Source organism: Protomyctophum parallelum (assembly GCF_964188405.1).
Source record: "Protomyctophum parallelum genome assembly, chromosome: 6".
Lineage (NCBI taxonomy): Eukaryota > Metazoa > Chordata > Actinopteri > Myctophiformes > Myctophidae > Protomyctophum > Protomyctophum parallelum.
Window position 1 is genome coordinate 16,994,918 of NC_139701.1, and position 72,089 is coordinate 17,067,006.

At 42.5% G+C, this 72,089-nt stretch overlaps 4 protein-coding genes and 1 pseudogene across 5 annotated transcripts in view; 2 read left to right on the plus strand and 3 right to left on the minus strand.

Moving 5' to 3' along the window:
* Positions 1 to 3,274: 3,274 nt before the first annotated feature.
* On the minus strand, positions 3,275 to 18,589 carry dmap1 (DNA methyltransferase 1 associated protein 1). The gene is made up of 10 exons (XM_083766999.1): positions 18,151 to 18,589; positions 16,750 to 16,841; positions 16,382 to 16,577; positions 15,579 to 15,737; positions 14,453 to 14,620; positions 11,944 to 12,129; positions 10,612 to 10,683; positions 9,212 to 9,284; positions 4,326 to 4,729; positions 3,275 to 3,596 (listed from the first exon to the last, which is right to left on the minus strand). The coding sequence occupies exons 1-10, from the start codon at positions 18,244 to 18,246 to the stop codon at positions 3,537 to 3,539; spliced, it is 1,506 nt and encodes a 501-aa protein (XP_083623125.1). The 5' UTR covers positions 18,247 to 18,589; the 3' UTR covers positions 3,275 to 3,536.
* Positions 18,590 to 21,502: 2,913 nt separating this feature from the next.
* Positions 21,503 to 25,806, minus strand: LOC310859876 (galectin-3-binding protein B-like; annotated as a pseudogene). The gene is made up of 6 exons: positions 25,746 to 25,806; positions 24,870 to 25,068; positions 23,263 to 23,394; positions 22,705 to 22,978; positions 21,953 to 22,562; positions 21,503 to 21,649 (listed from the first exon to the last, which is right to left on the minus strand). The product of its transcript is annotated as a galectin-3-binding protein B-like (transcript).
* A 2,556-nt stretch (positions 25,807 to 28,362) lies between these two features.
* On the minus strand, positions 28,363 to 34,328 carry LOC310859877 (galectin-3-binding protein B-like; the record flags this gene model as incomplete). The annotated part of the gene is made up of 6 exons (XM_083766643.1): positions 28,363 to 28,515; positions 28,819 to 29,428; positions 29,569 to 29,842; positions 30,185 to 30,316; positions 31,339 to 31,530; positions 34,277 to 34,328. 6 exons carry the CDS (start codon positions 34,326 to 34,328, stop codon positions 28,363 to 28,365), a joined length of 1,413 nt encoding a protein of 470 aa, XP_083622769.1.
* A 3,833-nt stretch (positions 34,329 to 38,161) lies between these two features.
* On the plus strand, positions 38,162 to 41,157 carry armh1 (armadillo like helical domain containing 1; the record flags this gene model as incomplete). The annotated part of the gene is made up of 11 exons (XM_083766644.1): positions 38,162 to 38,370; positions 38,459 to 38,527; positions 38,636 to 38,802; positions 38,948 to 39,144; positions 39,245 to 39,329; positions 39,718 to 39,834; positions 39,976 to 40,048; positions 40,375 to 40,504; positions 40,634 to 40,711; positions 40,848 to 40,935; positions 41,123 to 41,157. Coding segments are annotated over 11 exons (1,248 nt in total), but the record flags the coding sequence as incomplete, so codon positions are not given.
* A 23,372-nt stretch (positions 41,158 to 64,529) lies between these two features.
* Positions 64,530 to 72,089, plus strand: part of mutyh (mutY DNA glycosylase) — a 10,826-nt gene continuing 3,266 nt past the window's right edge. Inside the window, exons 1-12 of the mRNA XM_083767403.1 lie at positions 64,530 to 64,683; positions 66,222 to 66,352; positions 66,607 to 66,646; positions 66,733 to 66,806; positions 66,975 to 67,016; positions 67,271 to 67,342; positions 67,632 to 67,745; positions 69,050 to 69,147; positions 70,255 to 70,399; positions 70,664 to 70,751; positions 71,191 to 71,373; positions 71,864 to 72,009. Of these exons, the coding sequence (XP_083623529.1) occupies positions 64,578 to 64,683; positions 66,222 to 66,352; positions 66,607 to 66,646; positions 66,733 to 66,806; positions 66,975 to 67,016; positions 67,271 to 67,342; positions 67,632 to 67,745; positions 69,050 to 69,147; positions 70,255 to 70,399; positions 70,664 to 70,751; positions 71,191 to 71,373; positions 71,864 to 72,009 (1,239 nt within the window). The 5' untranslated portion in view covers positions 64,530 to 64,577. The remainder of the gene's footprint in view (positions 64,684 to 66,221; positions 66,353 to 66,606; positions 66,647 to 66,732; positions 66,807 to 66,974; positions 67,017 to 67,270; positions 67,343 to 67,631; positions 67,746 to 69,049; positions 69,148 to 70,254; positions 70,400 to 70,663; positions 70,752 to 71,190; positions 71,374 to 71,863; positions 72,010 to 72,089) is intronic.

A 72,089-nucleotide genomic window follows, 5' to 3' on the forward strand; every position in this document is an offset into this window, starting at 1 on the left:
TGCCAGTCGTCTTTGACATATCAATGACATATCAAATGACAAAAAATATATATACTCAGTGTGCGCGCACACTACCATGTGGTAAGTGACAAAAGGAATATCAAAGGGCTTCAATATTAGGGATGATCTTCCAATTTTGTATATATAAGAGTGGTAACTGGTAATGGTACAGAACTCCATCTGAAACACCAATCTCCTTCCAGTCCATTCCTGTCAAGGTGTCCTGGTAACATTAGTAATCTCCCCAGAGTGACACGCTTCCCGAGGTGGGATGGGAAGTCTAGATTTAGTCCAACTCTCTCCTCTCTACTCCACTTCCTTCTTATATCTTCAGGGCATGAGTGTGGAGGGTGGACAGTGGGGTTAATGCCTCGCTGTAAGCACTGCTCAGCGGGAGAGATTGGGTTTGCATTGTAGGCGGCCTACCCCCTTCCCCCGTAAGCGAAAAAAGATCCAGTGGAAATTACTTCCACTGTCCAGCCCTTTGGGCAGGTGAATTTCCAATCCGAGGTTTCAAACTTCCCTTCACTTTGTTGTAGCTCGATGTCCCAGAGGGCAGCAGGTGAATTTGATGTGGAGCTATGATTAAAAGTTTCCCCCTCAAGGTGACCCAATTACTGGGAGAGAGAGGTGAAAGTCAAAGTGAGCGACATGGAGTCGAAAAATGACGAGATAAATCGGACGAGTGTGCGTTAGAGATCCGAACGAACGTCACATCACTCGTCAGTCTTTAGCAGAATCTACGTGCCATTGCACCGTAGATTTTACACTAATAGCTCTTCATTACGTCTTTTTCCTTGGAGTAATCACTGATCTGACATTACTTTCTAAGTGCAAAGCATCAGGCCAAGGAGAGGGAGCACTGAATATCCAATCATTGTGAGGTCAGCGATTACCTCAAGGTAGGACGTATTTGAACATCACATCTGCTATTACCTGCCTCTTTCTTTATGCCCCCCCCCTCCCCAGACATCATTCCTCTTAACTGTGTGTTCAATCACCCCCCCTGCTCCAGTGCTGCCTGCCGATGCTGAGAGATCCCCCACCCCCTGCTGTGACAGTGACGTATGCCCGCGATTACACTAGATACAGTCCAATTATGATAAACAGCCATCTCACCTCTTAGGTCATGATTAAGACCTAGGCATGTGGCTTGATAAAGAGATCCCATCACGGCCAGATATAAAAGACACTCCTCGCCATGGCGTTCTGCCTCATGCTTTTCACATCAGCAATGTCCGTTTTACACAGGAGCGAGGATGTGGAGCTCCTGGCAGATGGAGGTAGATGGAGCCTGTTCAGGGTTGGGCCAGTGGGGTCTTTATCATTTACACATGACTGACGATGCGTCCCCACCCATCCATTCTCAATTTAGACCTATATTCATTAATAGCCCCCACATCCTTTAGGGCTTATCGTACAGATACCTGCCATATGACTCTTAGAAAACTTAAGATGGGGTTTGAAGATAAGGCCAGAGACACAGATAGATAAAGTCACAGACAGAGAGCAAAAGAGTTAAGAGGACCCAGCCTTGATAAATGGATGAGCAGCGATGAAAACAAGATATCAAAAGAGCATGAAAGGAGAGGGAGGGATGAGGGAGGGAGGGAGGCAGGGGGAGCGCTGAGCATTAATCCGACAGCAGGCTGGTGAGGAAGAGAGAGCGGAAGAGAGGGTGTGAGAGAGAGAAAGTAGGAGGGGGAAGAAGAAAAAGAAAGATAGCCTTTCGGCTGTGTTCTGTCAAGGGAGAAATTACACATTTACGGAGGTTTTTTCAAGCAGCGACGGGTTCCATAGATCAAACCACTGGATTTATGAGCCAATTTTCAACATGAAATATAGACACAGAGAATCCATTTTACCCATGTTTACTAGTCTTCTCTCTCTCTCTCTCTCTCTCAATCAAATAACTTCCAGGGAGGGTGTATTGGTTTACTTTGGTAGCACGGCTTATTGAAGCCTTACAATGAAGATGTTACAGAACCTAGTACCAGTGGCCTTACAGTCACACTGACTGACACTAATTATCATACATACACCTTAGTGATTTTTCACATGAGCAAGAATAGACATAAGAAGGTTAAAGATGTGATTCTTATGAAGACTGATAATACAGGGGGGTGGGTGGAGGGGAGTAAAATAATTATGAAACATTGCATCTCTTTATACTGTAGCTTATGGATAACTTCACACTACTCGTCTTTTACCAGGGAAGGCAAACCGATCTATATACAATTTGCATGGAAATTAATGTCTAAGTAGGCTAAATGACATAATTGACATGCAATTAGCAACATTATGGGGGAAAGAAACCTAATGAAGTTTCCATAGCTGTGCTAACCTAAAAATGTTCACTGCTTAATTATCATATTAATGAATTCATTAGCTGTCACTTAGCTCGTGTGACAGGTAAGGTAAGAATGTCATAATCTAAGAGTTGCCACTGCATATATGAATTTGACACTAATTGTTTCAGGTTTATTGAATTTATGACAAGTATAAAGCATCGTCAAGGCATCTTGAAGACACATGATGGCACACATCAGCCACACACGTCTGTATCAAACAAGAGCAGCGGATGAAACCAAAATACAGTAGCAAAAAGAACTAATCAAATCTACCATGGGGCTTCTTGGCTTAACTGAGAGTTAAAGTTTTCATAACATTTTAACATTCTCCAAAAACATGTTTTTTTTTTATAGCAAAAATAGATTTACAAGCTTAAACACGTTGCATCGTGACACATTGTGAGCTTGTAAACCTGCTATTTTGTGCCATTTGTCATATGACGAAATATATAGGGCATAAGCGGTTAACAACACTGGCTTTTTACTGGGCAGAGGCTCACTCTGTGATAGAACAGGGAGACAGTACTAAGAACTAACAGCAAAACACACTTCCACTAAACAGCGCGGCATGATTAAACTACCAAAAAGAAGTAAAACAGAGATGGTTGAACTGAACAGAGTCGCTGGAGGTCCCTCCCATTCTTTCCCACTCTTCTTTTCATTTCAATTACCCAGGCGGTCCCTGCCTCTTCTCCATGGCCCGATTAGTTCAGTCTGGCAATTTACAGTTGATCTAGACTCATCTGAGCTCGAGCACTCGCTGGAGGCAGGAAGACACCAGGTAATGGAATGGAATGTCACTCAGTTTGGTGCCTTTGTGGTGGCCAGGGATCAGTGGTGGTGATGTTGTGGCTGTGTGCGTGCGTGTGTGTGTGTGTGTGTGTGTGTGTGTGTGTGTGTGTGTGTGTGTGCGTGTGTGTGTGCGTGTGTGTGTGTGTGTGTGGTCAGGTTGATGAGATGGGGAACAAGAGAAGTAGCTGTATCTCTCTGTGTGTCCAACTGTGTGATTGTGGTACTATATGGAGACATCAGTCTGTAGTATTGTACAGGAATGGACAGTAACGTATCGCTCTGCTATCCCATGTTCCCTCAGCTTAAGCCATGATGCCCTATGGTCCTCTCCATTTGACCAGAGTCATTCACATTGTCCCTCGTCATGTGTTAAGTCAGTCCTCTCGTCCGGCATCAAGGCTTTTTCACCTTCTTCACCGACGACGAGCTGGAGGCCGACTCTCTCCTTTTGCGCTAAAACGAAGAGACGAAACGAAAAAGTAAACTTCTGTGACCGAGACTCGCCAGTATGTTAACTTATAAACACGATAGATTTCCATACCAACCATGTATAAAATAATAATATTGTTGGATTTCGCTTCTACCAGAGCTTTGTATTTATTTGGAAAGAATACTTGGATGGTATGGATGTTTGTTTGCAGCCCTAAAGCCACAACTACTGCAACAACTGAACATTATTTAGTTCAAAGATTGTTGGACAACCATTTCAGAGGCTAATATACATCCACATATGATAGCACCTCAAACACTAGCCACGTGTTCACTGTTCAGTATGGAGAATATACGGTAGGTTGCTACCTTCAGGAAGGAGATATGGTGTTCCAGCATACAATAAGGTCAAACTAAAGAGGTCCTTTGTCCATCAGTCGACTTTGAGGCTTAATCAGGCGTTTGGCCAGCGGTATGTAATCTTGTTTTTGTCCTTTGTGTTATGTCAAATGTGTGGCTGCTGGGTCGAAAGACATATTTCAGTGTGAACTGACAATAAAGTACTATATCATATCATATTCAATAAGAAAAAACGTATGACCCTTGACTGGAAATACATTAACAAAAACAAATGCTTATTAAACAAAAAAATAGTTTATTCTCCCTGAAAAGAGGATATTTTTAAAACCAAGGGTTTGCTTTTTAGCAGACACCAATGGACCAGACTGTGACACTGTCGTTCTGTTGACTCACCGAGTTGGGGGTGAGCGGTGCTCCGACCACATCGATGATCTGCTCCTTGGCCTCCACCTTGATATCATCAGCTCCTGGCCAGGCCTGGGTTTCGGCGCCCGGGGTGGACGCCACAGTGCTGATGGAGTTGCTACCACCGGTGTCCGCCCCTCCTCCCTGCGGTAGAGTCACAGCTGCCGCTGGCCCGACCCCCAGAGGGCCGCAGCCACCCATTCCAGAGCTGAGCCCGAGGCCGCCGCCGCCACCGCCGCCCGCCTTTAGCAGGGCCTCGTAGCGATGACGCAGCATCTGCTGCTCATACTCACAGTTGCTGTGGGCCTGCTTCAGCTCATACACCAGTACCAGGTCACTACGCAGCTCATTGAACATCTGAACTATCTCCTCTGTAGGCATTGGGTTCAGATCTGGTTGGACAGACACACACACACACCAGAAAAACCTTGAAGTTGCACAAACGGTACATGGTTTAAAACTCTTATACGCTCTTATACATCTCGTACATCAGCAAGATGTAAAATAGACACTGTGGCCCTCATTTATCAACCGTGCGTACGCCAAAATATGGGCGCACGCCGAAATTACCGACATTTTCGGCATTTAACATTTCCGGCAAAGCTTGAAATTGAACTTGAGTAGGACAAATAGTCACGTCTGGTCGCGAGCTGGCGTACGCTGTTTTTCTGTTTTACACAAGCGGAGCAGCCTTGTCTGAACTGCTGAGAGGCTGTCACAGGCATCAAAACATATATGTATTCACTCCTAAAATGTTTATATAAAAGGTATGTATAATGTATATGGGCTACATGTAAAAAAAAAAAAAAAAAAATGTTAAGGAATACATGTGTCATATGAAATTAGTAGGAGATAAAATCGCGCAATTAAAAACAATGTTGCAAGAGATGCTTAAGCCATTTAAACAGTGTTTTGCATGAGCGCATACATGCGAGGATTTGGGCTGTCTGTGCTGAAATATTTCCATGACGGGACGTTGGAGAGTATAGTGCAGCAGCTGCTGCAGCTCAGCTGCGGAGAGTCCCAACGTGCAGGTATAGCCTACTGTAGCCTAATCTACAGCATGAAGGCCGATGTCTTTCTTACGGTATGTGCAATATAATAAACCCGACGCGTCGCTCGAATGCCAAATGTACCGTGCCAGGCTCCCAGCGCAAGTGGGAACTGCATCGGAGATATAGGTATATTACCCAGCCAGCCCATGCACCAGCCACATGAGGCTATGGTTTTGGCTGCACATTCATATAACAGTGACTAACGACTGCGAGGCAATCTAAATAGACTGGCGAACGTCGGAACGTGCATGGTCAGTTGGTCACGGACGGACCACTGTGATAGAGAGAGACAGACAGACAGACAGGACAGGAGGAGCACCTGCAAAACAGCAGCGTGTGGGTGCCTATTTGTTATTTAATTATGGTTCACAGGTTCAGGTTTTCGTTCACTAATATATCTTGTTGTATATTAAATTAAAAATACTTTAATAATTTAATATACAACTAACAACACACAGTTAAAGTTGCAAATAGCGATATGTGCGTGCGTGCGTGCGGGGGGTGAGGGGGAAGCGAAGCGAGAGGAGAAACAGACAGCTTTATTTAATGTGTCATGTAGGTGCGTGCGTGCGTGCATGACAGCAAGGCAAGCGAGGTGAGAGGGAAACAGACAGGGACCCTGCATGAATTAAATAAAGTTGTAGGCCTACCCTGTCACAGGGTAGGCCTACAACTTTATTTAGTTGTCTGTTTCTCCTCTCGCTTCGCTTCCCTTGCTGCCCGCCTCACCCCCCGCACGCACGCTTTATTTAATTAATGCAGGTGTTCGTTCTTTATTTGTTTAACAACACACCAGTTAGTTGGGCTTGCAAGTTGCGTGTGCGTGCTGTGCGTGTGTATGAGAGAGGGGGGTGAGGCGAGCAGCAAGGCACGGGAGAAACCTATTTTTTCATGTAACCATGGTTTCAGGAAACGTATTGCCGTTGTTCATGTCGCAAAAACGAGGGCGAGGCTTGATTTCTTAGGGCGTGCCAGATCAAATTCAGCCGTGACATTTATTAACGTGAGAACAAAATTAAGGAAGGATCAGCTGTTTGCGATCACTTTATAAATGCCGTGGCGACGTGGGTGTACTACGAAACCTGCACTCAAATCTGTGGCAGATTTTACACTCGATTGATAAATGAGGGCCTGTATCTATTTGTACGACACTGACGTAAAATTCTCCATTCATTGTCAATGGGAAATTTGTGGACAGACACCAAAAGCTGGATATAGGAGGGGATAGAAGTTATATGCTGTAATAAACGATTCTGATTAAGGTAATTCAATACATTTAGCTATACATGTAATACATACTGTGCCACTGTGGGCATGTCTGCACATATATTTGCCCCACTTCAGAGTATCAAGGGCTCATTTCCTTAATCAGGTACCCACATTTTTGTACTTTGGACAGTCAATATTATGTGCTCAACAGGGTGCAAATTCTTGTTTTAATATCAGTGATCTACTGATGTTGACTGTGTTCATACTATCATGACCTGTGTACCCTGATGAAGGCTCACTGAATGGAAACATGTTTGCATTTCATTCTATTACTTTGCCAAGCCAGGACTATTAAGTAATCTTCATACTACAAAGGTAAGGAGCTTAAACAAATGTATTGCTATACAAGGAAATACCTACTTTGATGTGTTGTATGAATCTAATTAATTCAAAAGCCTTCATGTAACAACTTTCACAGCTGTAAATACAGGGACATATGCACAAAAGGCAGTACTAAACATGCATCTCCTGGTTTAACGGCAAGGAGCTGTGATGTATTAATTTACCACAAACCATCAAGCAGCATACACCAGTGAGTGAATGAGTGAGGGACCAGAGTCTGCCCATGGCGGCAGTCTGCAGCACCATAGGTAGGGGTGGGTCCCGAATCTCGGTACCAAGTATGTACCGAACCGAACGTGCCTGGGTACCGGGTACCCATTACAATAATTCAATTTCGGTTCTCTCTATCGGTTCCCACAGACACGCGGTCACACGCAATTTATTTATTTTCTTCCCTTAATAGATGTGCAGGGAACAGAGCTGATCTACAAGCCTACACCGCGTTGCATCAGCGCCGAGTTGTGGGCTTGTGGCTTGCAGAGGCGGAGCCATGTCTCTGCATGGAGTTAGTTGTCGAGCAGTCTAGAGACAGAGAGACGCGCTGTGCCTGGCACTGAGGCGACATCATTATTAAAGTTTCTTAAACGTAATTTTCAAGTAAAGTTTATGGGAGGAAACTTTTAAGAGGGGACAGGAATCTTGCGCCTTGTATGAGTCTTCACTACTGCATACGTGCGCAGCATTGAATCAACATGAGACAAGGAGAGAAAGCGTCGGTGCACTCACTTCGAGTGCGCACCCGTGTGTGTGTGACTGTGAGTGTGTGTGTGTGATCACGGCGTAGGGTCAGACACCCAGTCTTAACTTCGAGAGGTGGCGAAAAAACAACAAAAGATAGCCTACTTTGGGCAGCCCGTGTGCATGCACATTTCTGTTAGTAGCAAACCACAGCCTTTGTTTTCAATGATCCCCCATTGACGCGCTGCCCCTTCCCCTTCATTAGCGATGCTAATTTACACAGTCAATCGTGTGTGTGTTGCTCTCAGATCTCAGACATGCTTTTATTTGTTATTGGTAAGAGAAGTAGCCTACAACACTATTGCCCTGGGTAAATACAGAATCGATATTATATAGATACATTTAAAAGAATCACTATATTATCCACAAATGGCTCAATAAAGGAGAAGATGTTATACTATTCATTATACATGTCTTTAGTATACAGTATACACTCTGCTCTGACATGCCATGCAGACTGTGCACCACATGATATTTTTTTCTAGATTTCTGACTTTGTGTTGCAGTGATGTTTATGTTGTGTAGTCTCTCAGGCATATTTGTTGTCATTGTCAGTAGTAGTAAGAGGTAACTGTAGTATCCACAAATGGCTCAACTGTTAAAGGAAAGGATGGTCTATACTCTATTCATCTGTCTTAAAGCAAAGTCTTTGTAATAAAAGCTTTGTGAAAAACAATTGACCTTAAGTTTATACCATTTATTTTTTTACTATATTATCCACAAATGGCTCAACTGAATGAGGAGGAAGAGGATGTTACACTATTTATTCATCTCGTCTTAAATTGACATTGAGCTTTTTTGTTAAACATTTGACCTCTTTTATATCATTTTGGAACCGAAATAGGGAACCGTTAAGAACCGGAATCGATAAGCAGAACCGGAATCGGTACCGGACTCGAAAAAATCCTAACGATACCCATCCCTAACCATAGGTAAATAAAAATCACTGGGCTCAGTCACTCTGGTTTGAATTTATAATACCGGTATTAATCTGGTTATTTTGCAACGACATAGTGGCCATTTGCTACTTTGATTGTTGATTTGATTGACCAAAGATTGTTTTGGTGCCAAATTCAGGACCTGCACAAATTACTGTTGTTAAGCATGGAATTTGTTGTTATGCCTAATGTTTGCTCCATTTTACAACAATGTCACACGGCATAAATGGATTTACACACACACCACACAGCACGGATGCAATGTTATGCACTAAGCTTGCAAATCAGCTATTCTTTTGCGTGTGGTATAAATCAGGCTTTTGGCCCATGCCATAAGGCTGAATTAAAACTACACTTTATTCATCACATCATGGGTTTGCAGGTGTAGAGGAGGTCAAAGTTGAATAATTTTTTGTACAAACTACCCACAAATGGCCAACACCACTGCGTTGTAGGTTTCAACGCATTTGTGCTTATTTTATAATGTAGTGTTCCAACCAGCAGCAGCGTGCTGTAGTCATTTTACACTCACCCACTCCCTGCTCTGTCAGGATCTGCTCAATGGCCTTGATCTTCTTCTGGCCTACCGAGCTTGGCAGCTTCATCTGAGACACAGTATACACACAAACATGAGTTTAGTTTCCGAGGTTTCAAGGATGAGCGCCCCCACCTCCAGCCGTTTTAATTCGTATGAAATGCACTTCAACGGGCCAGATCAAAACGTCTTTATCCACTGGACTCTGTCTGACTGATTAGCTGGAGGAGCACTCCACTCCTTTAGTGGTGCTAATGCAATTTCCATAGAGAGTGGTGGCTCCTCATCAGTCTTAGAGATGAATAAGCCTCGTCCGCAGGGTCTTACAGATATTAGCTGACCGCTAACAGCATTAATCATCATAGGACTAATGAGAGATAGCCAGGCCAAGTCAAACGCTTACCCATTCCTCACATCATACATCAAGAGTAGGGTTGGGTTGTCTTTGATTTTCTTTTGCCCGGTATCCATACCCTGCTAGGCTGCGTCTGCTACCCATGCCGGTTCATAAGAAGATCGTTTTTGCCGTAGTCTTTTTGTTTCATTGTTAAATTAATTATTATTATTATTTGAGATGGTAAACAAATAAAATAATAATATGTAAAACAAATCAGTCATATGCTGAAAAAACACGTAGCGTGGGAAAAAAGCTGACCACAATCTAGTTCTTGCCGCCCGCGGCCGCGTGCATGAGACGAGCGCACGCATGAGAATTTCACGGGACTGCGTTTGCTTGCTTCTCCGCCCCTCAACTTCTCTGTGCGTCCCAAATAATCACCCCCCTCTCATTGAAAATGAATTATCAAGGCACGTCACTCGCTCCCCGTCTGAAGTTTCATGAAAATCCACCTTAAAATGGTATGTTTGTCGTCGTGTTGAAAGATAATCCAAACTGCCGATCAATAACAAAGAGCGTAGGACAGAGCCACCCATTGCGCGCCGCCATTGGAATGCATTGGGCCTCAATTTCCCAGAAGCCTTAGCAAGCCAGTGCGACTATTGTTTTTCCGGTGACATCATCCGAACGCGAAATCCTAAGTCTTAAAACGTATTAAAAACACGAATTAAACAATGAAAACATAACTTCTGTAACTCGTTAATGGCAGGGAAGCTGTTGTAATTGAAAACTGATCATGGGATTAAGTCTATTTTTTCATAGAATCATCTGAATATTAATTACGTATTTCTGAACATGCAAAGGTATTTTCATGCTCCTAACAAATATAATCACTCACTCTCTTTAAGACACAGGAGCCAACCCATTAGACTGTATAGTCAGTCTCTGCACTCAACGGTTGCATTAAACTTATCAAATTATGAGGGATTAGTTAAAATGTTATGTTGAATGACTGTTTAATGTCCTCCTAGTAGTTTGAAATTAGCTGAATTATGCTTACCCTCTGGCTGCGTAGTGTAACTCCAGCAGACTTGAAGTCAGGGAATTTGATGCCCGCCGTCTCTGGAACTGCCTGCAGAAAGAGAGATGGACAAACAGGTGAGTCCTTTTGAGGTGAGGATAGACAGAATGTAATAACATGCCCTCCATGTCCAATCTTTATAGCAAGTTAGTAAAGAGCTGTGCAATTTGTGAACAAAGCCACTGTTTTATTGTAGTCTTAAAAGGGATAGTTCATCTCCAAAACGTTTTTTTCTTCTATCAATTACCCGCACACACACACCATGAAACCGTTTGTCACATTCCTAAGCCAATAATTTTATGACACAGTGTATGAAGCAGTATATCTGGTAGGAACCTCAAAGAGTCTCCTTTGAGTCAAATCATTGGCCCAAGAATGTGACAAAAACCAAAAAGATCACAATTAATTCTAGGCTTCACAAGGTGGGTAATTAATAGATTTTTTTGGGGTGAACTATCCCATTAAGACGGACACCATTCAAATGGTATTCTAGCTGAGCAGAATTTCCCCGCTTGGTGGATTGCCATACGTATTCCAAAAGCATCCTACTCAATCAGTGGTTGCCCAGCTGTTACATAACCAACTAAACTAGACAATCCTAGCACAGTCCCTCTGGATTATGGGATCTAACAGCCGACGGGACCATCACTCCTGGGTATGGGAATGAAAAAAAAAACAATGTGCGCGTGACAGGAGATCTGCTGTGAATCATCTGACATTATTACCACATTATTCTAATAATTTAGTTACATGGATTAACCATTAGCTCTCACTTTGGAAAGGCATGAATACAGGGGTAACAGTTAATGCATGAGTGACACAGAAATATGTCTATGGCTTAATGCCAGAGAACTTTCAGCCCTGGATTCGTATTGATACGGGGGGCTGCATAATCTATACAGTATTGTGAAAAATAATATTGTGATACTCAGCAATATAGATTTTCTTTTTACAGACCTTGACCATAAACTAACTGGCTACAGGTCGGTTTGGTGTTTTATCACTATGGCCAAATGGAAATAGCAATCTTTATAAATACTTAATCTATGAATACAATGTCCAGAGGTAATGCTGGGCAATATATCAATATTATAGTGACACATATCTGTGATGAGACTAGATACCATTAGGGATATGGGAGGGTAAAACGGTTAACCACTATTTCAATATCAATTCATGCTGCGTTGTATGCGAACACGGTGGTGCCAACCAGAAATGTATAAATGTTCCTTGGCCATTTTTTATTTAAATTATATTATACTTGGTCTATGTCTTGCAATAGCAGCACATAACATATTGTCTGGATCATACCGGTTTTTCTGTTTCTCTTTTCTGTGGAAGCTTCTTCTTTGAGACCCTCTTCTCGGCTCGTCTCAGCTCTGTGGTGGTGTCGGCTGCCTTGATGAGTTTCTGCAGATCCTGAGCCTTCTTCTCGCGCTCCCTCTTCCTAGTCTCAATTTTCCTCAGCTCCTGGATAAGGTATTCCTCTTCTGCCACCTGCAGGGCACAATGGAAAAGTGCTTGGTGGTTGAGGAGAAAACTAGACAAGCTTTGACTGATGCACAAAAAGCCTAAGGGACAAAAACAGTAACTGCTACATGACATCCAATTTACAATTTAGGCCTTTAGCAGACACTTTATCCAGAGCGACTTACAGTAAGCACGGTAAACACATACATCAAATGTTTAAAGACAGTGTAGTGCCTCAGTAGTCTAGGATAACCATAGGTAAACCAAGAACCTAGCATCAGTCTAACTCTAAACTATATAATATCAACAAATAAATAACCTGTACATTGAAAATATACAAGCTATAGGAAGGCAATCTAAATTTCATTTTAGCCTTTACGTAAGACTGCATGTTCGTCAAGGTTAGGTCAAGTGCTACGAGCTAAGGTCTGAAGAGGTGAGTCTTCAGATTATGACGGAAAATTGGGAATATGCAGTTCAAACTGCAATGGGGAGTTTGTTCCACAGTTTGGGAGCTAGAAGGGAGAAGAGTTCAGCTTTAATCTTTTCCCCAGTGGCCTCAAAATATACTAAGTTGCCAAAGAATTCCATAGTCTGGCATTCTCTCAAAATTTGGCTCTCAATACGAAGGCATTTCGGTTGGCACCCGGGTTCTGTGCGCGCACCTCTGGTCGCTAACCATGCTTTTTTACCGTCCCTTTCTGACTCATTGTTTAAAGTGTGGCATAGAAATGGTATTCACTCCTTCAAAGATCTTTATATTGATGGGTTATTTCCGACCTTTGAAGAAATACGACGCAAATTAAATTTACCCCAATCACATTTCTTCAGATTTCTACAGATACGACATTTTTTAACACAACACACTGCTTCATTTCCAAACATACCTCCCAACTCATCAATGGAATCTATATTTCTACCTGACCCATTGCTCAAAGGAGGTGTTTCTATTATTATTTTTTCTCTCTCATGTTTAGATAATAATGCCTCCTTGGAGTATTTAAAAACTGCTTGGGAAAACGACTTAGGAATATCTATCACTGACGAGCAATGGTCTACATCTCAAAGGTTTGTGCACTCTTTTCAGTATGTGTCCGGCACGGTCTTATACAGTTTAAAATATTACACAGGTTACATTTGTCAAAGTAAAAACTCAACAGAATGTTTCCAAATGTGAATCCAGCCTGCGACAGATGTGGCCAGTCGCCGGCCACTCTAGCTCATATGTTCTGGCACTGCACTAAACTAACATCATATTGGCAAAGTATATTTAAATCACTGTCAGAGATTGTTGGAAGACCTTTTGACCCGGATCCACTGACAGCAGTTCTGGGGGTCAGGGGGCCCGGGGTCAAACTGTCTACTTTCCAATATAACATGGTAAAATATGTGACTCTACTGTCTCGCAGACTGATACTGTTGAATTGGAAACAAGCACAGGTTCCCACTCACACTACACTTATGAAAGATGTTATGCACTACTTGCAATTGGAAAAGATAAAGTTTGAATTGAGAGGGAGTGAAGATAGATTTTACCAGACATGGCAACCCTTCATTGACCATTTCAATAGGTGCACGCTAACCCCTCCTACACAATAGATAACATATTAGAAAATTGGAAAGAAAAGAAAAAAAAAGGAACTGAGTATTTTATTTTTTCTCATTTAAAAAGAAATGTCTGTAATTCAGTTAATTTACAACGTGTTGGGAAAGTTTGAGAGCAAGAGCGTCTGTCCTGTTGTCTTTGTTTTGTTTGTCTGTTCACATTTGTCATTGTTTAACTGTTTTTAGTTTTTTCGTGTTTATCACATTTATATATCTTTTTTATTATGTATTGTATGTGGAATTTATATTACCTGTCATTATCTTTCATTTTATATAACTGAATAACTCATTATCATTGTCAAGGATATTCTGAAGTTGTCATATACAAAAAATGCCTAATAAAAACAGTATTAAAAAAAAAAAGAAGGGAGAAGAGTCTGGGGCGTGTGGAGGGTGTGGACCCAATATTATCCAGTACACTTTTTCATGTCATGGAACCGCAAAATGATGTTGTTTGGCTGTGAACCAGCATTTCTAAAAACCATTTGTGCAAGGGACCCCCAGAAGCAAAGCTTTGAGTTCAAAATGTTTGCACAGATTTTCATGATTTTCTAATATCCAAAGAACGTATGTGTGCTACATATATAGCTAAAATCTAAGACAAATAAGTTTTCCTGGTGTTAGTGGTTACATGGTTACCACCAACCACTGACCTGTTCACATGGTTACCACCAACCACTGACCTGTTCACATGATTACCACCAACCACTGACCTGTTCACAATTGGTTACCACCAACCACTGACCTGTTCAGGCGTGCGACTGAAGAGCTTCTCTAGCTGCTCTTTCCTGCGTCTCTCATGGCCGGCATCAAAGATGTAAATCTTGGGTTCTGTCCCTGTTGCTGCACGGACCTTAGTCAGCTTGCCACAAATGCTATAATAGCGTTCTTTCAGGTCCTCCACAGAACGTTTCTGAAAGGGTAAATGAAAGAGAGAGCTCAAAGAAATTTGCATTGCATTTACAAGTGTTTGGAATCTTGGACATTATGCCTGATTCTCGCCGGAGCCTCCATATATTTAACCCTTTCTTCTGCTGTCCTCCTGAATCTGTCCCGTTAATGTGCAATGCATGCACAAACCACCATGTGCTGCTCATCAATGCACTCACTCAAACCCACTTTGCTCAGTTTACTCCAGAAGTGAAAATTATACTAGAGCATAGATTATTTTAATTAGTTTATTTTAGTATGAGCTATTCATTCTATTCATTAATCTGTGTAGTTTAGGGTTAGATGTAGGACCATTTACCCCAGACAATCTTCATCTTTTTCACAGCCTAATATTAGCAGGTCTGGGACATGGAATTACAAAACATAATAGAAAGGAGAAAACTAAATAAAACACTATACTGCAAATAACTACATGTGTTTTACCTCATATGGTTATTTTGCACAAATGTACAGCGAACTTACGTATGTATACCAGTTTTATAGCACCAATGTACAGAGGACGTGTACACTGTACAGCATACAACATTTTATATAATTACTTCACCATGCAATTTATTATACACCCTCTCCCTATTATGCACATGAAGCATTCCCTGTTTCTGCTAGCATTTTTTAATTTAATTTCATACGGTACAGTAGTACTATAGAGTACCAAAATGGAGAATAACGTTGGGTCATCTTAGAATCGTCTCATATAAGAATTGTGGTCCAGAAATAAACAATCTGTCTTTGTGATATAGTCAGGGATGTTGCTTTACAGTATATCGTTTGCTTCCTAGAACAGATCTTCCATCTAAGTGAAGATCTGTTCTCGTCGGCAAGTGACACCATCGTGTGGACTGCGGAGTATAAATTAGGCATAAGAGTCTCTGTAAAAAGACTTCCACCCTGTATAGATGTGTGTGGGACGGTGTAATTACTCTGTATTGCTGGTGGTCGTAGCGATCATGGACAACGATAAAGCGCAGGTCAAAGCGCTTGCAGAGGTCAAACAGGTGGTCAGTCTCTGCTTTGGTCCAGCCGTCGTCATGGAGATACAACTGGTATTCCTGCTCCGAGTACACTGGTACCTGCACTGCCTGTACAGGTGGGAGGGGGGTGTGAAGATTAACACAAAGTGAGACGGACACCCAATCATTTTAACAATCTGTCAAAATATTAGTTTACTGCAACTGATGAAATGTACTATTAACCATTTGCCAGGCCTTTTCCTTCTTCTATATACAGTTTAATGTTTGTTTTTAGTTCAATGTTTGCTTTTAAAATGCCATTGACAATGAAGAGCATTCAATGTTTGTTTTGTCATGTTTCACCCGTGTGAAGTGTCTTATAAGTGAATAGACATGGATTGGATGACCATTGAATAAAGTAACATTTATAGCTGCTCCAAGCTATACCGAATTCCCTTCTCGATGTTGTAAAATGATAAGAGCGCCCCTCACTTCACACGGGTGTGATTTTTATTTTTTAATCCCACTGTTGTAGTATGTGATAATAAAATAAACGATAAATCAACCCTGGCTATGGTTGTTTCTGCTGTACTTTTTCTAGGTGACAAGTTACAATCCATGATTTGCTGCCTAGAAGAAAGTTAAGAGCAAAACAATTGAACCAGGACTTTGGGTTTGGGGCAAACTGTAAAAGGCCTGAGCCCTTCTAAAAGCAACTCTAGACACTGACGGACCCAATAGCATGATGGGACACAAAGACCCTTCTTCAATACCTTGTTGAAGCGGGCAAAAGGGTAGTCCTTGCCCTCTTCTGCCATACGCCTCCAATGGTGGAATATGGCCCCGTCCCGGCGGGCCGGGTTGGTAAAGGGCATCCATTTCCATGGGCGGACTCTCTTACAGCCAAGTTTGGCCTTAACTGTTCTGTAGCCCTGTGTGGTGTCACTGGGCAACAGAGGGGGTGCATCTCTGGGGACAAACAGTTAGGTTTTGTTATAGCAAGCACATGACATATCTGAGGTTAAATCAAAAGGAAAGAAAAGATGTGACAAACAGTACACTTAAGACTTTCATTACACTGTTTGACTTGAATTAATGTTGCTCTTCGTGCAATAACAATCATATAAAATGAAGTCCATACTTCTTGTCTGAATAAAGCAGAGCGTAGACTTCTCGGTGCATCCCCTCTGGCCTCTTGAAGGTCAACGCTTCTGTCGTCTTCTTGGCTTTTTTCTGTGGGTGTGGAAATATATTCTACATTTTATACCTCCATGACTGGGAGTGTTCTGTTCTATTTACTGAATAATATTAAACATAAAAAATTAGACATGATTACTTACACATTCACCACAGACTATTCTAAAAACCATGTTCTTTACCTGATTGACATTCATCGTACATACGTACAAGCCAAGTGTTTACAATGCTAAATTACTTCACCCCCGTCCTGTCATAATTGATCTAGTTATGTGGATACCTAGCCCCTTTCGGGACCCTCCATAAAGCTTTTCTGAAATTTTGATGAGTTTTATGTAGGGTCCCTGCTCATAACTATATTTTCGTATGGGAATTCTGGAATGCGGACATAAATATTCTCTCTAAGATCGTATCTGTGGCGGTTGACAGCCTTTTTTAGTTTAAGTTATTCTGAATTTGTGAACTATAAGTACCTATACAAACCGCTGCGAATATCTCCTGTGGCGCGGAAGCCGTTAAGTCTTTTTTTTGTATCGGTTTGTTTGACCGAGTTGGTCGCTTTATTTCTTCTTGTTTGTTTACCGTTTATTGTACCGCCTCCTGGTGTGCGGTTGGCTTGTGCGGCTACGTCCCTGCCTCTGATCTGCTGTGTCATAGCTATAGCGCCACTAGCTAGCCAGATAGGCGGTACAATGAGGTGTCAATAAACAAGGAAGGAAGAGAAGAATCAAAGCGACCAAATCGGTCAAACAACTTAACGGCTTCCGCGCCACAGGAGATATTCGCAGCGGCATGTATGGGTACTTATACTTCACATATTCAGAAGCCCTCACACGGAAAAAAATCGTCAAAGAGCGCAGACAGGCGTTATCCACGTTGTTTATGTTTTATGTATGTCCGCATACCAGGTGGCAGGATACTGCTGGAACAGGACCCAATGGTCTGTGTCGTCAAAAAGTCAGAAACTTCAGTACCATTGGGTTCTGCTTGGAGGGCTAGTGGATACCATGGATCAGTAATTTACAACCTTAAATGAACTATTTTTGTCTTCTCTCACTTGATTATGTATTTATCTGTCTGACTGAAACACCAATCTAAGCACATTTCCATTGGTATCCGAGGTGGTCTGTCATTGGATCCAGAAAGACTACTGTCTATGTACTAACAGTAACAGTGAAACGGTACTGGTCTGGTACATGTAATTATCATTCATCAATTGAGACTGCGTTGAACCCCTTCAAGTATCCTTGGGGGTCCCTGCCTGGACCCCACGCTGAGTAGAACCATCATGCTCTTTATGAATGCAGGACCCAAACAAACAAAGGCTCTTTAGCCTCTTTCTCACCTTTTCTGAGTTGATGAAATCTTTCTTGCTAATTGGAGCTTCATTGTCCCCTCCGGTCAACTCCAAAATGTCTCTTACATCGGCGCCGGCAGCCATGATTATTATTTAATATTTATACTGTTAAGTTGCCCTTCACTGCCACCCGTTTACGGCAAAATATATGTAATATATTATACAGAATATTATTATGACTATACACACGTTGGCATGTCAATGCTGCGCATAGTACATGGTTACATGGCTAACGTTAGCTCGTAGCAGGGACAGACTACAATTAATAAGTAACGTTACACTGCGTCGCATTACTGTATCGATATAAACTGTAACATCAATATTGACTCATATATATATTTTTCTTCGTGGGAAAAAATACTATAGTAACTGATCTAATAAAACAATTTCCAGCTCTGTTGTAGCATAGCACTAGCACGCAAACTTCCGTCGCCTGTTGTGACGTCATCGACATTCTGCAAACTACTACTACCATGTCCGCTAACCGCTATCACCCTCATGTGGCGTGCAGGTGTGGTGCTACCCGAACAATAATAACACTTGTCAAATCCCTGCCCTTGAGAAGCAATACATTTAAAGCCATAAAGAGAATTATGGAACCGCTTTGGATTGCTGCTCAATATGCCACATTTTGTTTATTCATAATGCTGGCTCACTATTTACAGTTCATAGTACTGCAGTTATACTATTCAGACTCTCACTAGTGTGCTTAATAGCTCACAATGCTGCCAGTCAAGGTTGGTTTCTTGCAGCATGCTTGTTTTAAAGGTATATTCAGTGATTTCACTTAATTCAAATATCACTTATTTTTTTGTTTTGTTGTGATAATCCTCCCTACTATAGAGTGTGCTGCTGACCATATAAGGAGTTCCTCCCTGTCCCCAGTTAACCCCTGGGGGTCAAAAAACCTTAGGTTTCGTTTTTGGCTCTCTATCCTGATTGGATGAAAGGCTTAGGTCCCAGCCAAAAACGAAACCTAAGGTTTTTTGAGTGAAATCACTGAATATACCTTTAAAAGTAATGAACCAAATCTTATGACATGTATTTGAATTAAACACACAGACCTATTGATTTATGGAAAAAAAATCAAGAACTTCAAAAATTGAGTTTAGGTGGTGTCCTCCTGACAGCAACGAATATTGTATATTATAGTAATATCGCGGTAGGCTACTCATTAGCATACAGTATTACAATCAATGGGTGATTTTTAAACAGGCATCGGCCTACTTGGGAACAATGCCCTATACCCATTTATAGGCTACAATATCTGTTCTACCTTTTCCATGGGTACCCATAGGCTACTATACAGCCACATGTCACCCTTACATTTCCTCACAACAGAGCTGGGAGAAACATATTCACATCTGAACTTGACTACCCTATGACCTCGAGTATATTAAAAATATTGAATATACAACTTTTTGAGTGTAAAACCCTACCACCAGTAAGCATGTTCTAAAGTTAATTGACCGGGATCGGGTGTCTATACATGGGCTCCTCCTTTTTTCTGACCAAATTGCTTCACTGTAGGCCTACGCTTGTAGGCCTACTGTAGATCGTCTACTTTCACTGAATGTTCACATATTTTCACAGAAATGTGGCCAATTTTGGCCCGAATCCGACGTGGCGATCCCGACGACCTTTGCTGCATGTCACTCCTCTCCCCATTTCAGTATATACAGTCTATATACTGTCCTATCATCAATATAGGCATTAAAGCCCAAAAATAATTCTTTAAAAAACAGCAGAGGAAGAACCCATGGTGAAAGGTGCCCCTGCTTCCTCCTGAAGCTGCTGCAGGGAGCCCACAATTAAATTAAACTACATTAAAATGTTTGTCTTGTCTGAAAGGTGGTCAAACAGCAGAAGAACCAAGTCTATACAGGGTGTTTGAAGAAGTGATCACCCAAGAGTTATGTTGCATCACATTGTTATGTAGTTACTAGTTAATTACAAGCCTGCATTGTGAACATAATCACACAGTATTTCACTTGGATTCCTTTATATGCTTTGGAATGTAAATGCGGCCTTATAGGCCTATACAGTTTATTTAGGGCTCTCAGCTGTCAGGTGTTAAGCAACATTAACTCCCACGCACCAAGAGCGATGTTGACCAAGAGAAGGACACTGGATACTCTTGACATTTTCCTGGCTTAGCAGAAGATATACATCTGAAAAATTATAAGATCAGCGAACACAAGAAATCTGTCTGAACCTTCCCTAGTTAGTGTGTGGTGAGGTTCATACCTAAGCAATAAAGGTTCCTACTTCAGCAAGCAATAATAGGACACCTATTATAACAAAATGGAGGTCTGTGGCCTAACTGCGTGTCCTAGAAATTAAAGAGTTAACCACTGCTCTATAAGGAGTATAACTTAGCAATCAAATGAGTCTGACTTAAAGGATACGATACGATCAGTAAGTGTATGCATAATGAATACAACAGTCAGATTATTAGAGCAACGACCTTTAGTGCATGATCGTGACCTCAAGTAGCGAACTCATCCATCTCAAACTAGAAAGAATACATATATGTACACGTCTACAAGAACACGATGTCTGTGTGTTGTTTAGAAAATATTGAACCAATGAAAAGTATAGTAAAAAGCGCTTTGGACAAAACCTAACTCCGTTGAACCCTCAAACTGTCTTAAAGCAACTAACTCTAATTGTCATTATATAAAGTCACAACACCAACTTTGATGAGGCCTTTCCTGAAAAATTAACATTTTGGAGTTAAGTGGTTTCTTCCCGACAGCAGAGAAGTAAATATCATGTGTCAACAGAATAATATTCTTTATTTTCACTAGTTACTGGTCAGTGAGATTAATACAAGCATGTTTAATACAAAGACATGATTTACACAAGTATGTTATTAAGATCTGTCTGAACTGAGTGGTGCAACTACACTTTTATTGTTATAGTTACTGTGTGTGTGTGTGTGTGTGTGTGTGTGTGTGTGTGTGTGTGTGTGTGTGTGTGTGTGTGTGTGTGTGTGTGTGTGTGTGTGTGTGTGTGTGTGTGTGTGTGTGTGTGTGTGTGTGTGTGTGTGTGTGTGTGCGTGCATGCATGTGAGTGCATGTGTGTGTGCGTCCCAATCAGGAGGTTCACACGGCCCCAGCGCCCAACAATGCCACCCCAGGTCACCCAGCAGGTCACCCAGTGCTACTGCAGCTGTTCAGACTCAAACGTATACATAGGGACGGACGGACGGACAGACAGACAGACAGACAGACAGACAGACAGACAGACACACATGGCTGTTAGTTGGACTCAAGTAAATGCAAATAATTAGTGAGATTAAACTATTTAATATAGCAAAATAACTAATTCAAGTACTTCATTCTTCCTCTTCCTCAGTGAACTTGAGCCCTGTTGTGTATTTGGGCCGAACCACCATCTGGTAGATGTGCTGATTGGAGTCACATGGATAAACTGTGGTAGTTGGGATGAGGGCCATATCTTTGTTGTTGACACTCTTGAAATCCTGGACATGGAACACATACTTTCCTGCACAACTTAGTACAACCTTGTTTTCATAAACAATGCTTTTTTGAAATTCTGCAGGCAAATCACCATTGTTTCGTTCTGGTGATAGCGTTGCAGCTGGGCACTTGAAACCATTATTACTACATTCATTACTTTTAATGTACAACTGTGTGGACCAGCTCATGTCTCTGAAGAGGGTGAAATAGGCACTGGTGTGGACAGGTGTACTGAAAGAGGCCCTGAGGCTTTCGTATCGGTTATTCTTTCGAGTAAAGTACCCATGCTTTCTATAATTCTGGACTTCCTGGTCATCGAACACAAAGCTCCATGGTTTGACCGTGTAGATTCTGGGTGTGTAAGGTTTCCACTGCCGTACAAGCTCGCCAAATAGTTGACTCATACGCAGGGCACTGAACTGAAAACCAAGCAACTTCCCAGCCTGGTAGCGAGGGTTTTGAAGTCCGTACAGCTCTTCAGCTGAGATCATGGGGAAACGTATGAGTTTCAATAGGTCAAACTGATCCTCAGAGATAGGCGTGCTCACATTAGCGGCCTCCCAGCTCTCCAGCCCCTTAAGAACGTACGACTCACTGGGAACCACCAGGTCTGAGCGGGATAGTAGAGCCTTGATGGTTCCCAGGGGAGCGCTGGTCCAGGTTGGGGAGCGGACGAGTGCCTCAAAGTTCCAAGCCAAGTAGCGGAGACAGATTTTCTGCATTTCCTTGTCGCCTGTGTGGACTGAGTATTCATACAGAGAGATCTGGGTCTGGAAGGTGGAGTCTTGAGGAAGAAGATAGATGAAAAGTTTCCTTGCCTCCTCCTGAAGCTGTTTCAGGCCCCAGTCAGATGCCATCTTGTGAATGCACTGGGCAGAGGATGTGGTGATGCCAATCTCTCGTGTGTACAGGTACCTGCATGGGACATACAGAACAATCAACGATCACCTATATGCAAACGTAAACAAATGTCTGTTGCTGTTGTACTGTACTGTGTATATGTGGTTCATATTAAGTCAGCTCAAACACACCAAATACGAGGCAATATTCCTTTTACCTGACAAAGTTGCTGACATACTGATGACAGTTAGAACTGACATCAACGCTGAGGCTGCTGAGGTTTGTCAGCGAGATGTCGAGGAAAGAGGCCTTCGGGTCCAGGGTGAGAATCAGCTTGTGGACACAAATGGTCTCCAGGGTGCTGTTGTTCTCTTCCACAGTAATATTAAAGTCACAGTCACGTCCACTGTCAAACAGCGCCCCCAGGAGTTCAGACATCTCTGTGCTGTGGTCCACTTCAAATGCACGACTCACATTCTGGACATCTGCCTCTGAATGTATTATTAATGGAATACTGTGTTTATAAGCATGGGATATTAGGGACATTATACAATACTCTGCACATCACCATAAAACTGGAAAAAAATAAATTGTACAAAGAAGCATATATATTGTAGGCTACTTATATGTTATATTATATATAGTAGAAATATTATTTTGACAAAATTTGAAATTCCATGCAGTTGAATGCAAATAAATGCACAAGGTATTTTCATAAACTTTTTAGATTTATCATAAAGAGACAAAAATAGGTATTCAGTGACATATGTCTGACCTTGCATACAGATCACACCAGCATCCTCTTCATGTTTACAATCGGAGACTCCCCAGCCCCTGAAACCACAGTTGAAGAGCTCGTTCTCTGTCCCAGTGCAGGCTAAATCATCCATCCAGATGTAGCCAGAACCTTAGCCAGGAAACATTATCCAATTAGCGTCATTTGAACTTGAATCAACAATCGCAGTGAGTGTGGTTTTCTGGTTCCACTGAAAAATCTGCCATTCATTTTTCCCATAGAGATTTACAAAGATATTTATATCAATAGTTTTAAGCCTAGCACTAGCTAAAAGTGCTTTACAGAGCAGAACAGAAAACAATAAAAAAAATAAAAACCTAAAACAGCATTAAAACAGGCAGGCAGTTAAGACAATAAAACAATAGCAAAGAACATAAAACGGCATCAAATCAGGACAGTGGTAAAAACAGAGTAAAAACAAACTCAACTCAGCAAGAGTGAAGAGGTGGGTCTTAAGCTGTGTCTTAAAGATGTCTATAGAGGGTGCCTGTCAGCTGTAGTGGGAGTTCCAGGCCGTCGGCCCATAGAAGCAGAAAGCTGCTTCACCATATTTCTTAGTAGCCACAATTTTAAAACAAGTCAAATCCTAAGAGCCAGGACAGCCTATAGGATCATTAATTACTTTTACAAAAACAGTTTCAGTGCTATGTTCCTTTCTGAAGCTGGATTGAAATGTATTATGCACATAAACTTGTTCTGGAGAAACACATCCAATATACTATCATGCCATTTAGCATTTCTTATTAGTATTTGTATCTACTCTGTTTTGGCACGTATTATGCTTTCATTACTTTGTGGCTGCTATGACATCTTCTGTGTGTTGTGTGCATGACTGTGTGGGATCTCAGAACACACACACACACACACACACACACACACACACACACACACACACACACACACACACACACACACACACACACACACACACACACACACACACACACACACATACACACACACACACACACACACACACATCTCAGAACCATACAACACACACACACACACACACACACACACACACACACACACACACACACACACACACACACACACACACACACACATACACACACATACACACAGTTGGATTCACATACATACTGTACTTAGGCAGCAGCACTCCCAACTGACACACACACACACACACACACACACACACACACACACACACACACACACACACACAGGCCATACAGTACAGCACATAGACGCATCGGCTCATAGGGTCACATGCACGTCGTACACGCACAGCACCCACACACTTGGACATACACTGATAGTAGAGTTAAGCCAGATGCATAGGTTAAAGGGGATCTTCCTTCCCTGAACATATACAATTTATTCACTGAACATATACAATGTACTCAACCGCATATTTCACGCACGTGTGGCTGTAAACAAGCATCTCAAGCTTAGTCCACTTCCCTGGGTAAACAAAGAACTTTGCTTTGCTTTGCTAACCTTGTGTCGGACTATATTGAGTATCCCAGTTCATTCCGGCTGTACATTTCCTGTCATTTCCCTGGACACGACAACTGAAAAGCATATTACAAAAAGAATACAGTAAATAATGAATGCACCTTGACCATACACTCCTCCAGCAACGGCAGCTTTGGCATCAGGGAAGTTGAGATAGCGACACACCACTTTTGCTTCCGCCATATCCCAGATCCCAGTTATCATCACACACTGTTCCCCAATGACCATTATAATAGACCTCCACACGACCCTCGTTAGAAGACTTTCCCCCAACCAGCCTCACTTGTCCATTCTGAAACCCTGAAGAGGGGTAAAAAACAGTGGTAGAAAAAGTATTCACATTTTCTACTCCAGTAAAAGTGCCAATACTGCAATGTAGAATTACTCTGTTACAAGTAAAACTACACAAGTATTGTTATCAAAATGTACTTAAAGTAACTTAACAGTAGAGATTACTCATATGCAGAATGTCCCATTTAACAAGTATTCAAATGTATAAGAATCCTTTGAAATTAGCAGATCTACAAGCTTGTAGCTCAGCTATCTTCAAATACAGAAATGTATATATATAGGGATGAATATACTATTTAAAGATCATCTACATAATTCTACCTTAATTAAAATATTTGTCTGCGGTAGTCTAAAGGCAGAGTAGCAGGAATGGTCAAGCAGCAGATGTAGAACTGAGGCTTCCAGATAAATGTCTGAAGAACTTAGTTATTAAATTACATGACATGGACAGTTAAAGCATTACTATGAAGTTTTCAAACAAGCAACTGATTTCATTAATAAAACTAAGTAATAAAAAACAAATGACTGTGGGCCCTGTCTGTGAAGATAATCGCACAGCATTTCCCTTGAATTCGTCTAGAAAATGCTTTGGAATTTAAACGGGTCCGTACATGGGGCCACATATGGTATAAGTTTATTGAGGACTCTCAGCTGTCAGGCGTTTAGCAACATGAAGTCCCACCCACCAAGAGTGATGTTGACCAAGAGAAGGACACAGGATATGATGAAGAAACACTCTCTTGACATTTTTCTGGTGCTGCAGATGATAAGTCTGAAAAACAAGTGGATGACATGGAAAATCCTGCAAATGTACACTTTGAGACACATGTCTCTATATGCAAAAGCTGTTCAAAATGATCACATACACAAATGTAGAGACCCCCCCCGCGCGCACACACACACACACACACACACACACACACACACACACACACACACACACACACACACACACACACACACACACACACACACACACACACACACACACACACACACACACACACACACACACACACACACACACACACACACACACAGATAAGTCCAATGAGGCTCTCTTTCTCTCTCTAGACCCCATACTGAAGGCTAAAACATAGATGTCCATAGATTCCCCTTCCTACACACGCACGCACACACGCACGCACGCACGCACACACACACACACACACACACACACACACACACACACACACACACACACACACACACACACACCTGGGTACCCCAGCCATAACGACACTAAACCCATTTTCTAGGATGTGTACATGTGTTACAGTTACATAATTATTCACAGCCGGTTGTTCCTGTCTGCCGAGGAAAATGAAACCCATGAGCTCCGGGAAACGAAACCCATGAGGTCTGTGGGCGCACGCAGACCCCAACTCTTGCAGCTTTAGAAATGTTCAGCCAGAGAACTACATAAACACAAGAACTGTATACAAGTTCCAAATATCTCAGAGTCACTCTAAAAAGAACATTAGGACAACTTGATTAAAAATTGATAATCGCATAATGCATCTGGGGTTATTTTCATTTGCACTCTATGTACAACATACACCCTGATCCTTTATAATACAGAGCACTCTCCTATTTAATCACAATTTATACTTTTATATACAATTGCGTCACAATTGCTTTTTTATCTATTTCTGTCATGCTTCCTCTCTGATTAATGATAGTACACAATAGGTTAGAAAGCACTCAAGAGATCTGATTTGTGTAGGCTATGGATAATTCTGAAAGATAAACTATTAGCAGGTTTTTGATAAAGTGACATTATTTACTCCCAAATTGACAAATATCTTCTTCCTTCTATAAACAGCTGAAATAATGATAGGGTAAAATTTAGTTTAAAAAATAACATTTTATTGTTACTTATTATGTTCACACAAAATACATGCACATTGCACAAGCCAAACACATTTGCTTTTCTCACAAGATTAACTATTCAAGAGGAAGAAAGTTCTTTAACCAAAAAAGTAAAAAGTCTTACCAAATTTGAGATATTTCTCTTGCAACAAATAGATGTTTGGTGAATGTCTAATGCCTAACTGTCAAGAAATGGTCCCCTTTGTCCCATGAAAGCACTATTTTAGTAACCAGGGAGGGAGGGAGGGAGAGAGAGAGAGAGAGAGAGAGACACACACACAGAGGGAGGGACATACAAAGAGACTAGAATGGAAGAATGGATGCGGTGTGGAGAAGTGTTACCTATAGCAACAGTAATACAGTCTTAAGCCCAAACCACACCAAAGGGTTGGGAGGTTGGGACAAAATGTTTTTTAAGGTAGACCACACCAAGGCAACTCAAGGTTTTGTCCCAACCCGACCCTTTGGTGTGGTTTGGGCTTTTAGTGCTTTTTTTGTTTTATCCCCTTAGCAGTTTTTTATTTACCTGTACTTTCCTTGAAATGTATCCATTCTGCAAACTGTTAATACCATTTTCATAAATAATTAAAATAATATAAAATATTAGAGGATGGAATTTCTCAACCAAAAAACTAACTAAATTTGAGATATTTCTCTTGCAACAAATATATGTAATGTATTATGACAGATATATGAGGAGAGAGAGAGAGAGAGACATACAGACAAACAGACAAAGAGATAGACAGCAGACAGACACCGAGAGGGGGGGGGGGGGGGGGGGGCGGGTACCTAGCAACAGTAAACAATAAACATACTCAGTGGAGAAAGAGTTAGTTATTTTCATGGCATTTTGATTTAAGGATTAGAACATTTTCAAATCTTCGAGTTTTGATGCATCAGTTCAGGCGTTTATCATTCAGCACTGCTGTTATTTAAAGTAGACTTTAGAGACAACTGTTCCTCGACAGTGTGAACAAAAACAAATACGGTACAAAACAAAAACAATGTCCTCCATACATGAACAACAAGCGCTGAGTTTTCTTCAGAAATGGGACCACGGCAGTGGTGGGCCGTCAGGCCCAGCAAGGCAAGGCCTAGCCCTGCACTTGCCTGATGCAGAAATTATTTTTTTTATAATAAATCTATATTTTTCACAAATATATTGCATTTATTTTACTGCCATCTCTCACTCAGACAGGCTGGACCACGGAACAACAAGCAAAGTCGCACACTTTTCTATGCCAGAACACAGGTAAGGCATGTCTGGAGTTTGCACAGGTAGCCAGTCTCTTTTTGGCTCGTCTCACAACCTGGATGAGGCTGACGTATCCTTACTTTGAGCGCATGAATTTTACAATAACAGGTAAAAGGACTTAAGGAAATGCAAATAACCAATAATATTATTAGCGCAAAATAACTAATTAAAATACTTCATTCTTCCTCTTCCTCAGTGAACTTGAGCCCTGTTGTGTATTTGGGCCGAACCACCATCTGGTAGATGTGCTGATCACTGTGCTGGTCACATGGATAAACTGTAGTAGTTGGGATGAGGGCCATATCTTTGTCGCTGACACGCTTGAAATCCTGGACATGGAACACATACTTTCCTGCACAACTTAGTACAACCTTGTTTTCATAAACAATGCTTTTTTGAAATTCTGCAGGCAAATCATCATTGTTTCGTCCTGGTGATAGCGTTGCTGCTGGGCACTTGAAACCATTATTACTACATTCATTACTTTTAATGTACAACTGTGTGGACCAGCTCATGTCTCTGAAGAGGGTGAAATAGGCACTGGTGTGGACAGGTGTACTGAAAGAGGCCGTGAGGCTTTGGTAATTGTTATGGTTTCGATTGACGTACCCATGCATTCTATAATGCTGGACTTCCTGGTCATCGAATGCAAAGCTCCATGGTTTGTCCGTGTAGATTCTGGGTGTGTAAGGTTTCCACTGCCGTATAAGCTCACCAAATAGTTGACTCATACGCAGGGCACTGAACTGAAAACCAAGCAACTTCCCAGCCTGGTAGCGAGGGTTTTGAAGTCCATACAGCTCTTCAGCTGAGATCATGGGGAAACGTATGAGTTTCAATAGGTCAAACTGATCCTCAGAGATAGGTGTGCTCATATGAGCGGCCTCCCAGCTCTCCAGCCCCTTAAGAACGTACGACTCACTGGGAACCACCAGGTCTGAGCGGGATAGTAGAGCCTTGATGGTTCCCAGGGGAGCGCTGGTCCAGGTTGGGGAGCGGATGAATGCCTCAAAGTTCCAAGCCAAGTAGCGGAGACAGATTTTCTGCATTTCCTTGTCGCCTGTGTGGACTGAGTATTCATACAGAGAGATCTGGGTCTGGAAGGTGGAGTCTTGAGGAAGAAGATAGATGAAAAGTTTCCTTGCCTCCTCCTGAAGCTGTTTCAGGCCCCAGTCAGATGCCATCTTGTGAATGCACTGGGCAGAGGATGTGGTGATGCCAATCTCTCGTGTGTACAGGTACCTGCATGGGACATACAGAACAATCAACGTTCACCTATCCAAACGTAAACAAATGTCTGTTGTTGTTGTACTGTACTGTGTATATGTGGTTCATATTAAGTCAGCTCAAACACACCAAATACGAGGCAATATTCCTTTTACCTGACAAAGTTGCTGACATACTGATGACAGTTAGAACTGACATCAACGCTGAGGCTGCTGAGGTTTGTCAGCGAGATGTCGAGGAAAGAGGCCTTCGGGTCCAGGGTGAGAATCAGCTTGTGGACACAAATGGTCTCCAGGGTGCTGTTGTTCTCTTCCACAGTAATGTTAAAGTCACAGTCACGTCCACTGTCAAACAGCGCCCCCAGGAGTTCAGACATCTCTGTGCTGTGGTCCACTTCAAATGCACGACTCACATTCTGGACATCTGCCTCTGAATGTATTATTAATGGAATACTGTGTTTATAAACATAAAGGGACATTATACAATACTAAAAAAGTATAAATTTAGTATAAATTGTCTTATATGTTTAATATAGTAGACGTATTATTTTGGCAAAATAAGAAATCCCATGCAGTTGAATGCAGGTGGTTGAAAGAATGAATGTAACAAAGTATTTTTATAGACTTTTTAGAACATTAGTTACAGTAAAAACAAATCATTACATTTGAGAAAATACACATATATTTGGGGAAATATCTTTTAGATAACAAGGCATTGTACTACATTTCCCATAAAGAGACATAAATAGGTATTCAGTGACATATGTCTGACCTTGCATACAGATCACACCAGCATCCTCCTCATGTTTACAATCGGAGTCTCCCCAGCCACTGAAACCACAACTGAAGAGCTCGTTCTCTGTCCCAGTGCAGGCTAAATCATCCATCCAGATGTTGCCAGAACCTGCAGGGAACATTATCCAATTAGCGTCATTTGAACTCGAATCATCAATAGCAGTGGCCGTGGTTTTCTGGTTCCACTGAAAGATCGGCCATTCATTTTTCCCATAGAGATTTACAAACATATTGATGACTTGACCAGCTCAACAGAATGATGAATTGGCTAATAGATGGCAGGCATGTCTGACACGGAACTCCATAAGTATCTGTCTGCATGTGTGTGCATGTAGTATACTGTTGTAATCCAGGTAACTCGAGAACCGTTCACCCCACCAACTTCAAATTCGACAGCTGTCCCCTAGTAACTAGGGGACAGCTCATGTCGAAACTAGGGCCTAGTTTATATCAATACAGGTTTAATGTTTGTTTTTAGTTAAACAAACATTAGAAAAATAAAGGATCTGTATGTATTTATTTAGCAAGCTTTCGGTCTACTGACCTTCTTCAGGCAAACAAAAATTAAACAAACATTAAAAATGCCATTGACAATGAAGGGAAATTTACGTCATCTTGTCCCTAACACAAACATGAAATTCCATTTACAATAAAGAGAGTTTAATGTTTGTTTTGTCCGTGTGTGTTTATACATCACCATTACATCACCTAATCATAGTTAGACTTTAATAAATTAGCGCCCCTCACTTCACTTGGGTGTGTTTATTTTTAGGCTAGAATCAAGCCACCCCGGATCCTGGTGAAACGTTTTTTGGATATTTAATTATATGATATAATAATATATTTAATAAAATAAAATTCATTATATTTTTTTCACTGAATCAAAGGTTTTATGGGCATGATTCCACCCGGATCCTGGATGGCTTTATTCTAGACTTAAAGTAATTGATACAAATATTTTTATGGGAAAAATCTAAATGGACGATTTTTCAGTGGAACCAGAAAACCACGCCCACTTCTCTACTCTGTTTTGGCACGTAGTATACTTAGTGGCTGCTATGACATCTTCTGTGTGTCGTGTGCTGCATGACTGAAAAGAATATTGCAAAAATAAAACAATGATGAATGCACCTTGACCATACACTCCTCCAGCAACGGCAGCTTTGGCATCAGGGAAGTTGAGATAGCTACACACAACTTTTGCTTCCGCCATATCCCAGTCATCATCACACACTGTTCCCCAATGACCATTATAATAGACCTCCACACGACCCTCGTTGGAAGACTGTCCCCCAACCAGCCTCAGGTGTCCATTCTGAAACCCTGAAGAGACAAAAAACATAAGTGTAAATACTACAATGTAGAACTAGGCTACTCTTTTACAAGTATTGGTATCAAAATGTACGAAAGTACTCATTATGCAGAATGTCCCATTTCACAGGTTTTAAAATGTATACAAATCTTTTGAAAATAGCAGATCTACAAGCTCTGTAAGCTTGTAGATCAGCTATTTTCAAATGCCGAAATGTATATTGGGCTGAATGGGTTAATGTATGTTTTGTAATTATAATAATAATGTACAAAGTAACTAAAGTTTTCAAATAATTGTAGTGGAGTAAAAGTATAATATTTGCCGCAGTAGTGGAGTAGAAGTAAATTCCAGTAGGGTGCGAATCATCACACCGAACTTTGATTATGTCTATGAGGACGGATTCTGCCAATGCTTTTCAATGGGAATGGAGCAGTTTGTTGCCATTTGTGGATTTCAGCAAAAAACTAAAACAAAAACACCACATTGCCAGAATCCATATAGGTAGAATGACAGTTTGGTGTGACAGCACCCTAAAGGTAGGCCTACTTTACACCACTGGTAAAAACAACACTTTCCCCTCATCACCTGAATTAAAATATTTGTCTTGCAGTAGGCCTACTAGTGTAAAGGCAGGGTAGCAGGAACGGTAGGCCTACCAGTGGAGAAGATTTTAACCTCTGGCCTTTCACCTTTAACCTCCAAGGAGGTACAGACAGAAAACCAGATCAATACGCGTTCGTTTTGCATGATTATGTCCAAAACTTGTGCCAACCTCTGGAATGAATACACAACAAATAGTTATAATTATCTATAAGTTTTAATAATCAAAGCCCTATTAACTAACGTACATTTATGTTTTGTCCCTATGTCTACAACAATATAAATTGAGCCTATTACAATCATAATGAATCAAATATGGATGTGAACAATCAATGTTACCGACAGAAGTCACCGATTAAACCACCAGTAGACCTCTGGACTCCCTCCTACGGCATGAGAGAGTCAAGATTCCATGGTATCCAGACATATTTAATAGTTCCAATTTTGTGACTATAGTCCAATCACGTTCGTTTATTTCTTCCGGGGGCCATCCTCCCTCTTTGAAGTGTCGCGTTGGCCCTCTCTTCCGGACTCTGCTCCCTGGGTGTGTGGGCGTCATAGACTGTAAAAAATATGGACAAAGCGTTCGCCGGGTCTAACATGGACGTAAAATGAAGCCTGTTATTCCTGCACTGTAAGTCGCCATCTTTCTAGATCCGTTTGGTACCAGCTGGCCATTGGCTGGCTCCGTTTTGGACCAGCTGGCCATTGGCTGCCCAGACAACGAGGCGGGACTTCCCCCCTTCTTCTCCGTTGGTTTTTATTTTGACTCGAGTGGGAGGGGAATCCCGATCATAGACTGTAACGGTAGCCACGCCCCTCAGAACATACGCAATGTTTTTTTTTCTTTATGGTCATTTTTTTAATTAATGGGACCATAATTTTCCAAAAAGAATATTATGACATTAGAAATGAGACTTTAAACTAGTGACTGGAAGAAGAAAGTATTCATGACCATGTTTATTAAGGTAATACAGTCTAGGTGAAGTTGGGCCAAAATACATGGGCCTCTATGGAGCTATGGGGCTTTTTGGGTCCAGTCCAGCGCCACAACAGGCCATTATTATGAACTACCGATTTCAAATGAGGCTTCACGAAATATCTGGCTGACTGCCCCCCTGGTGGGCATATGTGAGGTGTTCAATTAAATGTTCCAGTCATTATGAGATCATCTTTATGTGTGTGTATTTGAGCTTTCTTAAATGTGCCAGTCAGTCATTGTACTCTTACTTAAATCAACCAGTGTGTGTGTGTGTGTGTGTGTGTGTGTGTGTGTGTGTGTGGTGTGTGAACCCTGTACCCTGAGTATCACCCTCCCTTATGTGTGTGTGTACGTTTCCCCAACCATCCTGCCATCTCATTGTTTGCACAGTCCAGTCGAGAGGTCAGGTTGACCTGCTTTGGGGGACCTGAGAGAGAGAGAGAGTGTGTGCATGCACGAGCGTGCACGCGTCGGGAGAAAGATGCCTCTGTGTACTTTATACTCTCTACTTCAATAAATATTTACTAATTCCATGATTTTAGCTTTAGTGAGGCCTGTTACTATTTAGTCGCACATTATATGATTACATATCCTTTTCCCCCTTATGATTACCTGTTTTATTCCCTATATATAAGGTAAATACTTTAATAATAATTTGAGTGGTAAATATACTTTGGTACTACTAATTAGAGTGGTTTTTATACCCTAAATATTTTAATAATTCCCTCCACCAGTCAAGCAGCATATGTAGAACTGAGTTTTCAAACAAGTAACTGATTTCACTGATAAAACAAATCTCTGGTTTTACTGTGGGCCAGCATTTTCCTTGGATTCTTTTAGGAAACGCTTTGGAATTTAAATGTTTTCAAGGGGCCACAGAGAGCTTATTGAGGACTCTCAGCTGTCAGGTGTAAAGCAACATGAAGTCCCACCCACCAAGAGTGATGTTAACCAAGAGAAGGACACAGGATATGAAGAAACACTCTCTTGACATTTTCCTGGTGCTGCAGATGATGATAAGTCTGAAAAACAAGTGGAAGACATGGAAATTCTTGCAAATGGACACATGGACACACACGCACACGCACACGCACACGCACACACACACACACACACGCACGTTACATGTGTCAGAATGTGTTTCTATCCCTATCCCTAGTGGTCCAGGAGCGTACCACATAATAGGCTCTGGCTTGACTGTGCATCGTGTGTTCGAGTCCCGTTCATGGCGACCTTTGCTGCATGTCTCTCTCCCTCTTTCCTGTCTGTCTTCACTGTAACTATCAATAAAGGCACAAAAGCCTAAAACAAATGAAAAAAATGAAAAAAAGTGTTGTTTTGCATTGATACTATGATTTTGTAGACTGGAAAGAGAACAGATGCACCTATACACAGAGAGAGAGGCTTTGTTTGTGCAAGTGTGATAATGCAGGGAGGCATGCCAAGGAGCGGACACACCGTAAACTGAACCAGTGTGTGGAGCGAGCGGGGCCGACAGCCGGGCTGAGACGAGCAAGTGAGACGGGGACATCAGACCAGATCAAACCAGTTCTCGGTACCCCAGACATGTGTTATCTGTTTGACTGTGTTCTTTTGAGAGCACGTTAACCTGCTCTCTCAGCTGTGGGGTCAGAGGGCCGTTGGGCATTAGTCACACAGCAGTCACGCAGTATAGCTCCTTTCTGCTGAGGGAGAAACACTAACCCACACTGACCCCAGGCCTGTCATGTCGGGTCAGTTTGTCATTTACACTACAAGTGTAAATTATATTTAGCAGGGGACTTTACCTCTATAACAAAAGTGGCGTAGTCAGTACTCAGTAGACAAACAAACACAAATTGTCATTATGGGGTTCCACAGTAGTTACCCTTGTCGCACTTTAAACAGTGCATCGCTACTAATTTATTGCTGTAAACATGGTGAGATAATGCTGTGCAACCAGACTTGTGTCATTGTAAAGAGTATAAATCAGACACTGTTGTGACTAAGTCTGGCCACGGTCGCACGCGCACACACACACACACACACACACACACACACACACACGCACAACAAAAACACAGATTAAAGACAGAGACTGTTCTGAATTTATAATAAAGGGACTTTAGGCTATTGTTGCAACAAGGAGATAATTTACAATCCCACACTCCATTCTGTCTCAAATGACTCAGAGCAGATTCAACTTTATAACCCCAGCCATATAACCACACAAAACCCATTTACTTGGATGTGTCACACCACACCTCTGCCGAGGAAAACGAAACCCATGAGTTCCAGGAAACGAAACCCATGAGGTCTGCGACCTAACTCTTGTAGCTTTAGGAATATTCTATGTACAACATACATCCAGTCTATAGAGCACACTCCTATTTACGCACAATTTATACTTTGACATACAATTGCGTCACATGGTGAAAATAGCAATCTACAAGTTCCCAACACGTCCAAGACCCAACCCAACCAGAGCTTTTAGATCGGCTATTTCTGGCATGCTTTCACTCAGATTGATGATTTATTGATTGATTGATTGATTGGTTTATTAGACAGAATGTATAAACAGCAACAGAGTATTATAGTCAAACACTCATTCCAAAAGGCATAGCACCAAAAAACTTCCTTACAGTCTTATTTCCATTTAGGCCCTCTGCGCTATGAATAACAACAAGATTCAATATAATTTCCTCTCCCCTGGGCCTGCCAAAACGTGGATTTTCAGGCCTATTTTTGCATTTTTTGAGGGAGAGGGTCAGGGCATTCCTTCACTTGGGTGGCGGTGCTGTAGAAGGAGAATTTACCCATATTTGTTTTGTTTTGAAAGAGTGATACCAGATCGTTGTTCTCAATCGCTCCCTCTAGGCAGTATGATGATAGTGCACAATAGGTTAGAAAGCACTCAAGAGCTCTGATTTGTGTAGGCTATGGTACTGAAAGATTTTATAAAATGCCCTAGACGTAAAAAGTCCTTTAACCAATTTATTTTTATTCTTACCAAATTAAAAAAAGAAATCATTCTTACCAAATTTGAGATATTTCTCTTGCAACAAATAGATGTTTGGTGAAATGTCTAATGCCAAACTGTCCAGAAATGCTCCTCATTGGTCCCATGCAAGCACTATTTGAGTAGCCTGAGAGGGGAGAGGCATGAGTTATATGGCTGTTCAAAAGTTTAATTTTCAAACGATTGCTATAACGCCCACCTTTTGGCCGATTGGAGTAAGACTGGTTTCAGAGATAGATTTGAATTGTTTTTCATATAATTCAAATGGTGGGTGATCTAAAGGTCAGATGTCAAAGGTCAGAACACGAAAGTTGTTCGGCATGAAGAGACGAATATGTTAAGGTTTTATTGCTGACAGTCAAACGATTCATTTTTTTGTTATCAAATGTTTTTTATTTTAAGACAAAAAACACAATAAGACACGTTAACAACATGATTTGGCATAGCCCTCTACCATATTGCCATGTTTCGCGAAAACCGAGCTGCTATTTTTGTCGGAAGGAGAAGAAATATACTGAATTGTAGTCAGTGTATTGTGTTCTCTACTGTACTGTACTATTTTTGGAAAACCCTTCGAGAAATGACAGTTACCGTGTGGGCGTCCCCAGGGGGTCCCCATACATCCAGACCCCAACGAATGCGCCCAGGGTGCCGGCCTGGTTCCGGAAAGCTGCCCAGTGTCCGAAACGGTCGAGAAATGACAGAGTTTACCGTGTGAGAAATGGGTCCCCGGAACATCCAGACCCCCAGGAACGCGTATTGTACTCTGTGCCACTTTAGTTTGCTATACTGTACTGGCCACTGTAGGTACTTTAGGTGTTGCAGCTGTTATTGTATCTTTTCCCTTTTTTGCTTCCCATATGATGAATTCCTGTTCTGTACTTTAGCTACATAGAAATGTCTATTTGTATGTCTCTAAATGTCTGTATGTCTTTAAATGTTTTGATGAATTGAACAATGTGGACCCTGTTGTAAACAAGTGTAATGCTTAATTGGGTCGTCCACTCACAGTTGACAGTCTTTGTATTGAGTTTGTGCTTAAAATGTACTGTAAATTCTACAAACTGTTAATAAATATTTCAATCAATCAATCAATCAATCCGTGCTCGGACATACATATACACACACACAGAGACAGACACACATAACTTCCTATTGGAGCCGAGGCACTGCTCAAAAACACAAATACAAAAGGGACCAAAGTCCCTTCAGGCTTTACCTTAAAAAAACAATATCATGAACAACAGGCAACATTGAAGCTTTCTCTAGAGGCCCTCAAAATAATATTTAAATCTAATCTTAAAACATTTGTAGTTGTAGTTCGCCATCTTCTGGTTGAAAACATTTTACCTCATATGCCATGGAGGGAGGTTTTTATTCCAATCAAATATGAAGAATAGATTAATAGAAATGATCTGGCATGAATGGATGTGTGAAACAGTAATTACAGTAATCAAAGTACAATTAGTACATAATATACAAGTGTCCTTTGAGGGAAAGAGAGAAAATAAAGTTCACGCATCAACAGTCTGTCTGTCTCTCTCTCCCTCTCTCTCTCTCTCTATAAAAAAAAAAAAAAAAGGATTGTATTGTTTATGTCAATATAAATTGTATTATTATATACTTCAGCCCCAATTCACATTCACAAGCACATTCACATCTACGCTATTCTCACAAGATAAACAATACATCACATGATTATAAAATATTTGAGAATATTTGAGATATTTCTCTTGCAACAAATATATGTTTGGTGAAATGTCTAAGAGAGAGAGAGACACAGACAGACAGACAGACAGACAGGCAGACAGACACGAGAGAGAGAGAGAGAGAGAGAGAGAGGGAGGGGGGGGGGGGGTTACCGTTACCTAGTAACGGTAAACATACTCTGTGAAGAAAGAGTTGTTTTGCATGCCATTTTGATTTAAGGATTAGAACATTTTCAAATCTTCAAGTTTTGATCATTAGCGTTTATCCTTCAGCACAGCTGTTATTTAATTTAGACTCTAGAGACAACTGTTCCTCGACAGTGTGAACAAAAACAATTACAAAACAAAAAACAATGTCTGCCATACTTGAACAACAAGCAGACATCACCAAAGTGCTGAGTTTTCTTCAGAAATGGGATCACGGTAACAGGCTAGAGCGCAGTCGCATGTTGAACACTTTTCTGTGCCAGAACACAGGTAAGACATGTCTGGAGCTGGAGCAGGAGTTTGCACAGGTAGCCAGTCTCTTTTTGGCTCGTCTCACAACCTGGATGAGGCTGACGTATCCTTACTTTGAGCGTGTGGCACTGTAATGTAGTGACTGACAAGTGGCAGCAAATTTCAGATGCAGTCCTTTACTGAACTTTCAGGTACATGTTTGGGACATACTTGGGTCTCCAGTTGAAAGCAATCAGGGTTTTCCTCTCTGCATCAAGTAGGTCAGTGCTGGGACGGGTGGAGTGAAATATCTTGTAAAATTATATCTTTTAACATAGCCCACTAGTAGTGTGCCATTCTCATTATTCCTACTTTTCCAAATTCCTCAGCCATCAGTATATCATAGAATTTCTGGAGGACGGAGGAGTTCTCACCCTGCTGGAGATTTTGGACCAGACCCAGACAAAGGAGGAGGCTAAGACAGAGGCCCTGCGTCTGCTGCAAACAGTCTCAAACGCTGGGCACAAACACAAGGAGCTCATCTGTGAAATGCATGGTACATTTGGCACATACTGTAATTATACTGTCATGCAGCATCATGCAGTATACACACACTGCTAGTGCAACCACAATAACATTTTGTGTATTATTATTATTGTCCAATGTCCACAATACACATCACATTAACTATACGTCTCCAGGTGTGAGAGTCATAACGGAGTGCCTGGCAAAGTCAAAAATAGACGAAACCCAAGAGACAGCACAGGCCCTGCTTGAGTCATTGGCTCATGGAAACCCCAAATACCTGAACCAAGTCTACCAAGGACTGATCACCCTCATGCCTTGTACCGTCCCTAAGGCCCAGCAGCTGGTTCTTCAAACTCTGTGCATTGTTCAGGTAACAGCTAAGACCTACTGTATGGAGCACACACGCACACACGCACGCACACACAAATACTCCAATTAATTTTATTCACTACAATTCTTTTCTTTGACAGTCCAAAGTAAGGACGGCCCATCCCAGCATAGTGGAGCCCCTGCTGAATATGCTCAGGTCTTTGCGTCTGGATGTACAGAATGAAGGTAAGCACAACTTTAGGCTTCAACTACTGCAGTACTGTTTCCATTCCAGGCCTTATTCCCTTCTGAAATAAAAACATATTTTTCTGGAAGAATTGTTACATCTGCAAAAGAGATAAGCGCCCTACTCCCAAAGAAGAAGTTTTAAGAAATTCCAGAGTAGGCCTAATCTAATATTATATACGATCGTTTTCGTTTGTTTCAAGATATGCAAATAAAAAATAAGGAAATTCACAAATACCTCAAACGTAACTCAAATTGATGTAAAATTATATAAGTTGATGTAAAACAGTGAGGGGATGTAGGAAATGAGCAAACAAGTCAAAATCACTGGTATGCCCCTTATTAAGTCACTATTGAGCCCTGTCATTATGTTGCATTTCTCTGGCAGCGATCAAACTCATCGTGGATCTGAGAGAGCACGAGGTGAAGCCAGCACTACTCCATGGCCTGGTGGCTCTGCTGAGGCCTGCCAAGGAGAGACCGCAGCAGGATCAGCTTCTAGAAGGTGGCATATCTTATTCCTCTCACTTTGCTGTAATGAGGTATACTAGAATGACTAGTAGATGGCTTATGTTTATTTTTATTTTTAAGGAAGATGAGTGAGATCAAATCTGTCTAATCATTTCTAAGCTTTGTTAACCCACAGATCCTGAGGCGATCAAGATGGCTAAATCTTTTCCTGTTTTTGTCCAGCAAGCAGCTGCAGCCAAAGCAATACGGTACAATAATAAAATAAATACAAAATCAAATACCTATACCATAGAACTCCTGGAAACAAATTTATGCTACACACAAAACTGCATGCGCACACACACACACACACACACACACACACACAAGCACACACACACACACACAACAAAAACACAGATTAAAGACAGAGACTGTTCTGAATTTATAATAAAAGGGACTTTAGGCTATTGTTGCAACAAGGAGATAATTTACAATCCCACACTCCATTCTGTCTCAAATGACTCAGAGCAGATTCAACTTTATATTAACTCCTTATCAAGCAGTAATCAATTGTCCATGTGATGTGCTAAAGGTTGCTGGCCCAGAGCAGTCAGGAGCTTTCTCAGGAGCTGCTCTCCCTCAGAGTGGTCCATCATCTGTTATATGCTATGGGGAACCAGGAACATGCTGATGCTCAGATACAAGCTAGTCTGGCTCTGGAGGTGCAAAGGCTTTACTTGTATCTACAGTACTACTTGTAACACATTTTAAACAGCACAGGTTTTAGTTAGCTAAGCTTCATATGTTTAACTCTCTCTCCTCTATTGTCTCTCTTCTATTTCTACGCCTAGCACTTTGTGCGAACACATCCAATTATAGAAGAGCATGTGCAAAGAGGAATGGGAAGTGCACTGTTTGCAGCCTTCATGGTAATTAAGTTTATCAGTTATCCCGGAAGTTTTAAATGCTAGAACGTGAATATGCTGTTGCTGTAGAATAGATGAATGTCAATCAATCAATCAATCACACATTGCCTTCCACCCCCAAACGCTATGTTCTCTGCAGGACAAAGCAGAGGCGCTGCACATGAACATGGATGACATGCAGGCAGAAGTTATTCAATCAAACAAAGTGAATGTATCTGAAGGACAAGGTACACAGGTTCCAAAATCTATACAATAGTAAACACACACACACACACACACACACACACACACACACACACACACACACACACACACACACACACACACACACACACACACACACACACACACACACACACACTTGCATGATGCATTGATTTGTGTAATTTTTATATTTGTTTATTTGTATCACAGCCACAGGCGCATCGATGAGCTCTGCAGGGCACTGACAAGAGCAGCATATGATGCAGATTTTAGAATGATTCAAAATAAATAAAAACATGTGCCTTACTTTATCTGTTTGTACATGTACGATTCATCTTTATGTGAAAACGTAAAAATTCAATACAAAATGTTATTAAAAGAAAGGCAAGGAAGCAACCATGGGTGTTCAGGAGGTATGCAGGTACTGTATACAAAATGTAAAAATAGTAAAAAGGTGCTCCTGGGATCAATCGGGATAACACATCTATAGAAAAAAGCGGAGATCCGGGCATGTGCACCTAATAGTTAAAAAAGGAGGAAAACTTTATTCAACTGACATGTTTCGACCTATACGGTCTTCATCAGGGCTAACAAAACACAGAGCAACAGACTCCAACCAGTCCAGCAATTAACCATTTAGAAGCAGATCAAGTGGTTCAACTCATTACATCGTTATTACACAAGAACAATCAGAAAATCATCAAATAGAGAAAAAAAGGAAACGTGTGTGAAAGGACCAATCAAATGAAAAAATACATTGGAAAGGCTACACCATTAAAGATAGATATAAATGTAATATAATGTATAGCATATTTGTCACTCCTAACGGACTCAGAACGAGGCAAGGTATAGTTCTTTTATCACTGGTAGATTTATTGTCTGTCACACAATCAATCCACAACGTCAAACTGTTGTAAAATAAAGCATAAAACGAACATTCAGATTAGAACCAAACAATACCGAAACATTATCATAAGAAACAATAACAAATGCAGAAAGGAAACAATAAACACACCTCACTGGCGCTGCTGCATAAACCGAAGGGAATGAAAGGACGTCTTTGCCCTCTGAAGTGCCCATAAACACAGCGACACTGAAATACAATTCATTCCATGAATAAGACATTTAAACCACACAATGTCAATATGTCTTGATGTAACGGTTACAACTCTAAACACACGAACCTGTTGGTCAGCAACACGCTGTAAACAAACCGCCCGGCATCTCTACGAAACGGAAGTGGAACAATGATTGTGCCCCATTAGGCAGCGTCTAGTGAGCTCATCTAGGGCAGCGTCTAGTGAACAGATCTAATGAACAGATTTAAGGCTTCCGGTGGACGATCTCTTCAAAATAAGAGTACCCTCTAGAGTATTGAAAAAAAGTTTAATTTGCACATTAAAACTACAAATTAAGCATTTAAATGATGCTATATGATGCTATAAGACACACATTATGTTTCTGTGTAAAAATAAGTAATTAAATCATTATAATAATAATAATAAAGTTATCTAAATGGATAAATGCTATTCACTGGAGTGCATGGACTTTATAAAGTGGACACTGGACAAAAGACGGCTCCGCGAGGCAACTATCTGGACATACCCACGCGTTCGGGGAGATGTCCTGTACCACACCCCACTCTCCGCTAAGCAGGAGAGGTGTAAAATTCACAGCAGCAGACCTTCTACTGGGGTCAAGGCTGACAAAAAGTACCGTTTCCGGACCCAGAATGGACACTGGACAAAAGACGGCTCCGCGAGGCAACTATCTGGACATACCCACGCGTTCGGGGAGATGTCCTCTACCACACCCCACTCTCCGCTAAGCGGGAGAGGTGTAAAATTCACAGCAGCAGCCCTTCTACTGTGGTCAATGCTGAAAAAAGTACCGTTTCCGGACCCAGAATGGACACTGGACAAAGAGGCCTCCGCGAGGCAACTATCTGGACATACCCACACGTTCGGGGAGATGTCCTCTACCACACCCCACTCTCCGCTAAGCGGGAGAGGTGTAAAATTCACACCAGCAGCCCTTCTACTGTGGTCAAGGCTGACAAAAAGTACCGTTTCCGGACCCAGAATGGACACTGGACAAAGAGGCCTCCGCGAGGCAACTATCTGGACATACCCACACGTTCGGGGAGATGTCCTCTACCACACCCCACTCTCCGCTAAGCGGGAGAGGTGTAAAATTCACAGCAGCAGCCCTTCTACTGTGGTCAAGGCTGACAAAAAGTAACGTTTCCGGACCCAGAATGGACACTGGACAAAAGACGGCTCCGCGAGGCAACTATCTGGACATACCCACGCGTTCGGGGAGATGTCCTGTACTACACCCCACTCTCCGCTAAGCGGGAGAGGTGTAAAATTCACAGCAGCAGACCTTCTACTGTGGTCAACGCTGAAAAAAGTACCGTTTCCGGACCCAGAATGGACACTGGACAAAGAGGCCTCCGCGAGGCAACTATCTGGACATACCCACACGTTCGGGGAGATGTCCTCTACCACACCACACTCTCCGCTAAGCGGGAGAGGTGTAAAATTCACAGCAGCAGACCTTCTACTGGGGTCAATGCTGACAAAAAGTACCGTTTCCGGACCCAGAATGGACACTGGACAAAGAGGCCTCCGCGAGGCAACTATCTGGACATACCCACACGTTCGGGGAGATGTCCTCTACCACACCACACTCTCCGCTAAGCGGGAGAGGTGTAAAATTCACAGCAGCAGACCTTCTACTGGGGTCAAGGCTGACAAAAAGTACCGTTTCCGGACCCAGAATGGACACTGGACAAAGAGGCCTCCGCGAGGCAACTATCTGGACATACCCACACGTTCGGGGAGATGTCCTCTACCACACCACACTCTCCGCTAAGCGGGAGAGGTGTAAAATTCACAGCAGCAGACCTTCTACTGGGGTCAAGGCTGACAAAAAGTACCGTTTCCGGACCCAGAATGGACACTGGACAAAAGACGGCTCCGCGAGGCAACTATCTGGACATACCCACGCGTTCGGGGAGATGTCCTGTACCACACCCCACTCTCCGCTAAGCGGGAGAGGTGTAAAATTCACAGCAGCAGACCTTCTACTGGGGTCAATGCTGACAAAAAGTACCGTTTCCGGACCCAGAATGGACACTGGACAAAGAGGCCTCCGCGAGGCAACTATCTGGACATACCCACACGTTCGGGGAGATGTCCTCTACCACACCACACTCTCCGCTAAGCGGGAGAGGTGTAAAATTCACAGCAGCAGACCTTCTACTGGGGTCAAGGCTGACAAAAAGTACCGTTTCCGGACCCAGAATGGACACTGGACAAAAGACGGCTCCGCGAGGCAACTATCTGGACATACCCACGCGTTCGGGGAGATGTCCTGTACCACACCCCACTCTCCGCTAAGCGGGAGAGGTGTAAAATTCACAGCAGCAGACCTTCTACTGTGGTCAACGCTGAAAAAAGTACCGTTTCCGGACCCAGAATGGACACTGGACAAAGAGGCCTCCCCGAGGCAACTATCTGGACATACCCACGCGTTCGGGGAGATGTCCTCTACCACACCACACTCTCCGCTAAGCGGGAGAGGTGTAAAATTCACAGCAGCAGACCTTCTACTGGGGTCAATGCTGACAAAAAGTACCGTTTCCGGACCCAGAATGGACACTGGACAAAGAGGCCTCCGCGAGGCAACTATCTGGACATACCCACGTGTTCGGGGAGATGTCCTCTACCACACCCCACTCTCCGCTAAGAGAGAGAGGTGTAAAATTCACAGCAGCAGACCTTCTACTGGGGTCAACGCTCAAAAAAGTGCTGTGCCTTGGGGCATTGACATGAAATCACTTTCTCTACGCAAGCTAAGTCAGGTCAAGGAGTTACCTCTAGCTTTGGAATGGGTGTCACTTGTGTGCGTTGATTGCATCTGTCTGTGCATTTATGCATTTGTTTGTCCTGACGAAACTTGATTATTTCTCGACTGTTTATTTTCTCGTATGACACGACATAGAAACTACTTGTGACTACTGTCTTTGTGTGCTGTCGAGCGGATGTTCTTTGCATCAGCTCAAAGGTATAGCCTGCTGTGTCATTCGATTCATTTGTCCAGATATGCCATTTATGATCTTTAAGGATGTACAATGACGCATATGGTGGCCTGTCGAAAAATACACACATACTGGTCAAAGCATACTCATTTTGGTGGTACAGACAGGATAAATTGAACGTTTTTGGAATTTTTGTGCCAGCTCTTAACAGGAGAAGTAAGGTCTGTGGGCTGTTAATTACTTCATATGTTGATAAGCTCTTTTCCTGCTGACATGTTTCACATTGTTCAGATTGAGCAGGTAATATTTGTGCAATAGTGTCTAAGATGCCTTTTTGTGACACGTCAAGTGGCTGCACTATGAATTGTGACATGTTCTTTGTAGATGGTAAGGCCTTGTCACCACATTGAGTACAACTATACAGACTAAGACTTTTCAGGCAAAGCAGGTCATCTCCAAGGAAAGGAGACCGAAGTGTGTATTCTACAAATCTATTTAATATGGTGCATACTTCTGTCCTAGAACATTTCTGAGACACTAATGACACTGATGTGTTGGCTAGATTGAATTTCTCAAGTTTCCGTCTAAATGTTGAGTCCTGCGCTGCTGCTTCTTCAAGCCGTGTGTGACATTTTTTGATAGCAGATGTCTGTTGTAGAAATGTTAGAATTGGTAATGGTATAGCTTCACACATATTGTCATTTAGACTTTCATTGCATAAAACCACATCATCATCATCTTCTTCCAAATTGTCCTCCGTTATTGTTCTGTTAATTGCTTTCAACTGTCCAGGCACAGAATGTACAGATGTCTCAGTGTTGGGCAGTAGCTAGCTACAAGTAGCGAAGCTACATAGCTTAACTACATTTATCAGTAGCTTGATGGTAGCTTCACTCCTTTTGAACCAAGTAGTGTTTTTTGTAGTGTAGCTATTTTTAGACCCAAGTAGTGACGTAGCTTTCAACAAAAGCTATACGTTACAAATTGACTGTTAAATAAAGTTTTGTGGGGGAAAAAAATCCCTGGAAAAAAATCCATGATTGGTTGGTTTAGATAAGATGAGTCTGACACAGTTATGTTGTTAAGCAAGAGGATCCCACGCAGCAGCTGTCCTTTTATCTCTAGCACAACACAATGAATTACTCACCTAATGCTGCCTGCAGGTTCCATGTTTAATTCCAGCGTGTGTAACCTACATTATTGTCTAAGTGAAAGTTTTCATATTGAAAAATTTGATCGCTAACGTGGTTTAGCGACTATAGTACTTTGACAGCTCATTCATCGTAGCTTGTTTACAAGTCAAACGGACTTCTTGTGCAGAAACTGCCCCATCAAAATAAGAGCCACTTGTATTGATTAGTCAACACTAGTTTTATTTCTAAGTCTACCTACAGGACATTAACATCTCATTTAAGTGCCTGTCAGCATTCTCTCAATCTGAGTATCCCATCCTCAAATATTTGGTAAAACAGTGCCTATCGAGGCAACAGTCTGTCTTGAGAGACTAGCATTCTCTAGTCTAAATTATGTCTCTCAGCTGGTGTGCAAATGGCTAGGCTGTGGCAATAATAATAATAAAAAATAAATAATAATAATAATAATAATAATAATAACTAAAATCGTTAATTTTTTGGAACCATGAACTTTAGTTCAAAATGTTGAATTATGAACTGAATTAGTTCCTTTAAAAAAATTAACTGTGAACTGAACTATAGTTAATAAAAAAAAGAACTTTCCCAACACTGAACACATGAATCAGCTGGCTCCTGACACCGCAAGGTACATTAATACAAGTAAATGTGAAAAAGTTGACACCAAAAGCCAGACAGAGGGCTTGTTTCCTGTTTGTTTTTTAATAAACAATCAAACTCAGCATTTTTGCCTGCCTATTAGGCTATTTGTTCGGTGGAAACTTGATCATTAAGTTGATAAAAAATATTTAAAAAAAAAGTAGTGTCCATGTAGCTAGCTACTTTTGCCATGTAGCTTATAGTGTAGCTTGCTACAATTATCTGGGGATAGCTTCGTTGTAGTTGAGCTATATTTAATAGAGAGTAACTGGTAGTGTAGCTTACTACATTTTCCAAGTAGCTTGCCCATCACTGGATGTCTGTATGTTTTGCTTGAACAACTGTGTGGACACCACACATACTCAACCAAACTACTAGTTTGTGTATAAAATCTAATGGGTCATTGTGCATTCCTAAGGCCAAGTAAGATGCTATTCACTAGTTGTTGAGTGACACCACAGATTGTTTTGCAATCAAATGTGTGACCTGGATTTTGAAAAAACGCTTGAATGAGAGCTGCTAAATTCCCCGGCATAGATGACAACTGAACCATCGAAGTAGGTGTCAATGGTTTCAATTTATCTTGTACTACTTGTAGATGCAGTATACCCACGCGTTCGGGGAGATGTCCTGTACCACACCCCACTCTCCGCTAAGTGGGAGAGGTGTAAAATTCACGGCAGCAGACCTTCTACTGAGGTCAACGCTCAAAAAAGTGCTGTGCCTTGGGGCATTGACAATGATTTAATTAACGAATTAAATAACCTTATTTTATTCTGAAGGCAACCGGATGTCTTAAATTAGCTAGCTCTCAGACAGGAAGTTCTAAATTAGCTCATAAGACGGAGCCAAATATCTGTCTGAGAGTGGAGCCTGCCTGGCAAATGACATGGGGGGTCCTTTTTGTGGGCTTGGCCGAAAGTGGGCGTTACCAAAAGGTGGGCGTGGCCATGGCCGCCAGAAGTCTGTCAGATTTTGACAGCTTCAAATTAGTGTTAAACATAATATAACCCAATTGACTCCAGTCCTCTCTGTTTAATATATCTATAATGAAACTATATAAACTATGCATATACCATGAAGTGCTATGACTACTAGCTCTGGTCCATAGCTCTAATGCGTTTCATTTAGAGCTATGTTACTCTAAACTTCCCCGCTCGCATGAATGCAGACCAGCCTCTACTCTTTGGCGTAAATAAAAAGAACGTTTTTGCTACACATAAAAACAAAGGCGAGTTGTGTCATTAGAAAGCCTACTTTGGTAATTGGTTCTAGTTCTAGTGAACAGAAATAATAAATAAATAGACTTGGTAACCTAACTGTAGTGCAAACACATTAAAGAACCTGGGGGTTATCATCTATGAAAAGGCAACACAATGAGCAGAAAATAAAAATGAACCATGTAAATACAACAAATTGAGCAGAGCACTGCAGGGAGTTGAACCCCATTCCGGTAAACCAGAAGTACCACAACCAGTGCCTTGGTTTTTGTTTTGTTTTACGAGGTCCATTCGTTGAAATGTAAATTTTGCATTGCAACGGTAAAGTAATTTCACAATTGACATTGTAGGCAATAATTAATAACGGTATGGCACCAGGCCAAAGCCATGGGGATAGAGTATGTTTTGCACTCTGAGTGAGTGTGTGTGTGTGTGTGTGTCCGTCAGTTTGTTAACAGCTAATCTCCAGCACCATTAACCCGGTCGATGCCAAATTTTGCACACACACTCCCTGGATGCCAACGATGAACCTCTGTCCCAAATTTTCCAGAACGGCCTGTATAGCACCACACATTTTTGTATGCCCTCCGAGACTATGGACTATAGCCTTTCGCTTTTCCGCGATTTAACCTTTTTTCAAATCGTGAACAATGATGAAGAATCGCGCACTATAGCATGCCACTTAATGACCTTGGGGTCATCAAGGTCATTGATATTGATCAATAACCTTGAGCAGTATAAATGACCTTCAATAAGACTAGTAAATGACCTTGACCAGTATAAATGACCTTGACAAGTACAAATGACCTTGACCAGTATAAATGACCGTGACCAGTATATGACTGACCAGTATAAATTACCTTCATGAGACTAGTAAATGACCTTGACCAGTATAAATGACCTTTAGAAGACTAGTAAATGATCTTCACCAGTATAAATGACCTTTAGAAGACTAGTAAATGATCTTCACCAGTATAAATGACCTTGACCAGTATGCGGTCCGTGACCATGGACTATAGCCTTTTGCTTTTCCTTGATTTTCACCTTTAAAAAATCCTCAACAATGATGAAGAATCGCACACTATAGCGTGCCGCTCAATGACCTGAGACCATGGACCAATGAATGAAATACAACACATTGAGCAGGGCACTGCAGGGAGTTGAACCCCGTTCCGGTAAACCAGAAGTCCGACACCAGTGCCTTAGTTTTTGTGTTGTTGTTCATTTAAAGGTCCAGGTGTGCATACGCATGTGCCCCTGTGTGTGTAGGTGCATGTGTGCATGTGTGTGCACGCTTCAATGACCACTGTTGGACCCAATGGCGATCAAGGACCTCAGGGAGCCACCCATAATTCACAACGGTCACAGCGAACTCTGTTGCATCACAACTGGTGGCCAACAGTCGTAACCAACACCGCCACGACCCACAGGAGAATACCATCGCACAGTGGTATCAGACCAACCACAATCAGCCAGCCCTCAAACCAAACCCTTCGACCTAGAAGAACTCAAAACTGCAATGGGAAAGTTGAAACCCGGAAAAGCAGCAGGGATTGATGACATACTGGCAGAACTTATACAGCACCTGGAACCTAACGCAAAGACCTGGCTCGTGGGGATGCTGAACACATGCATGGCACAGAAAACCATCCCTTCTGTCTGGAGAAAAGCCAAAGTGGTTGCAATCCCCAAACCTGGCAAAGACCCATCATCCTCAAAGAGCTACCGACCCATTTCCCTCCTCTGCATCACCTACAAGAGAGGCTGCTACTCCAACGCCTCATACCACTCATAGACACCAAGCTGACTAAAGACCAAGCTGGTTTCCGTCCCGTCCTGTGCTGGACAGAGCTCAACCTCACCCAACACATTGAGGATGGGTTTGAGGGAAAACAAATAACTGGAGCAGCAACTGGAGGGCGAAGCAAGCACGCAGGCAGCTTGTGCCTGCCTGCGTGCCTGCCTGCCTTCCTCATGTGGAAGCTGCATAGTTGAGTTTGTGTGTGTGTTTCTTTTTCTGTCTTTCTTTCTTAGGACGAAGATCAAGGTAGACGCCGTTGGAAGGCTCAACACAAGCCGATGCCCCTAGAGATCCATCCCAAAGCTTCCCTCAGGGAGTCCAGCAAGCCAGCTAGCCAGCAAGCCCGCCCAGTCAGCCAACGCAGCCAGCCAGCTCCGCCAGTCAGCCAGTGTAGAAAGTCAGGCTGCCAAGCCAGCGCACATCAGCCCTTGCAGTCAACCATTGTAGCCATACCAGCCTTGCTCAGTCAGCTCAGCCAGGCCTCTCTCGAGGCCTGGCTCTCTGTCTGCCTGGCCCGGTCTGCCCCGCCCTGCCTTGCAGCAACAGAACCAGCCTTGCTGGCAAGCCAGCCAGCTCAGAATACGAGCTCAGCAAGCCAGCGCAGCTGGCAAGCACGCAGTTAGTCTAAACCAGTTTCAGACTGGCAGGCCAAGGCAGACAGACAGGAAGACCGAGGCGCCTAGGCAGGCAGACAGGCCAGGAAGGCAACAAAGTGCAGGCAGGGGGACTGTCCGGCCTAAGGCTGCGCTGCAAGGGTTGGAGCCTGGCCAGCTCCTGCTGGTCTAGACTGAGTGGCTGTGGCTGCACAGTAAGGCTGCGGTAACCTAGTCTGGGCTTGCTGCTGCACTGGCTTGCTCAGCTCGCATTCTGAGCTGGCTGGCTTTCCAGAAAGGCTGGTTCTGTTGCTGCAAGGCAGGGCAGGGCAGACCGGGCCAGGCAGACAGAGAGCCAGGCCTCAAGAGAGGCCTGGCTGAGCTGACTGAGCAAGGCTGGTATGGCTGCAATGGCTGACTGCAAGGGCTGATATGCTCTGGCTTGGCAGCCTGACTTTCTACACTGGCTGACTGGCGGAGCTGACTGGCTGCGTTGGCTGACTGGGCAGGCTTGCTGGCTAGCTGGCTTGCTGTGCTCCCTGAGGGAAGCTTTGGGATGGATCTCTAGGGGCATCGGCTAGTGTTGAGCCTTCCTATGGCGTCTACCTTGATCTCCGTCCTAAGAAAGAAAGACAGAAAAAGAAAGACACACAAACCCAACTATGCAGCTTCCACCTGAGGAACCGAGACGCGAGAAAAGAACTGAGCGTCACTTGGGATGGTCACAAACTCTCCAACCATACCCACCCCATGTATCTTGGAGTTACACTGGACAGGACACTCTTCTTCAAAAAAACACCTGGAGAACACAAAAGCCACGGTCAACACCCACAATAACATCCTGTGAAAACTAGTGAACTCCCAAGTGGGGCGCAGACCCACAAACAATCCGTGCAACTGCCATGGCCCTGTCTTTCTCTACAGCAGAGTATTCCTGCTCAAGCTGGAGCCGATCACGTCACACCAAATTGGTCGACACAGCCCTAAATGACACCTGTCGCATCATCACGGGATGGGTCAAGAAAACACCTGTCCCGTCCGTGCCTTTATGCGCTAGCCGGCACCTCCCCCCGCACATCAGACGACTGTGTAACGCTCAAGATGAATGGAAAACACAGGAGATAGACAGTGAAGTCTGGAATGAAATGATAGAGAACACCTCACACACACAGTTTCCTTTCGTGGCTGTTTACATTCGAGGGTCGCCGGTCCTCTCAAACGGAACAGTTTAACGTCATGCCCAGGACGAAAAGATATAGAGAACACCATAATGACAAATGACAAATAACAGCAGGAAGGCATGGGCCACAATCCACCGTCTTGGCAAAGACCACACCACCCATAATTCACAACGGTCACAGCAAATTCTGTTGCATCACAACTAGTGTAGGTATTGGATGGAGCCCGCACACCACAGGTATAAGAAAGACGTGATGCAGAGGAGGGAAATGGGTCGGTAGCTCTTCGGGGATAATGGGTCTTTGCCAGGTTTAGGGATTGCAACCACTTTGGCCTTTTTCCAGACAGAAGGGGTGGTTTTCTGTGCTGTGCATGTGTTCAGCATCCCCACAAGCCAGGGCCTTGAGTTAGGTCCCAGGTGCTGTATCATTTCTGCCAGTAGGTCATCAATCCCTGCTGCTTTTCCGGGTTTCAACTTTCCCATTGCAGTTTCAAGTTCTTCTAGGTCGAAGGGTTTGGTTTGAGTGATGGCTGATTATGGTTGGTCTGATACCACTGTGCGATGGTATTCTATGTGGGTCGGTGGCGGTGTTGGTTACAACTGTTGGCCACCAGTTGTGACCAAGACCGCCACCAACGCACAGGAGAATACCATCGCACAGTGGTATCAGACCAACCACAATCAGCCAGCCTTCAAACCAAACCCTTCGACCTAGAAGAACGTGAAACTGCAATGGGAAAGTTGAAACCCGGAAAAGCAGCAGGGATTGATGACCTACTAGCAGAAATGATACAGCACCTGGGACCTAACGGAAAGACCTGGCTTGTGGGGATGCTGAACACATGCATAGCACAGAAAACCATCCCTTCTGTCTGGAAAAAGGCCAAAGTGGTTGCAATCCCTAAACCTGGCAAAGACCCATTATCCCCAAAGAGCTACCGACCCATTTCCCTCCTCTGCATCACCTACAAGCCTATCCCGTCACACCAAATTGGTCGACACAGCCCTAAATGACACCTGTGGCATCATCATAGGATGCATCAAGACAACACCTGACCCTGTCCCAACACCTGTTTACATTCGAGGGTCGCCGGTCCTCTCGAACGGAACAGTTTAACGTCATGCCCAGGACGAAAAGATATAGAGAACACCAACATGACAAATAACAGCAGGAAGGCATGGGCCACAATCCACCGTCTTGGCAAAGACCACACCACCCATAATTCACAACGGTCACAGCAAACTCTATTGCATCACAACTGGTGTAGTTATTGGATGGAGCCCGCACACCACCAAAAAAAAGAAAAACAACATACTATAGTATGCCCTCCGTGACCATGGACTTTAGCCTTTCGCTTTTCTGCAATTTAACCTTTTTTCAAATCCTCAACAATGATGAAGAATCGCGCACTATAGCGTGCCACTTAATGACCTTGACCAATATCAATGACCTTGAGCAGTATAAATTACCTTCAATAAGACTAGTAAATGACCTTGACCAGTATAAATGACCTTGACAAGTACAAATGACCTTGACCAGTATAAATGACCTTCACCAGTAGAAATGACCGTGACCAGTATATGACTGTGACCAGTATAAATTACCTTCATGAGACTAGTAATTGACCTTGACCAGTATAAATGACCTTTAGAAGACTAGTAAATGATCTTCACCAGTATAAATGACCTTTAGAAGACTAGTAAATGATCTTCACCAGTATAAATGACCTTGACCAGTATGCGGTCCGTGACCATGGACTATAGCCTTTTGCTTTTCCTTGATTTTCACCTTTAAAAAATCCTCAACAATGATGAAGAATCGCACACTATAGCGCGCCGCTCAATGACCTGAGACCATGGACCAATGAATGAAATACAACACATTGAGCAGGGCACTGCAGGGAGTTGAACCCCATTCCGGTAAACCAGAAGTCCGACACCAGTGCCTTAGTTTTTGTGTTGTTGTTCATTTAAAGGTCCAGGTGTGCATACGCATGTGCCCCTGTGTGTGTAGGTGCATGTGTGCATGTGTGTGCACGCTTCAATGACCACTGTTGGACCCAATGGCGATCAAGGACCTCAGGGAGCCACCCATAATTCACAACGGTCACAGCGAACTCTGTTGCATCACAACTGGTGGCCAACAGTCGTAACCAACACCGCCACGACCCACAGGAGAATACCATCGCACAGTGGTATCAGACCAACCACAATCAGCCAGCCCTCAAACCAAACCCTTCGACCTAGAAGAACTCCAAACTGCAATGGGAAAGTTGAAACCCGGAAAAGCAGCAGGGATTGATGACATACTGGCAGAAATTATACAGCACCTGGAACCTAACGCAAAGACCTGGCTCGTGGGGATGCTGAACACATGCATGGCACAGAAAACCATCCCTTCTGTCTGGAGAAAAGCCAAAGTGGTTGCAATCCCCAAACCTGGCAAAGACCCATCATCCTCAAAGAGCTACCGACCCATTTCCCTCCTCTGCATCACCTACAAGAGAGGCTGCTACTCCAACGCCTCATACCACTCATAGACACCAAGCTGACTAAAGACCAAGCTGGTTTCCGTCCCGTCCTGTGCTGGACAGAGCTCAACCTCACCCAACACATTGAGGATGGGTTTGAGGGAAAACAAATAACTGGAGCAGCAACTGGAGGGCGAAGCAAGCACGCAGGCAGCTTGTGCCTGCCTGCGTGCCTGCCTGCCTTCCTCATGTGGAAGCTGCATAGTTGAGTTTGTGTGTGTGTTTCTTTTTCTGTCTTTCTTTCTTAGGACGAAGATCAAGGTAGACGCCGTTGGAAGGCTCAACACAAGCCGATGCCCCTAGAGATCCATCCCAAAGCTTCCCTCAGGGAGTCCAGCAAGCCAGCTAGCCAGCAAGCCCGCCCAGTCAGCCAACGCAGCCAGCCAGCTCCGCCAGTCAGCCAGTGTAGAAAGTCAGGCTGCCAAGCCAGCGCACATCAGCCCTTGCAGTCAACCATTGTAGCCATACCAGCCTTGCTCAGTCAGCTCAGCCAGGCCTCTCTCGAGGCCTGGCTCTCTGTCTGCCTGGCCCGGTCTGCCCCGCCCTGCCTTGCAGCAACAGAACCAGCCTTGCTGGCAAGCCAGCCAGCTCAGAATACGAGCTCAGCAAGCCAGCGCAGCTGGCAAGCACGCAGTTAGTCTAAACCAGTTTCAGACTGGCAGGCCAAGGCAGACAGACAGGAAGACCGAGGCGCCTAGGCAGGCAGACAGGCCAGGAAGGCAACAAAGTGCAGGCAGGGGGACTGTCCGGCCTAAGGCTGCGCTGCAAGGGTTGGAGCCTGGCCAGCTCCTGCTGGTCTAGACTGAGTGGCTGTGGCTGCACAGTAAGGCTGCGGTAACCTAGTCTGGGCTTGCTGCTGCACTGGCTTGCTCAGCTCGCATTCTGAGCTGGCTGGCTTTCCAGAAAGGCTGGTTCTGTTGCTGCAAGGCAGGGCAGGGCAGACCGGGCCAGGCAGACAGAGAGCCAGGCCTCAAGAGAGGCCTGGCTGAGCTGACTGAGCAAGGCTGGTATGGCTGCAATGGCTGACTGCAAGGGCTGATATGCTCTGGCTTGGCAGCCTGACTTTCTACACTGGCTGACTGGCGGAGCTGACTGGCTGCGTTGGCTGACTGGGCAGGCTTGCTGGCTAGCTGGCTTGCTGTGCTCCCTGAGGGAAGCTTTGGGATGGATCTCTAGGGGCATCGGCTAGTGTTGAGCCTTCCTATGGCGTCTACCTTGATCTCCGTCCTAAGAAAGAAAGACAGAAAAAGAAAGACACACAAACCCAACTATGCAGCTTCCACCTGAGGAACCGAGACGCGAGAAAAGAACTGAGCGTCACTTGGGATGGTCACAAACTCTCCAACCATACCCACCCCATGTATCTTGGAGTTACACTGGACAGGACACTCTTCTTCAAAAAAACACCTGGAGAACACAAAAGCCACGGTCAACACCCACAATAACATCCTGTGAAAACTAGTGAACTCCCAAGTGGGGCGCAGACCCACAAACAATCCGTGCAACTGCCATGGCCCTGTCTTTCTCTACAGCAGAGTATGCCTGCTCAAGCTGGAGCCGATCACGTCACACCAAATTGGTCGACACAGCCCTAAATGACACCTGTCGCATCATCACGGGATGGGTCAAGACAACACCTGTCCCGTCCGTGCCTTTATGCGCTAGCCGGCACCTCCCCCCGCACATCAGACGACTGTGTAACGCTCAAGATGAATGGAAAACACAGGAGATAGACAGTGAAGTCTGGAATGAAATGATAGAGAACACCTCACACACACAGTTTCCTTTCGTGGCCGTTTACATTCGAGGGTCGCCGGTCCTCTCGAACGGAACAGTTTAACGTCATGCCCAGGACGAAAAGATATAGAGAACACCATAATGACAAATAACAGCAGGAAGGCATGGGCCACAATCCACCGTCTTGGCAAAGACCACACCACCCATAATTCACAACGGTCACAGCAAACTCTGTTGCATCACAACTGGTGTAGGTATTGGATGGAGCCCGCACACCACAGGTATAAGAAAGACGTGATGCAGAGGAGGGAAATGGGTCGGTAGCTCTTCGGGGATAATGGGTCTTTGCCAGGTTTAGGGATTGCAACTACTCTAGCCTTTTTCCAAACAGAAGGGATGGTTTTCTGTGCTATGCATGTGTTCAGCATCCCCACAAGCCAGGTCCTTGCGATAGGTCCCAGGTGCTGTATCATTTCTGCAAGTATGCCATCAATCCCTGCTGCTTTTCCGGGTTTCAACTTTCCCATTGCAGTTTCACGTTCTTCTAAGTCGAAGGGTTTGGTTTGAGGGCTGGCTGATTGTGGTTGGTCTGATACCACTGTGCGATGGTATTCTATGTGGGTCGGTGGCGGTGTTGGTTACAACTGTTGGCCACCAGTTGTGACCAAGACCGCCACCGACCCACAGGAGAATACCATCGCACAGTGGTATCAGACCAACCACAATCAGCCAGCCCTCAAACCAAACCCTTCGACCTAGAAGAACTTGAAACTGCAATGGGAAAGTTGAAACCCGGAAAAGCAGCAGGGATTGATGACCTACTGGCAGAAATGTTACAGCACCTGGGACCCAACGCAAAGACCTGGCTTGTGGGGATGCTGAACACATGCATAGCACAGAAAACCATCCCTTCTGTCTGGGAAAAGGCCAAAGTGGTTGCAATCCCTAAACCTGGCAAAGACCCATTATCCACAAAGAGCTACCGACCCATTTCCCTCTGCATCACCTACAAGGCTATATGAGAAGCTGCTACTCCAACGCCTTGTTGCCACTCATAGATACCAAGCTGACTAAAGACCAAGCTGGTTTCCGTCCCAGCCGCTCCTGTGCTGGACAGAGCTCAACCTCACCCAACACATTGAGGATGGGTTTGAGGGGAAACAAATAACTGGAGCAGCATTCAGAGATCTCTCTGCTGCCTACGACACTGTCCAACACCGCACAATGGTCAGGAAAAGCCTCCTCAACAACAGGCGCTTCTATGTCCAGTTAAATGACCAGAGGAGTAAATGGAAAGCCCAAAAGAACGGCCTCCAACAAGGTAGCGTGCTCGCCCCCCTCCTTTTCAATATCTACACAAACGACCAGCCACTACCCAATGCCTAATGCCAGCGTTTCATCTACGCCGACAACCTCTGCATTACGACCCAACAAGCAGACTTCCAGAAGATTGAGTCTGTCCTTGAAAGTGCCCTCCAAGAAATGTCAAGCTACTACAATACAACCACCTGAAACCCAACCTATAGAGAACACCTCACACACACATAATTTCCTTTCGTGGCCGTTTACATTCGAGGGTCGCTGGTCCTCTCGAACGGAACAGTTTAACGTCATGCCCAGGACGAAAAGATATAGAGAACACCAACATGTCAAATAACAGCAGGAAGGCATGGGCCACAATCCACCGTCTTGGCAAAAACCACACCACCCATAATTCACAACGGTCACAGCAAACTCTGTTGCATCACAACTGGTGTAGGTATTGGATGGAGCCCGCACACCACAGGTATAAGAAAGACGTTCTTTGTTGAAATACTGACAGCGTTTCGATCCATTTGATCTTCATCAGGTCATGTGTACACAAAACATACACTTTTATACTAAGGGAGTGCCCCCATTAAACAATCAAAATACCACATTTTGGTGCCCCTCCCATCACTGCAGGTGTGACACGTCAACCCTGAGTGAGTAGGTGGGGACCCAGACATATTGATGTAAATATAGTCTGTTCAGAAATTGTAGTGCCTCTCATAGAGCTTGTAGGTGATGCAGAGGAGGGAAATGGGTCGGTAGCTCTTCGGGGATAATGGGTCTTTGCCAGGTTTAGGGATTGCAACTACTCCAGCCTTTTTCCAAACAGAAGGGATGGTTTTCTGTGCTATGCATGTGTTCAGCATCCCCACAAGCCAGGTCCTTGCGATAGGTCCCAGGTGCTGTATCATTTCTGCCAGTATGCCATCAATCCCTGCTGCTTTTCCGGGTTTCAACTTTCCCATTGCAGTTTCACGTTCTTCTAAGTCGAAGGGTTTGGTTTGAGGGCTGGCTGATTGTGGTTGGTCTGATACCACTGTGCGATGGTATTCTATGTGGGTCGGTGGCGGTGTTGGTTACAACTGTTGGCCACCAGTTGTGACCAAGACCGCCACCGACCCACAGGAGAATACCATCGCACAGTGGTATCAGACCAACCACAATCAGCCAGCCCTCAAACCAAACCCTTCGACCTAGAAGAACTTGAAACTGCAATGGGAAAGTTGAAACCCGGAAAAGCAGCAGGGATTGATGACCTACTGGCAGAAATGTTACAGCACCTGGGACCCAACGCAAAGACCTGGCTTGTGGGGATGCTGAACACATGCATAGCACAGAAAACCATCCCTTCTGTCTGGGAAAAGGCCAAAGTGGTTGCAATCCCTAAACCTGGCAAAGACCCATTATCCACAAAGAGCTACCGACCCATTTCCCTCTGCATCACCTACAAGGCTATATGAGAAGCTGCTACTCCAACGCCTTGTTGCCACTCATAGATACCAAGCTGACTAAAGACCAAGCTGGTTTCCGTCCCAGCCGCTCCTGTGCTGGACAGAGCTCAACCTCACCCAACACATTGAGGATGGGTTTGAGGGGAAACAAATAACTGGAGCAGCATTCAGAGATCTCTCTGCTGCCTACGACACTGTCCAACACCGCACAATGGTCAGGAAAAGCCTCCTCAACAACAGGCGCTTCTATGTTCAGTTAAATGACCAGAGGAGTAAATGGAAAGCCGAAAAGAACGGCCTCCCACAAGGTAGCGCGCTCGCCCCCCTCCTTTTCAATATCTAAACAAACGACCAGCCACTTGAAACCCAACCCATCAAAAACCCAACTATGCAGCTTCCACCTGAGGAACCGAGACGCAAAAAAAGAACTGAGCATCACAAACTCTCAAACCATACCCACCCCATGTAACTTGGAGTTACACTGGACAGTTTAACGTCATGCCCAGGACGAAAAGTTATAGAGAACACCAACATGACAAACCCTACACTTAAACCCTCTATATTTAATAAAAAACAATTCTGGACAGGAATCCTGTATTGCAGGGGTGCCCAAAAGGTACATCGTGATCTACCAGTAATCACAAAGGCTGTGCAGGTAGACCATATGGCATGCCCCTGTATATAATCTATCACTTGAATTAAGGTGACTTGACACCAGCTCAAATGTTGCACACAAACATCAGTAGCAAAAGTACAAAGTTATTGTGACAGTAATAATTGCTATAGTGTGTGTTCAGTAACAGGAATATTCCTGTCTCTCCAGCTCTTTAATAAATAGAAAAGGGTTTAATCAGGAGTTGTAGTAGCCACAGGATAATCTAAGCGGTGGATATTGCTCTTTTCTTCATGTCTTTATGTATGTAAATTGTCTTGTTGTTTGTGTTATGTCAAATGCGTGTATATGTGTTCTGCATATACTTGGCTGCTGTGTTGCAAGTTACTGCACACACACTATAGCAATGATTACTGTCACACTATAGAGCTATTTAACACTGTTACTGAACACACACTATAGCAATGATTACTGTCACAATATAGAGCTATTTACTTGCGCAAGCAGAGCGCGCAAGTAATGTGATCGGCCTGGTCCATTTGTCGTGACAGCCGTTCCGCCATTTCAGGACCCCCCCAGAAAAACATCAAATCTGTGCCCGTATTGCTGGACCAATGATGACGAAATGACCATATCTCTTACGTCATCATTTAGAGCTGGTCATACACGTATTTCTTACGTCATCATTTAGAGCTAGTCATACACGTATGTGTATGACTAGCTCTAAATGATGACGTAAGAAATATGGTCATTTCGTCATCATTGGTCCAGCAATACGGGCACAGATTTGATGTTTTTCTGAGGGGTCCTGAAATGGCGGAACGGTTTTTTTGCTGTCACGGTTTTTGGACCAGGCCGATCACAGAATACTGCTAATCAACTTACAACTACACACTTTATACAGTATAGAGTATAGAGTATATAGATATACGTATATAGTATATGCCTATATACGTATATAGATATTGTATAACTGCTCTCAGTAATGACGTATGTAATACAACATTATGATTCTGGAATGTATAAAAGTCACAACGTGTCAAAAATGTTACCATAATTATTAATATTAGTGTGGTTTGCAAAATTAAATATATATCTAAGTATATAATTATATATGCAAAAACTAAGTTATAACAGACTTGGCCATATCAACAATCCAGATCATTTGACACGTCCACGGGGGAAGGCTAGAAAGGGTGAAAGACTCTCAGGTGTACCAGTTAGCTGGGGTGACTCTCAGCCAAAGACTCTCAGCTATCCTATGCACAGTGAAAGAAGGAAGATATTGAAACCAGGACTCTCCGAGGAAGACGCAGACAGACTCGGGCATATCAACACTCCAGATCATTTGACAATTTCACACGGAAGCCTGTTGTAAACACAGATCTAGATCAATAGGACACCTCCACACCGAAACTGACATATCAACAATCCAGATCATTTGACACGTCCACGGGGGAAGGCTAGAAAGGGTGAAAGACTCTCAGGTGTACCAGTTAGCTGGGGTGACTCTCAGCCAAAGACTCTCAGCTATCCTATGCACAGTGAAAGAAGGAAGATATTGAAACCAGGACTCTCCGAGGAAGACGCAGACAGACTCGGGCATATCAACACTCCAGATCATTTGACAATTTCACACGGAAGCCTGTTGTAAACACAGATCTAGATCAATAGGACACCTCCACACCGAAACATACAGAAAAACAATGGAACTATCTACAGATATACCTTCAAATAAAAGGATGAAGAAGGACCCCGTAATTAAAATCTCAGCATTAAGTTCATTATCATTTGGAAGTCGTGAAAGATGGAAAATCTGTGGAAAGGTAGTTACTAAAAGTGAACAACGTAAATTTACTAACGGAATATACTTCTTCTTTCGGATTACAGACAGTACAGCAACAATTAAGGTAACAGGATTATAGAAACTAGAATCATACTTAATACTAAATGATTACATGTATAGTAGGTAGCAAATAATTACATCTAAACATTAATCATTTCAAACGTTCCTTCACAGAGATACTGAAATTTGGCAGTTTACAGCGGGCGAAAAGATTACATGCGCGCTCTGCTTGCGCACTAGTTGGCCATTTATGGCCTACTAGTGTGCAACAAGCAAGTATGCACTCGACAGAGTGCAGTTCTAGTTAACACTGTTACTGAACACACACACTATAGCAATGATTACTGTCACAATATAGAGCTATTTAACACTGTTACTGAACACACACACTATAGCAATGATTACTGTCACAATATAGAGCTATTTAACACTGTTACTGAACACACACTATAGCAATGATTACTGTCACACTATAGAGCTATTTAACACTGTTACTGAACACACACTATAGCAATGATTACTGTCACAATACAGAGCAATTTAATTTAGGTAACCAAATTGACCCCAATAGTAGATCTTTACACTCAATAGTTCAATTGTTGTTAAGCATCTGCTTAATTTCCAAAAAAAACTACACAATTAGAGAATGTAGAAGATTGCTACTTTTGATCCTTTGATTATATAATGCTGATTGTAGCATAGTGGTTAGTGACTGAGCTTTGTTAACATGAGTGCCCGGGATCGTTTCGCACCAATTTCAAAGAATGTTTGTTGCTTCGTGCCAATTTTCACAGAATGTTTGTCCTTTTACCTACCAAACAATACTATTTTCACCTCTAGTCGATTATTTATTCAGCGTTTGAGCCACGGACCACCATTTGAGGCCATCTAGTCTCTCAGACCCATTTGAGCCACTGACCACCATTGTGAGAGTCTATTAATGTGAAATGGTGGTCCGTGGCTCAAACATGTTATCACTTTTGAAGTTACTTGTTGTGTTTAGATATGTAAATACACTCTTTAAAGCCGTGTTTCGGTAGTCGAGTGGGTACTGTCGACGGTTAGTAAACATTGAGGCCGGGCATAGTTGTTTATAAACCTTCGACACTAACCATTCGGCTACTGAAACACTGTTTTACAGTTTCGTACAAACATCATATATAAACATCATAACAAGTAACTTCAAGTGATAGACGTTTGAACACACAAACAACAACAGCGTTAAGTATTAAATAACATTTAATCACTTACTTGCTCCGAAGACGGACCCGCGATGGTGACGTGGCACGTTCCAAACAAACACTGACCAAACCTACCTCCACGCGTCTCTTCCGTATTTGAGGGCGGCGGCACTTCCTTCCGGTGTGAGGCCACGCCCGCGAGATTTAACCGCGAATCTATTGTAGTCCTCTTACGTTACATCCGGGTCCCTTGGTCCCATCCGCTTCTAATGCAAAATAGCTACATATGAACGCGTGAACTTTTTTTACAATAACGTTATTTGTCAGAAAGGAAGCCATTGAGGGTTAAAATGGGTCTTAATGCTTCCAACTCATATAACTGTCACCAACAACACTTTTAATGATATTACATGAAGCAGACAGCCCTGTGATGAAACCTTTAGCATTACACTGTGGTTAATAGGTTTTTATTCACAATGGAATGTTATTGTACTCTTAATATATCATGGTGTAGCACAGCACAGTAGATTCATATTTCAATCGATCTGGGATGTTAAAATTGTGCAAAACTCTGTTCAATGAATGGCCTCTTCTGCTACATTAAACATTACTAAACATTAAACGTTACTTATACCTGTTATTGAGACTCCTATAGAGCATGTTGACATGGATAGCTTGGTTAGTAGTATCTCTGTTAGTTAATGCAGTTTGATTGATTAAATTAATAGCCTATTTTATTAGACAAAAATGTAGAACAGTAGTGTCATAGAGTGGAAAATGCCATTTGGTTTAATGTCACAGAATGCAGTGCCACGTAGAGCAGCATGATAAATGGTTAACTTTATAGTGTGTTCAAAAATGGCAGATCTGCAAGTTCAGTGTCTTGAATGAGATGTGCTGTGAGTTTGCATATCTGCTATTGTCCAGCATAGGACCGTTGCACAGTGAAGTATAAACAAGGCTTTAGGATTTATAAGTCGTTTTTAGAATATAATAGAATATTCACTCCAGTGAATAGCATTTATCCATTTAGATAACTTTTTGATGTTATTTAATTACTTATTTTTACACAGAAACATAATGTGTGTCTTTACAATAACTGTAATGTAATAATAATACTAATAATGTAATGTAATAATTATTAATTAAATAACCTTATTTTATTCTGAAGGCAACCGGATGTCTTAAATTAGCTAGCTCTCAGACAGGAAGTTCTAAATTAGCTCAAAAGACGGAGCCGAACCATTAACGATGCAAACCATATATGGGCATAGCACCGGAAATGACGGAACTTCAACTCATAAATATACCTTTTACTCAAATATATATTAAGAAAATAATAAACTTAGAAAACTAACAAATTGCATAATAATTACAACATGACAGCAGTAACAATATTATAACATGTATACCGGAGGACACAGACAATAGTAATAGTAGCAAAGGTTAATATAGAGCCCAAATTAACCTAGAAAAAGCACATGAAGTCTGTCCTCATTCAGGCCAGGCGCAGTCTCCTGGTGCGATTACCCCACCCTGGTGAGAGGTTTGATATATTCAATTCCTGTGATTCTCAATAAAGTGTCATTATTGTCATGACACTACTGACTAAGTCAAGTGTATGGGTAATTAGCATTATTAATTCGAATGGCATATTTATGCTCAGCCAGGCGGTCTCTTAAATGATAAATGATGATAAATGATGATTAATGATAAATGATGATAAATAATAAATGATAAATGATGATAAATGATAACCTTGTATGTCATGACTGTTATAAAGATTTGCTATTAAATAAATAAATTATAAGAGTCATGACATACAATACATTATTTACAATACAAAACAAGACAAACAAACACAAACAACAAAGTTTTTCCTCCGAGGTGGAATGCCTGGTGACGCGGGGTTACCTCATTCCTCCTCTCCTCCCCATCAGAGTAACACATCTAGTAAGAGAGTGGCGACGGTAACAGTGCGGAAGTGCTCATTCTATCTCAATGTTTGGAACTATAGAGTATATAGTATGTGCTTAAAATGTACTGTAAATTCTACAAACTGTTAATAAAGATTTCAATCAATCAATCAAAAGCCCATAGCAGTAGCACCCCGCTTTGCGGCGAGATCAAAGCGTGTCGCTCGCCACTCTTTTACTGCGTCTATTCCACTCGGCTCACCACATAACTCTGCTCCTCCCTACAGTCTATGGCTCCTCCCCATGGCGGGAACAACGCCCGCACTGGCCGCACGCACGCACGCATACCGCATAGTCGCATACATTGCATAGGGAGTGGATGCATGTAAACAAGAACGAGTTTTGTAATTTTTGTGTTGCAACTTGCATTCTGTACATCGCTTCATCGCTATGAGCAGGTTACGTTCTGCAATGCAAAAAGGCAAGAGAACAACTCTTGACGTGACAGAACCTGCAAAACCACCGCGGAAGAGACCAAAAGTGGCTCTAAAAGAAGGTATGACCACTTGCCTAATGTTGACGATTTATGAGATCAGATGTAGGCTACTGTAATTTACATTGCGCGGTGATCTAGACCAGTGGTTCTTGAGGGATCTAGGGGTCCTTGAGGGAGTTCCAGGGGGTCCCCAGCTAAATGATAGTTTGGAACCAAATGGACCCTTCTGTCTGTAACTGCAAGTGTGCATTGTGCCCATTCCAATTCTTCTGCGACTTTTTATTGTCTCCACCAGGCCGAAGGCATGGGGGGAGAGTATGTTTTGCACTACGTCCGTCCGTGTGTGTGTCCGTCCTCCGTCCGTCCGTCCGTGTGTCCGTGAGCAGCTAATCTCGGCCACCGTTAACCCGGTCGATGCCAAATTTTGCACACACACTCCCTGGATGCCAACGATGAACCTCTGCCCCAAACTTTCCAGAACGGCCTGTTATAGCGCCACCAGGAGGCCGCTTTGTGTAAAACAAGTTTTTGCACAGTACACCTACAGATTTTGTCCAAACATCACGCAAATTGGTACACAGTCTCTCTAGAGCCATTCAACGAAACCGGTCTTTCAGATTTCTCACACTCCATCCTGATTGGTTCAGATTGGCTTCCAAAGTTCACAGGAGTGCTCAGTTTCAAAGAAAATGCTGCAAATCATGAACACATCGCGTGATTTCCGTGAAATTGTGCACCCACATTCCCACTAGGCCGAGGACGAAATGCCACATGAACAATTTCAACTCAGCCTCAAGGTGGCGCTATAACTGGCCGAAAAGTGTTTTTACCTCTAACTGCACGGATCTGTGGATAACTTTGTATGCCAACTCCCTAGAGGCCAAGGAAAAACCTTTGTCTGGAATTTTTCACATCTGCTCTTTATAGCGCCACCAGGAGGCCGACATATGTAAAACACATTTTCTATTATTACTCCTTCAGATTTTATCCAAATTTCACCCAAATCGGTACACATGATCTCCATAGTCATGTGATCAAGACAGGTTTGTTTGATTTCTCATATTCCATCCTGATTGGCCACGATTGGCTCCTACAGTTTTCAGGAGTAGCCCGCTTTGTACAAATCGCCACAACTCCTCAACGCAGCGTCTGATTGCGATGAAACTGTGCACGCATATTCCCACTAGGCTGAGGAAGAATCCTGGTGGAGACCTGTGCCCAGAAGGGCACTTTTTCTAGTTATTAATAAATCCTATATTTGACAACTCGAACAAGAACAATAATATCGTAATATGCAATGTTTACATAATACTAACCTCTTGTATTGGCAATTGATGTTGGATCTACATTGTAGACTTACCAAGTAAAGTATTACAAAAAGCTATTAAATGAAAACAACAAAGCATGTGAACTGTTTCTACAGTATCCACATTATATGATGGAGATATATCAATGTATATGTATGAGATTGAGAACCAGCTTTGATATTCTTTGTTTTGTGATATTGAAATACATTTTTAGACAACCTCTGTATCTGGCTCTGTGGCGTGTAGTTGTAAAGGTATTGATTCAATGCACTGTCTTCTTGCTTTTGGCAGAAGAAGACAGAGATACTACATTGTCATCCTTATATCACATTTTCAATGATCAAGCCGACATTACACGCTTTCGGTCACAGCTCTTGGACTGGTATGATAGTGGAAAGAGAGAACTGCCTTGGAGAACTATGGTAAGAGATTTATTTCTAATTGCTAAATCATGCTGATGGGCTTTTTCACATGCATTCACATTTACGCAGAGACAGGTATTTCACAGTCAGTATCAAGAAATGCAATAATTTTACAGGAATGTTTTGTTGACAGTGCTACACAGGACCTTTTAGACCTTAATCAAGTACTGTATACTATCATGGGCTAATGCAAGACATATCTACTCAATCTGTAAATACTTGTACCCATCTTTATCCAACGTTTTCCCCAACAGGCTACGAATGAACCTGACCTAAACATTAGGACATATGCGGGTAAGACATTTTTCCTCATGCTTACATGTCTTTCAGCAGAGTTTGCACTGCAGTCTTCTTTTTGATGCCAGATATTCCCATTTCAGTGTGGGTGTCAGAGATAATGCTCCAGCAGACACAAGTCGCCACTGTAATAGACTACTACAACAAATGGATGAAGGTATTCATCATTTTGAATATATAACCATTTAAGGGTCCCGCTCGTTTTATGACGAACAGCGAAAATAGCCGATCTACAAGTTCTTTAAACAACCTAGATAACATGCCCAAAGGATTGATGTGTTAAAAAAAAACTGTTACTGAACAGTTGTGTCTGATTGTGTTTCAGAGATGGCCCACTGTACAAGATCTTGCAGCTGCTACTTTAGAGGTGATGATTCTTAATGTTTCGAGCTTAACATAATGGCTATTCTACTTTTTTTTGTTGTTGTTATCAAATGTTTTTTATTTAAGACAATAAATCACAATAAGACACGTTAACACCATGAATAACTAAAGAAAACAAAACACATATAAAAACTACACATAACAGCAAAAACAAGGAACACAAAAACAAACAAACAATCCCACCCACCCCTCTACATTTGTATTTGTTTTCATTTATTAGCTTTACTTTATCTGCAGGAGGTCAACCAAATGTGGGCAGGCCTGGGCTATTATTCTCGTGGAAGAAGACTACATGAAGGGGCTCAGAAGGTATGTAGTTTTTTTATTGCATGATGCTATTGTACTCGCATGAAATACTGTGCCGATTACTTGTGTGCAATCTTTGAAAGTGAAATGAAATGCCACAGATGTTCATCAAATTTGACTAAATCAATTCAGAGCCAGTTCAGTTCCACTTCCACTTTTACATTGGGGGTCTCAAAAATAAATCCTATCAAATTGGGGTCTGTGGCCTAATGGATGAGGTAAAACGACTGTCAATGTATTGTAAATAATTGTATATGATCTTTGGTGTCAATTGTCATCCTGTCCTGTGAAGGTGGTGTCGGAGCTAAAGGGACAGATGCCTAGGACAGTAGAGAGCCTTCTGAAGCAGCTACCTGGAGTGGGACGTTACACTGCAGGAGCTATAGGTTCCATTGCACTGGGGCAGGTATAAATCCATGTCCAACATACTGTACACACTGTACAGAACACAGTGGTTCCCAAAGGGCGTCGCCTTGAAACTCTCCCGGTCGCAGAATCCACATTTCATTTTCATTGAATGAAAATTACATGTGGGTTCCGGGAGGTTTTACCAGGCTAGGTTTGCCTTGGGATTTTATACACTATACAAAAGGTAACACTTGATAATATGCATCCCATATTTATATGGCATTATAAGTATACCTACAGTATAATGCATTTGAATTATAATCTTCTTATAACATTATGGGCCATATCTTGCCTTAGTACCCCTTATCCATGAACTTATTTTACTTCTTTTTTACTATTTTTTTAAAACTCGTTTTAAATATTTCAAATACCTGATCATCTACAACAGAGGTGTCGAACTGAACTTGGGGCGAGGGCCGCATTGGTCAAAAGGTCACTTGATGGGGGCCACAACCAGTTGCGGACGCACGCTCGATATCTCAGTCAGTCACTGCTAGAATATAATATATAAATATAATATATAATATATAAAATATATAATATATAAAATATAATATATAATATATTATATATTATATACGTTTTGAGCTTGTAGATTCTACAAGCTCAAAACGTGTCAATGTAAATCGGCTAATTGAACAATTTAAAAATGTTTTTCAAAATGTTACTAAGCTTAGGGATAAACGGCACGCAAGATAGGGCCCTATAACTATATAACTTATTTCTATTAAAAAAAGCCAATTTTCTGCACTCATAATACAATCATAAGTTTCATAACACATTATAAAGATTCTTATAATGACTCATAAGCTCAAGTAGCCTATCATAATACTTCATAATTACTGGTCAGTAACTGACTTTTTGGTGAGGAATCGAGGATCATAGTGCATTATAATTATCATACTTATAATACTGATGATTTGGGGGTGATTTGGGATATTGTAAACAGATCTACAAGCTCACAAGTGCTCCATGTTGTGACTCTTGTGAGCTTTTAGATCAGCAATTTTCTCTATTTTTAAACATTTGCATATTAAGTAGTTGATCACACTTTGTATTTGGCATTAGTAAATGTAAACATTTACAGAGTTAGAAGAGTGATAACACGTGTTATGGAATATAGACTATAGAGCTAGGCTATCCTGCACAGATACAGATGTGACTTGAGATTTTGACTTGCCCTTTGGTATGTGGTGTGCCTTGGGCACAAAAGGTTTGAAAACCACACACACAATCACCACAACCACCGGACTGTACCAGTATCTCATATTGTTGATGACTGACAAGACCTTTACTGCCTAGGTTACAGGAGTTGTGGACGGAAATGTGATTCGGGTGTTGTGTCGTGTGAGGGCTATTGGGGCCGACAGCACAAGCCCTGCTGTGACAGAGGCACTATGGTGAGATGGAGTCTAACTATAAACATGTTGTATTGATGCAGGGTTGAAAAAAGACAAATAAAACTGATGAAATTAATTGATTAAACTTTGACACAATTGAATGTACCTTGATTATTAGTGATAATGTACTCTGATCTGTCAGATGTGATTGTTCTGTCAGATGTGATTGTTCACAATATGTATATTAACATTTTACCTTTTAACCCCCTAGTGGCCAAAGACATAATCTGCGTATTAAATCAACAAATCCCTCGTGGCCAGGGACGTAATTGACGTAATAGACGTACTGCCCTGTCAGTACGTCTTATTATAACAAAATAATGGAACTTTTAGACTTTAATTTTTAATTTTTATGTAATCTACCAAAAACCGGCCGAAATCCGCGCGATCGTGCACTATCGTGCACACGCACCGTGGCAAAGAATCTGACATTTTGGGACGTTCCTGGCCGTTTTTGAGCTTAATTTGACTAAGTTATGAAAAAGCTAGTGTTAGCTTAGCAATCCTGACAGCCAAGCTATCTGCTCAGGGTCAAACTACCCCCGGATGTTTACCTCCGTTTAACAGGAAGTGATTTAGCCAGATTTGACTCTTTTGTCAAAATCAGCATAATGGTGCGTTCCCGCCATCTGGTGGCAATTCTGGGTATTACAGTGAAAGTGAAAAGTGATCTATATTATTTAGATCGCTGAGCTTTCTTTTTGCATTAAAATGACGAATTAAGAAATGGTCCTCTGGCCAGCATTGGCCAGCTTTGGCGACTTTTTGAATGGCAATCGAAAAATGTGAGATATGACCACAATGTCACGAAATGTCTCATTTTAAAGCTCCAAGTCACTAGTTTACAATGAAAAAAGAATTATGATTCTAGCTTGTTCCATCGTTTACTTATAAGCATTTTAGTAGACCTTGGTGAAACCAAGTAGTGAAACCAAGGTGTACTAAAATGCTTATAAGTAAACGATGGAACAAGCTAGTGGTCATATGACATTGTGGTCATATCTCACATTTTTCGATTGCCATTCAAAAAGTCGCCAAATCTGGCCCAATGCACAATAAGATGTTATTAAATCTAGCAATAAGAGGGTTATGTTTTGTGTATTATAGGGGTCTAGCCAATACATTGGTTCAACCAGAGAGACCAGGAGACTTTAACCAGGCCATGATGGAGCTGGGGGCAAGAGTTTGTACTCCTAAGGGGCCCCTCTGTACTCACTGTCCCATACAGTCCCACTGCCACTCCTATCGCAAGGTAGAGTCCATCATTAAACCATGCAAAAGTTTACAAATACTTGGTGTAATGTGGCAGTCAGATGCTTGTAGGAAGTGCTGGTACTCCTACTGCTGCAGTCATTAAAAATGGCAAAAACTCATTTTTTTTGGCAACATGCAACAGTACGTCTTCAAACAGTGATTATTTGCACTCAGGCCAAAATAGCGAGAAGTTCATAATAATATGAAGCTCTGCTCAGTCCTGTAATTGTTTGTGGCTAATTTGGGGCTTTTGTCTGTGCAGGTCCACATCAAACAAGAGGAGAACTCTAAGAGGCTTTTGGGGAAACTGGACAAGAAGCCTTCAACACTATCTGATATAGAAGACTGCAGTAAGTATGTCATCACATTGACATGAGATTTAGGTTTTGGGTGGGTATGCATAAAACATGGTGCAGAGCAAAATTATAAAAGTCTTCAGTCAGTATGTATGAAAAAGTTGCACACCTGTCCACATACATCCTCTGCAGGTAGTGTATGCAGATTAAGTTTGGGAGACGCAAAGTGAGATCTGAGTCCAATAAAATGTAATTGCACAACCGAGAAGACACTCGGAAAATGAATATCCGTCAATGGCCCTGTGTCATGCGTCGACTATAGGGTGGGAATCTGTTATAATCTATTACATAATTACATATGGTCTCTGTCGGGTGGGAACCTAATATGACAGCAACGATATAGTACTTGAATATTTATATGAAAGATATATTTAGTTCATAAACTACACTCTAGTCTACACTAACCAGTCACTCTTCTCCACTTCTTCCACAGTGAACTCTGGAACGTGTAACTTATGCCCCACAAAACCATGGGACGATGGGCTGGGTGTTCAGAACTTCCCCCGAAAGCCGTTGAAGAAGGCACCCCGCGTGGAGCGCACCCTCACATGTGTGGTGGTCAGGTCTGTGGAGGGGGAAGAGGAACAATACATGCTCACACAGAGACCAAACAAAGGTCAGTGTTCACTTGCAAAGCAGCATGTGCTGTTGGGAGATTTTCCTGCCTCTCCTCTGTGGTTTACATTAATAATACACAGTACTGCACATTATATTTTTTTACCTTCACTAAAATGTTTGGGGTGAAGAATTTCAAGCATTTTTACATAGGGTTTTATTTAATTTTTTTATGAACTAAATTACCTCTAAAGGTCACATTCAAGGATGTGGCCTTCACAATAATTAGTTACACAATAATTACACAAGCATGTATCTGCACCTGTCTGCAGCATTACTCATGCAGTTCTGTCAGTACTGAATGCAGTTATACCACAATTCTCTTAAGAATTAAAATGAACAGGTTAGTGGCTTCCACTTGCATCATAAGAGCTCTTAGCTCTTATGATGCTTGAAGTGTCATATACACAAGTAACTGCCGTAATCTGACATTCACTAATCTGGTATGTGTGTGCATGAATCTGATTCTGTATGTTTGCGAGCGTTTACAGGTTTACTGGCTGGGATGTGGGAGTTCCCTAGCCTGTTGCAGGAGGAGGATAATTCAGAGGCGAAACACAAGGGGGCGTTTTGTGCAGAGGTAGGCAGGATTCTGGGAGTCAAGTTGAACAAAAGCCTGTTCCAGTACATTGGCGAGGTAAGCAATCATCTACAAAGTACAAACCCTACTGACATATATGGGTTTATGATTTGATTTCTCTCTACTGTCTGGTATGC

Excerpts from the sequence above, each read along its gene's own strand:
- dmap1 (XM_083766999.1), bottom strand. The coding sequence starts at position 18,246 with ATGGCTGCCGGCGCCGATGTAAGAGACATTTTGGAGTTGACCGGAGGG. Across the intron at positions 15,738-16,381 it reads CTTTTGCCCGCTTCAACAAG|GCAGTGCAGGTACCAGTGTA; the intron begins GTATTGAAGAAG and ends CCACCTGTACAG. Across the intron at positions 12,130-14,452 it reads TCAGTCGCACGCCTGAACAG|GTGGCAGAAGAGGAATACCT; the intron begins GTCAGTGGTTGG and ends TGTGCCCTGCAG.